This window comes from Coregonus lavaretus, assembly GCF_964263955.1.
Source record: "Coregonus lavaretus genome assembly, chromosome: 14".
Classification (NCBI taxonomy): domain Eukaryota; kingdom Metazoa; phylum Chordata; class Actinopteri; order Salmoniformes; family Salmonidae; genus Coregonus; species Coregonus lavaretus.
Window position 1 is genome coordinate 5,635,594 of NC_140001.1, and position 71,674 is coordinate 5,707,267.

Sequence of the window (71,674 nt, forward strand, 5' to 3'; positions counted from 1 at the left end):
AACGCAGCATTAGACTATTCCGTCAATAACTGGTGATGCAGGTTGATGATGGAGTTCTCTAGTGATGAAGGTGGTTGATGATGATGGCTTACCTGAGCCGTATTTTACATCATGAGAGTGCAGCCGAACGTTGTGTCTCGTGTTCAGCAATTTCACGAGCGAACCGCAAGTGACATAGTTAAACTCGGACTCCCGACCCTCGCAATTGGACCACAAAAGAACGACCAAAAATGATTTGATAAAGCCGCGTAGAGCGTAAATTAATACCATTGTTCTGTCTCTATGGACATGAGTGAGAGGATGTAAAACTCGAGGACAAGGCACTTTCAAACGTTAGTGCTGATGTAAACCAATCAGAGCTTGACAAGTCCCTGATCACGGAAGTAAAATATAACACATGCTGATCTGTGATTGGTTGAAGCATATGCGAGGTCCTGCAAATTTGGTAAATTAATTCGGAAGCGGAAATGAAATTATGTCCAGAAAGTCGTCGTCACTAGTTACCACAGTAACAAAGTCATAAACACCGCCTATTTCTACAATTTATCTTCTTAAAATGTGATTTTAAACCTAACCCTAACCCCACTGCTAACCTTAAACATAACCCTCCCGAGTGGTGCAGCGGTCTAAGGCACTGCAGCTCAGAGCTTGAGGCGTCACTATAGACACCCTGGTTCGATTCCAGGCTGTATCACAACCGGCCATGATTGGGAGTCCCATAGAGCGGCGCACAATTGGCCCAGCGTCTTCCGGGCTTGGCCGGTCTAAGCCGTCATTGTAAATAAGAATTTGTTCCTAACTGACTTGCGTAGTTAAATAAAAAAATTAAGACCAAAAAAGTAAATGTTTCTCTTCATGAATGTTGACTTGTGGCTGTGGAAACAGAAAACTACTGCTGATACAAGATTGATACATTGTTGCAACGCAAGATTCCCTTATATGGTCTTTGAAATGGCTTGTGTTTATCGTAATCGAATTTGAGTGTTATTGTGTGGCCAACCATATCATTCAATGATTTAGGCTATAGAACAATTTAGTAGGCTAGGTTTTCTTCCCTCCTATTTCCACCATCTGCATTATAAAGAGCTGGACATGTCAACAGAGATTAATGAGAGGAGGAGACAAGGAATTGCGACAAGGAGAAGAACCCACTTCAGACCACTGTGATGCACCCTAGTTGATCAAACACATTGGCCTCATATTCCTCATTCTCCCTTCCTATCACTCCTGCTTCACGTCAACAACAGGTTGGACAGGGCCTTCTGGGTGGACAGGGCCTTCTGGGAGAGGTATGTCTCCCTCCTGGTCTCTCTGTTGAGGTTGGACAGGGCTGGATCCTTCTCTGAGATCACGGAAACTGCTGCTCACTGGTGGAAGACAGCCGGTGTACCTGTGATGAGGGGTCTGGCCAAGTTTCTGTGAAAATAGGAGGAGTAATCCAATTCTCTATTTGGAAGCCTAACTATACAGTCTGGTTTAAATCAGGAGTCACCAACCCTCCTACTGGAGAGCTACTGTGTTTGCAGACTTTTTCTCCAGCCCTACATAAACACACCACATATTGCAAAGCATGTTGCATGTAACAAACAGTTACATGACCTACAGCATGGTCAAGCAAGTTAATGTTTACAACATTTCCGGACTACTAAACAACTATAGATTTAGAACACCAGAGAGTTACCGCAAGTTGCAGAGAAAACAGGAGCTGCCTCCACTATTCCAGCACCATTTCAACTTCAACATTTCAACATAATCACCTCTGCTTAGTCTAATACAGTGACAACTAAAAGACCCCAAAAACTATTTAGTCCAATCAACGTAAGATAAATATGATGTGGCTGTCCATGGTACTGATTTCTCTGTGTGTGTGTGTGTGTGTGTGTGTGTGTGTAAGTAGAAAAAACATGTTGACTCACCCTACTTGTAGAGAAACGCCAACGCCATCCTCCTCTTTCATGTTGCCTAAACGGTCTTTCCCTCTGTCATACTGTACAGGCTTTTATTTGTTGTTGTCCTAGGCTACCTGGCTAAAATACTTCCTCGCTAGCCTAACTTTCATGAGCAACAATATGCCAGCCCAGCTAGTTAACATTAGCATACTACATCCAGCTAGCTAGCTACATATTGAACTTCCATCCTCTCAGGCCAGGGGCACAATGTATGAATTTGTGGTTGGATCAGAATCGCCGTTATAATCATTGGCCAGTATGAATAATTAAGTAAAACCACAAGTCCAAATCCCTATCTCCATCCATGGCTAACTTAGGAAAGGGACGATTTTAGCTACAATTCAAGTTTTATTCTGTCAATAATGAAGTTTGGCTTGCGATGTGATTGGTCTGAAGCCAAATCCAAGCCGGCTTCCCTTGGTGCGCCAGGACCAGTCACAGTTGAGCTCAGTCAGTTTACCTCAATGCTGATAGGCTATTTTTTTATACTTTATTTATCAAGGGAGGCCAAATGCTCGCTGGCTTCCCTTGCATTTAATGCTCCGGGCGGGCAACAACGTCATACTCTTTCTGACCAGACAGCATCAGATACACTACACATACTGAGACAGAGGGGTGCTGTTTCATTCGCTTGAATGCTTTAACCGGTGAGATAAATTCAGCCTCTTGCGAATTGAAGAATATTTCTGAAACACTGAGAGACTTATTTTGTATGTTTTTTACAATATTTTTTAATCTTGGTCCATTTTTTGGGGAAGCCTGGCTTCCCTTGGCATCCCTGGCTTCCATTGGCTTCCATGACAACACGCCACCGACACACACACAGACACACATACAGTACCAGTCAACAGTTTGGACACACCTACTCATTCAAGGGTTTTTCTTTATTTTCTACATTGTAGAATAATAGTGAAGACATGAAAACTATGAAATAACACATATGGAATCATGTAGTAAACAAAGAAGTATTAAACAAATCAAAATATATTTTATATTTTATATTCTTCAAAGTAGCCACCCTTTGCCTTGATGACAGCTTTGCACACTCTTGGCATTCTCTCAACCAGCTTCACCTGGAATCCTTTTCCAACAGTCTTGAAAGAGTTCCCACATATGCTGAGCACTTGTTGGCTGCTTATCCTTCACTCTGCCGTCCGACTCATTCCAAACCATCTCAATTGGGTTGAGGTCGGGGGATTGTGGAGGCCAGGTCATCTGATGCAGCACTCCATCACTCTCCTTCTTGGTCAAATAGCCCTTACACAGCCTGGATGTGTGTTGGGTCATTGTCCTGTTGAAAAACAAATGATAGTCCCACTAAGCACAAACCAGATGGGATGGCGTATTGCTGCAGAATGCTGTGGTAGCCATGCTGGTTAAGTGTGCCTTGAATTCTAAATAAATCACAGACAGTGTCACCAGCAAAACACCCCCACACCATCACACCTCCTCCTCCATGCTTCACGGTGGGAACCACACATGCGGAGATCATCCGTTCATCTACTCTGCGTCTCACAAAGACACAGCGATTGGAACCAAAAATCTTAAATATGGACTCATCAGACCAAAGGACAGATTTCCACCTGTCTTAATGTCCATTGCTCGTGTTTCTTGGCCCAAGCAAGTCTCTTCTTATTATTGGTGTCCTTTAGTAGTGGTTTCTTTGCAGCAATTCGACCAAGAAGTCCTGATTCACGCAGTCTCCTCTGAACAGTTGATGTTGATGTCTGTTACTTGAACTCTGGGAAGCATTTATTTGGGCTGCAATTTCTCAGGCTGGTAACTCTAATGAACTTATCCTCTGCAGCAGAGGTAACTCTGGGTCTTCCTTTCCTGTGGCGTTCCTCATGAGAGCCAGTTTCATCATAGTTCTTGATGGTTTTTGCGACTGCACTTGAAGAAACTTTAAAAGTTCTTGAAATGTTCCGTATTGACTGACCTTCATGTCTTAAAGTAATGATGGACTGTCGTTTCTCTTTGCTTATTTGAGCTGTTCTTGCCATAATATGGACTTGGTCTTTTACCAAATAGGGCTATCTTCTGTGTACCACCCCTACAACTGATTGGCCCAAACACATTAAGAAGGAAAGAAATTCCACAAATTAACTTTTAAGAAGGCACACCTGTTAATTGGAATGTATTCCAGGTCACTACCTCATGAAGCTGGTTGAGAGAATGCCAAGAGTGTGCAAAGCTGTCATCAAGGCAAAGGGTGGCTACTTTGAAGAATCTCAAATATAAAATATATTTTCCATAACTGTTATTTCACAGTTTTGATGTCTTCACTATTATTCTACAATGTAGAAAATAGTACAAATAAAGAAAAACCCTTGAATGAGTAGTTGTGTCCAAACTTTTGACTGGTAGTGTACACACACACACATACACACACACACACACACACACACACACACACACACACACACACACACACACACACACACACACACACACACACACACACACACACACACCTTTTTGTTGACAAGCTCAGAGTTAATGTGTTCTGCCTTTGCATCAGCATGGGTACAGAACAACAAGGGTGGTACGGTGGAGTCCGTGGACAGTGTAGAATCAGCATGGGTACAGAACAACAAGGGTGGTACGGTGGAGTCCGTGGACAGTGTAGAATCAGCATGGGTACAGAACAACAAGGGTGGTACGGTGGAGACCGTGGACAGTGTAGAATCAGCATGGGTACAGAACAACAAGGGTGGTACGGTGGAGACCGTGGACAGTGTAGAATCAGCATGGGTACAGAACAACAAGGGTGGTACGGTGGAGTCCGTGGACAGTGTAGGGGCTCAGGTCCAGCCGTCGGCCCTCAAGAGAGAAGCTCAGAAGGACAACACAGAGGCACACCCCCAGGGCCCCAAGAGAACATGTCTGTAACACGTTACACATTTTGTGCTCCTGTCCACGGGGGGCCAGTATGAAAAAAAACAAAAATGAAAAAACAACGTATGCATTCACTTAACTGTAAGTCGCTCTGGATAAGAGCGTCTGCTAAATGACTAAAATGTAATGTAAATGTATCAAAGGCAATCTTATTCGAACACTCATGTTGCTCTATTCTCAGAGTGGATGACGACTGCTTCTCTGGAATCTCCCCCGTGTTTCCTGTGCTCTGATTGGTTGAGGGGTCCAGGTCAAGCCCGTGGACGAGAGCCCGGTGAGGGATTGATTGGCGTCAACTGCCAAAGACCCAGCCGTTACATTCAAACGAGATACATTTGTCTCCTTGTCTGACGTTGTCTTATTTTGACCGGGGAGGGCAGGTTTCGGGATGATAAACAGTGGGCTTTTCTGGCCGGAAGAAGTTTCAGCAGGACTTTTAACATGACCCTCTCTAGCTTGTAGGTCCCTCTTTTCTCAAGGAAAGCTTTGAGCTCCTCTTTTCAGGTACTGCGCCATAGGATCTCAGAGACCAACGATGGATGACTGGGTTTTGGGCAGAGGAGCCTGAAGTTCTGCTCGACAGAACCACGTCTTCGTCCGACTCCATCCATTCCCGGTCCGCGTCCAACAGTTTTAGATTTCTGAAGAGGTCGCGTTCCGATTCGGTCAAGTCAGATATGAGAAAGTTGAGTCCACTGCTTGCATCGGGGTCTGAACTTCCTGCTGCATCAACTCTTTTCAGAATAGATATGCAGAATCCAGACATTATAACGGCCCGTAACAAGCCTACTGTTCTTTCAATGTAGGCTGTGTAGGCCTAGTCATTTTTTTTTTTTGCGAAACGAATACTGCTAGGCCTACTATTGCAAATTCTGAACTCTGTGTTCATTCTGAGTTCATTCTGAACTCACGCCCACTAGCCTACTTGCCCAATCAAATGCCTCAGTGATTACACAAATGCATAATGGAACAATATAATTAAAGAATTAGAACGTTGGCTAATTGTGCATCAATCCATTGGGCTGCTATGTCATTGAGAATAAACGAAGTCGTTGTTTGCCAGAGACGCGACCCAGTCGTTCAGTCTTTTTGCTCTGTATCTATGGACGCGCGACCCAGCTGGCAATGTTCTTATCCCTTGCTTGCTAGCTAGCCAGCAGCTAATGGGGATCCCTAATAAAATACAAAAATACAAAATACAAACTACGGTTAACTTAGTCACGCAAAGTAGCAGCATTTGCATTTGTTTTAGCTGTTTTCTAGTGACATTTATTTGGATACATCCATAACAATGAGCTAACGAGGCGCGATTTTGCCTGGCATAAAAATGTGCTCACACGTCAGGACACTAACACAATCACTTCAAACTGAAGCTGGCTAGACAGCAAACTAGCTGCACTTCGTTTCGTTTGACCTTTTTACAATTTACATTTCTTTGTATATGTCCATAAAAATGATGCCAGCTGATTCATGATTTCGACTGGCTGAGAAACGCTGCCTGCCTGTCTGTCTCATTCCGACTCCCGACACGTTCATTACTATGGGACAGCTGGAGATCAAATTTGAATATTGAAACAACGTTTCAAATCTTGGAGAGACAGACAGCAAGGTTTATACAAATCTCTGCTGTTGAAAATGAAATGTTAGTCGAAAAGAAATGTAAGATAATGTCTGGATGCTTTTTATAGTGGAGATCAAGTTTATAAATTGCCTGGCTGGGCTGATGAGACACTGGATTGCGCAGTCAGATGGAACAGAGTAAATAGACATTTTAACGTCATAGATTTAGCGGGTGGTAACTTGTGGAATAGACACCGGCTGGAATGCAGTTTTAACCAATCAGCATTCAGGATTAGACCCACCCGTTGTATAAAGAACAGAATTTAATAGATGATTATGTCACAGGTTCCTGTGTCAACTTTATAGGGTCATTGCCCAACTGGGGCCACGTGACATGGGAAAGGCAACACTGTGTAGCCAGCGGTATTCATAATAGCAGAAAGGCACACAGGTTCACAAGAGCCTGGCACGGTAAGGGGATAGGTCTTATCACGACTTCTGAATGTTTTATATGATGATCAGTCTGTATTTGATGAGTTTGCCCTTGGCTAGGGATAGGCCAAAAGTCTTGTAGACCACCGAATTGCATGCCTTGATTGAATAGGGCAAATGATTTACACTTAGTTATTTCCTCAAATAGCTATGCAACATACGCAGAATATTTTTATTATTCTCCTCAAACTAAATGAAAACCATATGTAGGCCTAACACAGGAGGCTGCTGAGGGCAGGACGGCTCATAATAATGACTGGAACGGAGCAAATGTAATGGCATCAAACACATGGAAATATTCTATACCATTCCTCTGATTATGCTCCAGCCATTAGCACAAGCCCGTCCTCCCCAATTAAGGCACCACCAACCTCCTGTGAAAGGCTACGAAGAGTAATACACTGAACAAAAATACAGAAAGTATTCAGACCCCCCTTTTTTCCACATTTTGTTTTACGTTACAGCCTTATTCTAAAATTGATTAACTTAATTTTTTTCCTCATCAATCTACACACAGATCCTAAGGCCCATTTAGTGTGCCATTCATGTTTCAGCACGATAATGGACGGCCCCGTGTCGCAAGGATCTGTACACAAATTCCTGGAAGCATGATTTAAAAAATATATATATATTTTAAAAGTAATATAATTTAAAAGTATGCATGAAGGTGTCTGTAATAGAATAAACGTGTCAAAAACGAATGTAGACATTTATAAATGCATTTATATAGCTTCCAAAATGTATTATTTTTTTCACAACGGAGGAGTACCAAGATGGCTGCTTTGGCTTCAAATCCGCGTGCCCTTTAAATCATCCAGGGTTCATACACATCACTCTTTTTAAACACACGTCACATGAAATACCATTTAAATCCACTAGAGGTAGCTTTAATCCATAAAAGTAGGTTACGGATTTCATTGCAGCCTTGAGTCAGTCGGAAGAGCTTGGTATTTGTTCTCGTTTTGCCTCTCTGGCTTCGGACATAAATGGACAAACACGTGTCTTAAAAATGGGTAAGACGCGTCTCTTCACTCTTTAGAGTATATATGACTTACAGGCTATGGATCAATTCGATTTGGTTCCATTATCTATTATTGTGTATTACGTGTATGCTACTGAACGAGAGGCAGATTGCAGTTAACCTCCTCGCATATTCTAAATAGAGGGTGCTTGTTTGCATTAGTCTCTCATTCGTTGAAACAAGTGTAAATTGTAGGCCTATTTCTTAAATGTCCATACATTTCTAGGTATGCTAGGGCCATTGCCTCTATGGGATTAGGCTGTGAAAGTGACCATAGTGACTAATGAGTTGAGTTGCCTTCCTGTGCATTGGGTTGACAACTAGCTGGCTGCTGCCAGCTGGAAACCCAGTTTATAGAGTCAATCGGCTATCATCAGGACAGGCTTTTATGGATCTATAAAAAGATCGATCAAAGAGGGCAAGCAACATATTTTTTTGTCTAATCCGGGCTTGCAAATGATCTGATTCGCCGACTCAAATCATAGAGCAGGAATTTGACAGTTCTATTCGAGATAGAATATAAGCTTTGATTAGGCTTCCACTTCGAACTGGAAAAAGTAGGTTGTGTTCTCGTGGGTGACATCGTCTTGGCTACCACGTTCACGAGATGATCACGTTTGTGTCACCGCAGGGGCCTACAATGTTTCAATAAATATGTAGCGTCCACCGGTGATGTTTCACAAGCTGGTGAATTGAACATCGCTACACTGTTGCATCTCAGTGCTGCGCGCAACTTGGAAACAAAGTCCCACTGGGCACAGACGTCAATTCCACGTATATTCCACGTTGGTTCAACGTAATTTCGTTGAAATGACGTGTAAACAACGTTGATTCAACCTGTGTGTGTCCAGTGGGTAGCCGCCCAGTCTGATTCGCTCTGTCTCTCCTGTGTTGTGTCACTTTTTCCACCAGTGTCCATCGATAATGCCTCAACCCAAAGTCAAGCTGGTGGTGACAGGAGATGATTTTGGGTACTGTCCGAAGAGGAACCAGGGGATAGTGGATTGTTTCCAAGCTGGGGGCATTTCAAATGTGTCCCTTCTGGTTAACGCCTCCTCGGCGAAAGAAGCGACAGAGCTGGCCAAAAGGTAAGTAGGCTTCATGTAGTAAAGTACAAGGTTTACTTCCATAGATAATATGACGTTTAATAGCCTACTGATAACTTACAAGATTCCCTAAAAACACAACACTTCCATACAGCTACGACTTTTTCGTACCAGGTTAGGAACATTTATGCTACAGGTTGGGATAATTCACGTAGCAATTTAGGGAGTCCCGATAAGTTACAGTAAGTCGGTTTAAAAATACATTAACTTCCTGATAGGTGACATTCAGTTCACTTTCACTTGTTGTGTTTTTATTGATTGTGTATTGAATAATTCATGCGATCAGGAAAGGTGTTATACATTTAGAAATCTCATATTCCTTTTTTTTTTTTTGTCTAATCTTATGTGTTCTTCTCTCGGCGAGTGTGTACCTGCTCATATTGTTGTTAGACAATTCCATCTATGATATCAGACACTATAGGGTCTGATTCCACAATATAAAGCCTAGTCCAGGACTAAAGCACTTTCAATGGAAAACCTCTATTGAACATGCTTCCTTAGTCAAATACCAGGCTTACTTTGAGTCTGGAAAACTGACCCCTAATTTCCTGATTTTCCCCATCTCCCCCCACAGACATCGCATTCCCATCGGTCTCCATGCCAACCTCTCAGAGGGTCTACCAGTCAGCCAGGGTCTGAAGCGGGGCTCCACGCTCCTCAACAAAGATGGGTTCTTCCATGGGAAGATGGGCTTCAGAAAGGCTCTACAGAGTGGCCAGGTCAGCATGACAGAGGTAAGCTTCTTTCTTAACAGCTTAGTTGAGGTGGCGCAGGGTTTTTCCTTTTTTCATATTCAGGCATTTCCACGGTAACAGAGTGATGCTGAGACTCAGATTTTTTACAAAGTTCAATAAAACCATACAACTCTATGCACAAGGACTACTTTTAACAATGTTCCCAGAAAATGTTACTAAAAACACATTTACTTGAAGAACAGCGCAGATGCAAAGTTTGGTAACAGAATGACAGTTTACATGACATGTTAGTCATTTAGCAGATGCTCTTATCCAGAGCCACGTACAGTTAGTGCATTCATCTGAAGATAGCTAGGTGGGACAACCACATATCACGGTCATAGTAAGCAAAGATTCTTCTCATTTAAATTGTATTGGTCACCGGTAGAATGTAAATGTGTCTTGTTGAATGGCATCCGTAGCAAATTGAAATACTCTGCAATACTTAGCACTGGGCGGCAGGTAACTTAGTGGTTAAGAGCGTTGTGCCAGTAACCGAAAGGTCGCTGGTTCTAATCCCCGAGCCGACTAGGTGAAAAATCTGTCGATGTGCCCTTGAGCAAGGCACTTAACCCTAATTGCTCCTGTAAGTCGCTCTGGATAAGAGTGTCTGCTAAATGACTAAAATGTAAATGTTAGCAGTCTAAAATCCATGGTCCCTTAACCAACTCAAATTTATAGAGAGAGGAATGAAGAGAAGGAATCAATGGATAAATAGTCTAGAGAGATCAAAAAAAGATGGGGACGGTGGTATACCACCCATATGTAAAAATGTATGCACGCATGACTGTAAGTCGCTTTGGATAAAAGCGTCTGCTAAATGGCATATTATTATATTGAGATGGGAGAGTAACAGAGGTGGTATGTCAGAGAAATTGGTCCTCATCTAGGCTTAACAAGGGAGATGTTCCATGTTAGTTGGTACCACAGGCATTGAGCTTCAGACCAGACTCACAGCACAGCGCTGAGCTTCAGTAATATCACATTCATTATCCCCTTTCACTCTCCAGTCCTGTGTTTCTGTTACCAAACTTTGGATCTGCACTGTTCTTCAAGTAAATGTGTTTTTGTTACATTTTCGGAGGAAATTATTAAAAGTCGTCCTTGTGGATAGAGTTGTTTAACTTTGCAATCATCGGTTTTAGTTTGGCATACATTTTAAAGTGAAAAATCCCATTCTCAGCATCACTCTGTTACCGTGGAATTGCCCATTCTCCACTCCAGTTTTACTTAATGTCAACATTGCTCGATAAGTATAGTATTTTACCAAATTATTGCTTGAATCCCAAAGGCAGATTTAAGTGAGAAGTTATCAGATTAAGACAATATCAGATTAAGATGTTATCAGATTATTTCCATGAATATGTATGGACCTTCATGTCTGTACTGTCTAACACCTGTTTGTTTTAATGGCAGATTAGCTGTCTGAGTGTCATCTGAGCAGTGGTGGAAAAAGTACCCAATTGTCATACTTGAGTAAAAGTAAAGATACCTTAATAGAAAATGACTCAAGGAAAAGTCACCCAGTAAAATATTACTTGAGTAAAAGTATTTGGTTTTAAATATACTTAAGTATCAAAAGTAAAAGTATAAATCAATTAAAATTCCTTATAGTAAGCAAACCAGATGCACCATATTTTTTTTATTTTTCATTTACGGATAGCCAGGGGCACACTCCAACTGTCACGTTCGTTCATTGACGGGTCAGACCAAGGCGCAGCGTGATATACGTACATGTTTATTAAACCAAATAAACACAACGACAAACGAAACGAAACGTGAAGTCCAAGGTAGAACACACAACATACCTACAAGGAACAAGATCCCACAACACACTAGTGCCAATAGGCTGCTTAAGTATGAGCCCCAATCAGAGACAACGAGCTACAGCTGCCTCTGATTGGGAACCACACCGGCCAACATAGATCTACACATACTAGAATAACCCCACATAGAATATACGCAACAAAGAATATACACACCCTGACTCAACATATACGAGTCCCCTGAGTCAGGGCGTGACAGTACCAACCCCCCCCCCCCCCCAAAGGTGCGGACTCCGACCGCACAACCTTCACCTAACAGGGTAGGGGCCGGGTGGGCATTCCGCCTCGGAGGCGTATCCGGCTCCGGGCGTGACGACCACATACTCTCAGTCTGTTTGAGATGTCATTCATGAACCGCACGCTTGTGTGGAGATCATGGTCACGTTGAGGATGTATTGAGACTGTACAGGAGGGTGTATTGAGACTGTACAGGAGGATGTATTGAGACTGTACAGGAGGATGTATTGAGACTGTACAGGAGGGTGTATTGAGACTGTACAGGAGGATGTATTGAGACTGTACAGGAGGGTGTATTGAGACTGTACAGGAGGATGTATTGAGACTGTACAGGAGGGTGTATTGAGACTGTACAGGAGGATGTATTGAGACTGTACAGGAGGATGTATTGAGACTGTACAGGAGGGTGTAAACATGGGCATGTAAATCTGTTTGAAAGAGGCATTGTTGATGGTATGATTAACTGGCCTACACAGCATGACACTGGTAGATGCCATATAAGAGGCTTTCAAAAACTCACCCACTATCTTGACTTATCCAACAATGTGATGATTTATAAATAAATATACTCAGGAGTAACTGGTATTTTCTATGTTTTAATAGCGTGAGGCCTTAGACTCAGTTTACAGTAAACCAAAGCAGGATCAGGCATTCCCTAATAATCTCATTCAACTCCCTTTTGTTCATATGTGGAACATATTCGTTCGTTCCCCCTCTACTGGGAACAGTTTTAGCGTGACACGTGTTTTTTTTTCTTCTGTTGTGTGGAGGATGTGTTTTTGGCCTTGGTGTTTGTTTGTTCCTTATCGTGTGTGTGTGTGTGTGTGTGTGTGTTTTAGCTACACACTGTCCATAGGGTGTGTATTTGTCCCTATGACTGTATCGTGGGTATATGTCCACTCTCCCCGTGGCACATGGTTATCTTTCAGGTGTGTGCTTTCACATTGTGTGTGTCAGGTGGAGCTGGAGCTCAGGGCTCAGGTGAGGCTGTTCGGAGAGCTGATGGGTCATCTACCCTGTCACATGGACGGGCACCAACACATCCATGTGCTGCCAGGTATGACGCCATAAAACTACTAGAAAGGTGTGTGTGTGTGTGTGCTCGCGTGTGTGTTCCTATGATCATTGCGTGAAAATTGTTATTGTGAGAGGTCTTTCCCAACAGAGACAAGTGTTGAGTATGAAAGACTGAACCTCAACCATGTCTTCCCTCTGACTGACATATTCTACTCAGGACGTTCTGATGACACCGCAGAATTCCCCTTTTACAAGGTCACTGTCATGACGCACATGAGCCTGGGGTTTACACCACTGATGATGCACTGAATCATGTGGTTTGTTTATATGGGCTGTTAGGTGATCTAATCTAGATGAAGAAATCTTCAACGTCCACTGTTTACAGGACTAGGAGGGGGGAAAAGGCCTCTCCTTTTAGTTTTAAATGACGTTACCACTGTTGATTTTTATCATTTCATTTATTTAACCAGGATATTCCACTTAGTCATTCCTTTTCATTTGAACATGTAGGGCTTTTTACCACGCCATTGTCTTAAGGGCACTGGTGACGCTTGATACTATAATTAGTTAATAGAGCAGTAGTAAATTGTTATAACTCATGGTAAAAATTGTGATTGTCATTTTAATGCTTGACAAATATCTGAATCGCACGTGGCTGCACATCTGATTGTGTGTGTGTGTGTGTGTGTCAGAGGTGTGTGCGGTGTTTGCACAGGTGCTGTCTGACTGTGGGATCTCCTATACGCGTGTTCCAGTGGAGCGTGGTCTACACTCATGTCCCTGGCTGTCCCCTGTCCTCAGAGACTTCTACGCTCAGGTGGAGAGGGACGCGCTGGAATCTGTTCCCGTGTTCAGACGACATGGCATCAGGTAGGAGACGCACTGAGATCCCCGTAGTAGTAGTGAATGTGATGATCATCTCTTCAGGATCCATACTTTGCTCATCCACAGCTCTGTTTACAGTGTATCCTGGTACAGTATTAGAGAGGTGGCAAGTTCCTTGAAGACTAAAGACTTGAAGATGACCTTAAGGCATATAAAGTGATTATTTTCCTCTCAGTTGTCCTGGGAGATTTAAATCGTGCAATGAGAGAAGATTGTGTTTTTTGTTTCTCTCGGGTTGGGTTAAAAGTAAAAAAGAAATTTAAAAAAAAGAAGTGATGAGCTGAAAATGTCAATTTATTCTACCCCCCCCCTCTCCCAGATGGCCTGACGTCTATCTAGGTTTGACCACCATGGGCCACAACATGTCGGTCCCCAACCTCAGACGAGCCTTCAGCCATGCCCTGGAACTAGACCTGGAGGTCTCACTGTCGCCCCCTGGGGGTGGAAGTAAAAACAGGATGAACACCACGGAGCGTCCTGTGCTGACGGCAGAGCTCATGGTGCACCCTGGGTACCCCAGCCACCCCCAGGAGGGCGGGTGTGGGGAGGGGCCGGACGACTTCTCCCAGTCGGCTGACAGGCAGCAGGAGCTGACCACCCTGAAGGACCCGGCCCTACTGGCTTTCTACACCCAGAAGAGAATCCAACTCTGTGCCTTCAGGGACCTCTGAGGCCCCTACACCCCCACGCTCAGGGGTAGGGTAGTTGAATTCCCTAAACTTTTATCTGGTGTTTCATAAATCTCAGTTGAAGAATTCCAGGTTTGAAGATTCACTCGCTGCTTATTCCCAGCTGATTCCCAGACTCCTCCAACTGGGATATCTGAAAAACCAGGGCATTTTGGGGGTCACGTTCCAATATCCACACTTACTGGCACACTATTTAGAATGCATATCCAATACATGGCTTCCAGAGGCTGGTGGGAGGAGCTATAGGAGGACAGGCTCATTGTAATGGCTGGAATAGAACAGGATCCAAAATGTGGTTTCTATATGTTTGATGTGTTCGATACCATTCCGTTAATTCCATTCCAACCATTACAATGAGCCTGTCCTCCTATAGCTCCTCCCACCAGCCTCCTCTTATGGCTTTGTTCTGAGTATTTAGAACACATTTACATGGCTTCATTCTGAGTGGTAAGCTTGTGTAGATATTGGAATAGAGACATAAAATAGAATTGGAATTGTTTCCAAGTCTATGGATCTCCTCTGCTGCTCTTTCATTGGTGCAACCTTACCTCCAAGCGTAGCAGACGGAGTCACTATTTTCTGTGAAGCACAATCCTGTTTTTGAAGGTGTTGATTACAGACTAGGCAGTTGTTTTCCAGTCATCTCTGGTGAGAGAGACCAGCACAAAAAGCACTTTGCTCTCTCTCATCCCAAAGCTAACCTCCAATCAGCAGATCACAGGTAGGCGTCAACAGAAGAGTAACTGCCAAAAGAGCGCGGACCAAAATAGGGTGTGCCTATAGCATATTATATTTTAAACATTTGCATGTAGTCTATCTAGGTCTTGATGTCCTCGTTTTTAAAAGAATAATCCTGTATATTTTTCTTAATTTTGTGTGAAACACTATTTATGTAATAATGTTCTTTTTAGAATATGACAAGGAGCAGAATGTTTAGAAATGCACAACTGAAATAGCTATAATGGCTATATGAATAAATGGAAGGTAATAGAATGCTTAATGCTTGCAGTAAGTATTTTGTTTTGAAATGAGGGTTTACAACGTTTTGAAGCGTTACAGGAAAAGTGGTTACCAAAAGGTGAACCGGGACTCTGTAGTAGCACGTGGTTTATTCCATTTGGATCAACTGACAACGTTTTTTCATTGACTTGGTTGGTCACGAGAAACCCCCAATCGCTTTGAATCACAGTATATGAAAAGTTTTTTTTTCCCAACCAAAAAAGCAATGCAAATCAAGTCAATGCACCCAATATTGATAAACTCAAAGTAACTTCAAACTGAGTCATTGAGCTACACACAAGCCCTGTCCGAGACTTTGGGATTACGCAGAAGCAGCTGAGGGGGAGGCTATCCTACGAAGCTAGCTAGAACTACTCATGTCGCAGACGTCTAGTTGAACACCGAACTCTTCATTGAGACACAATGCTGAAACATCAATCCATGGGCGAGTCGGTGCCACATTTTCATTTGTGTCAAAATCAAAGAAAAGCTATGGTGCAAATTCATCAGGCTATGGTGTGAAGTGCTTTTAGAAGCGCCCTCTTTGTTTATTTTAATGATGTATCGTTAATGCCGTCTTTTGGTGTGCTTATCAATGCACAATCAACTTTTTTTCCAGTCACTATTGTTCAAGTCACAAGCGTCGAGTCTCAAGTGGAGTCCCAAGTACAACCACTGAGGTGTAGTAAGAATTGGAGACTGCGTCCAAGATGTCTGACCGTTGTTTTCAAGGTAAGCTACTCACGTTCGCATATGCCGATTCATGGACATCAATATCCGTGTTGCATCCGGTTTATACTTAGGCAAAAAGGCATGAGGGGGTGTGGTATATGACCAATATACCCCGGCTAAGGGCTATTCTTAAGCATGACGCAACGCGGAGTACCTGGACACAGCCCTTAGCCGTAGTATATTGACCATATACCACAAAACCCCGAGGTACCTTATTGCTATTACAAACTGGTTACCAATGTAAAAATACATGTTTTGTCATACCTGTGGTATACGGTCTGATATACCACGGCTGTCAGCCAATCAGCATTCAGGGCCCGAACCACCCAGTTTATAAAGACCAACATCACTCAGCGTACTGCTTCATGCAAAAACATTGCAGACATTGGATTAATATAACATGTTAATATCTTCAGCTGTGAGTAATGGGGGGGGGGGGGAAATTGGCCTCAGCATCAATTATTTGACTAATTCAATGGATGTTTTGTGCACAAAGGTGATGACTAAAGTGTCTTATTAGGAATTTTCTAATCTGATTTCTCGAGTGATGCAGGAGTTGACTCATAATCCCCAGTCCCTGCAGTTAGATCCGCGGGTTTAGGGTCATTAAATATTATTGTGTGGATGAAGGGCGGGTTGGTGGCGGGTTGAATAAAGAGAAAACAATACCTTAAAAAAAATCAATTATTTTGCCATTTTAAATCTATTGGCTACATTGAGGTTTTTCTTTCATTCTTTTTGGCTATCTAGTATTCATGCGCAAGTCTAACTGTAGGCACGCCAAATAGCCTACAGCCAATCGCCAAATGCTTTAGGGAACGGGCAGAAAAAGTTACTTTTTTATTTATTTTACTAGGCAAGTCAGTTAAGAACAAATTCTTATTTACAATGACGGCCTACACCGGCCAAACCCGGACGACGCTGGGCCAATTGTGCGCCGCCCTATGGGACTCCCAATCACGGCCGGTTGTGATACAGCCTGGAATCGAACCAGGGGGTCTGTAGTGACGCCTCAAGCACTGAGATGCAGTGGCTTAGACCACTGCGCCACTCGGGAGCCCTTAATGTTGATCCACAGAGGCAAAAAGGACAATGTCGGAGTTTAATTAAATAAGAGAAAAGCTGTGAAATGGAGAGTTGAAGATAACGAGAAGGGAGGGCCAGAAAGTCATGTTTGGAAAAGATTTGGTGAAGTGGTAAAAGAGGATGATAGCAGCTCTGTTATGTGTGATGATTGTGAGGCGCTATACAAATTCGACAGTCACAAGACGGGGACTTCAAACAGGCCTATGGCACATCAAGGGAACTGTAGCCTTCTGTTCAGATGGGTTAAATGGAAACATAAATCTGCACACTTGACTGTAGGTCTATAACCTCTCACATTAAGCATTTCTTGCAGTAAAATTATACACCAAATGTAGGCAAAATGTTGACTTGGAAACAGTAGTGGAGAAATATGATTTATTTATTTCAGCATCTTGAAAGAATGTGAATGTGCAGTTAGATACCGTCCGTAGAGGTGCTATCTTTAATCAGCTTCATAAAAACTGATAGTATTTCAACCACATAAAATATGCATCCAAGCTGAACTGAAATCTTATCAGAAACATGTTGGGTCGTTCTAACAGATGTCTATTTCCTTACAACCGGTGAAACTAATGTCATTTGGAAATTTCACAGAAAATCTTTCCGTATTTTTTGTTTTGTTATTGCATTTTCTCCCCGGTCCCTAAACATCTTTGCTTCGCAAAAGAGTCAGAGATTTTTAACATTTAAGTCATTTAGCAGACACTCTTATCCAGAGCGACTTTCAAATTGGTGCATTCAACTTAGGATAGCCAGTGGGACAACCACATCTTGATCACAGTAAGTACACTTCTTCAAACAAGCAGCTGTGAGCGAAGTCGGTGCAATCAGGGACAACTACATCTCGATCACAATAAGTACATTTCTTTAAACAAGTCAGTGCTAGCAGGTGAAATAAGTCAGGTGTTAGTTTAGACAAAAGACAGTGGTAGTAAAGGGGGGTAGAAGGATTACTATTATACTATTCCAGGTATTCCTTAAATAGGTGGGGTTTCAAGTGTCTCCGGAAGGTGGTCAGTGACTCCGCTGTCCTGGCGTCGTGGGGGAGCTTGTTCCACCATTGGGGTGCCAGAGCAGCGAATAGCTTTGACTGGGCTGAGCGGGAACTGTGCTTCCGTAGAGGTAGGGGGGCTAGCAGGCCAGAAGTGGATGAACGTAGTGCCCTCGTTTGGGTGTAGGGTCTGATCAGAGCCTGAAGGTAAGGAGGTGCCGTTCCCCTCACAGCTCCGTAGGCAAGCACCATGGTCTTGTAGTAGATGCGAGCCTCAACTGGAAGCCAGTTGAGTGTGCCGAGGAGCGGGGTGACGTGAGAGAACTTGGGAAGGTTGAACACCAGACGGGCTGCAGCGTTCTGGATAAGTTGTAGGGGTTTAATGGCACAGGCAGGGAGCCCAGCCAACAGCGAGTTGCAGTAATCCAGACAGGAGATGACAAGTGCCTGGATTAGGACCTGTGCCGCTTTCTGTGTAAGGTAGGGTCGTACTCTGCAAATGTTGTAGAGCATGAACCTGCAGGATCGGGTCACCGCTTTGATGTTAGCAGAGAACGACAGGGTGTTGTCCAGGGTCACGCCAAGGTTCTTTGCACTCTGGGAGGAGGTCACAATGGAGTTGTCAACCATGATGGCGAGATCATGGAGCGGGCAGTCCTTCCCCGGGAGGAAGAGCAGCTCCGTCTTGCCGAGGTTCAGCTTGAGGTGGTGATCCGACATCCACACTGATATGTCTGCCAGACATGCAGAGATGACATAGAACCTTACCAAAGTCAACTACACTGAACAAAAATATAAACGCAACATGTAAAATGTTGGTCCCATGTTCCATGTGCTAAAATAAAAGATTCCAGAAATGTTCCATATTCACAAAAAGCTTATTTCTCTCAAATGTTGTGCACAAATGTGTTAGTGAGCATTTCTCCTTTGCCAAGATAATCCATCCACCTGACAGGTGTGGCATATCAAGAAGCTGATTGAACAGCATGATCATTACACAGGTGCAACTTGTGCTGGGGACAATAAAAGGCTACTCTAAAATGTTTTGTCAAACAACACAATGCCGCAGGTGTCTCAAGTTTTTTTAGGTAGTGTGCAATTGGCACGCTGACTGCAGGAATGTCCACCAGAGCTGTTGCCAGATAATTTAATATTAATTTCTCTATCAACGTCGTTTTAGAGAATTTGGCAGTACGTCCAACCCGCCTCACAACCGCAGACCACATGTAACCACGCCAGCCCAGGACCTCCACATCCGGCTTCTTCACCTGCGGGATCATCTGAGACCAGCCAGCCAGACAGCTGATGAAACTGGGTTTGCACAACCGATAGAATTTCCGAACAAACTGTCAGAAACCATCTCAGGGAAGCTCATCTGCGTGCTCGTCGTCAGCTTATGAAACATGGGACCAACCCTTTTTATATGTAGCGTTTTATATTTTTGTTCAGTGTAGATTGGCAGACCAAATAAAAAAGCATCACAGCAGTTGTCCTGAGGCAGATGAACACTTTGCCCTAAACACTGACCACTAACCTTTTGGCGATGTGGGAGCACAAACTTCCCGAAAGACGCACAGTCGACACTGGTGTTGTCTCCAGACCATGGGCGGTGTGTTCAATAGGGCGATATGGGCGACGCACTGCCAAACGGGAAAAGGAAGGGATTTTTTTTCTAATCAATTATATCATGGCAACAGTAGTTCAGTGTTCACGTCTGATCTGCCAGCCACTAAATGTCCAATCAGGCTAAAGTCGTGCTTCAAATGTCCCCGCCCGTTTTGGGGCGATTTCAGTCAGGTTGAAAATCGCCCAGAAGTCTCTCATAGCCTCTAATGTAAAATATTTTTTTTTCAAATTTCTGAGCTTTCAATACATTCTCTATGGGTGTCTGAGGGCTTGCACTTACGCGCTTTCGTCATACGTAACGTAACGTAACCATGAACGGCAGACAGCAACGCTTGGACAGCGACTGGTGTAACCGACATGCACCATCTTTCAGAAAAGATTAAGAAAAATGAGCTGTCAAAGACCCACATTGATAGCTGTTTGAGATTGTCTGCTTTGGTGAGAGTGAATATTGCCACTCAACTGGATGAGGGATACAGGCTAGCTGTCCGCCGCCACAACGATGAGGTTAGCAACAGCAGAGTCGTGAACACTGTCTACGAGAATCGAGACGACCTCATAGAATGTTTTGAAGCCATCCGGACGGGTTCATTGGGTTCATTTGACCAGCCCACCGTACCAGAAGCTACAGAATAAGGACATCGATGCTGTCTTTATCAAACGTGCCCTCGACAGCTTCGCAAGCAGTGTGCAGGCCATAAGGTAAGATAAAGATTAAACAATATCATTCGATCTTTCTCAAAGCAGAGCTTTATTTGAAAATGTATGCATGAAAGGAGACTGCATTTGTGTTTGAAATTACATTATTGTCATTATATATGGCCAGTGGTGTAATCTATCTTATTTTATATACTATGTGTACTGTACAGTGGTGCTCATAAGTGTATGAACACATTCTAAAGCTGACTAAAAAGAGGAATAAAAAAATAAAAAAATCATCTTTTGGAAATTGATCTTAATGACTTAATTAAAAAAGTTGGAAAATCCAACCTTTAAGGACACCAATTTTCTTTTCTTTTTTATTCCTCTTTTTAGTCAACTTTAGCATGGGATCATAAGCTTATGAGCACCACTGTATACTGTGCTGAACATCCAGGCTATGTGAGACACAAAGGCTAACTTAAACACTAAAGACTTTATGCATCCCTGCCCATTTTAAGTGGAACTGAAGTATTTGTACTATACATGGATACATTGCATATACCTGTGCATCACATAGACAACAATACTGTACAAAGCCAACAAACACATTGGTCTGTTTGCCTTCAGGGACTCCTCTCAACAGCAGCTGCAAGAAGCAACAGGAGCCAAAAGACCCAGAACAGCTTTGAGAGAAGAGGAGAAGCAGAGGCTGTCTGAAGAGGTCTGCAACACCATCCTGGATCACACCAAAGAAAGGTTCTCTTTCTCTGGCCACCTTGTGAGTGCTACCTTACTGCAAGCAGACATGTTTGAAAGGTACTGCCATTCAAAAAAATAAAAAATCTGTTCATTTTTACAAATCTATACAATTGGCCAGAATATGGTTGTTCATATTTACAAATCTATACAATTGGCCAGAATATGGTTGTTCATTTTTACAAAGCCATACATATTGTTTATGCAGTGTTGAGGAATGTGAAAGAACACCCTTGATTATTTTTACTGTGATAACTTATTTTGCTTTTGTAAGCCAACACTTTTGAGATCAGTCAATAAATGCTTCTGGTATTGACTTATATGCTGCCCCTGTCTTCATGTTGTTGCTGGACATATCTTTTTAAAAATGTGTGTAGGTCACCTAAATCATCAGAAAAATTGCCCCTCCTGAGAATTTTTTCAGGAGCCGCCACTGCTCCAGACCCCCCCCCCCCCCCCCAGCAGTGACACAACTTCCGTGACACACCCAGGAACATTTTGCGGCGCAGTCATTTTCTCTCCAAACACGGGAAAGGGTCAGAGCACACCCTCTCCTCTCCAGGCTCCAAAGAGAGCTGTCATCATCAATTCAGTGTCAGTCGGAGTGAAAAAACCTCCTCCACCCCATCATAGGGCAGACACCATAGGAACAGCAGAGGAGCAGGAAGGAGACAGTTCGGCCTCCAACACTGCGTCATCACCAGGGCCTGACTGGTAGGCTAAACTTGACCCCGCCCTTATAAATCAAATATTACTTATCACGTTATTCACTTAGCCTAACACAGAGATGAGAAGTGTTTTATGTAAACCAAAAGGAGCCATACCTAACCGCCCTAGTGCCATAGCCTACACACACTGCAACAAGCTCTGTCCGTTGTGCTGACAGCGCAGCGGAGATAGATTTTTTTTATTTTTTTTTACGCCAATGTAATGATGTCATGTCATAGTGTTGTGAGGACAGAGGAAGAGTTAAGAGATGAGTGGTTTGGGGCCATGAAGTCTACATTCCATTATGTCAAGGTAGATTAGTGATGTTTAGGATAGCATGAGTGATGTTTAGGATACTGACTTGGGGTAAAGGGTGATGAACATCAAAGACAGGGAGTGCCCATGGAGACTTACCAGATGTATGCCAGGAAGAGGGTAATAGAAGGTATATAAGGTAGAGTGTTTCCTTTGTTCAAGAGTTCAACTGACGAAGGGCAAAGCCATGTCCGTTGGTTAGATGAACCCACGAGCTCGTGATTCAATAAATACTATGAAATCTCCACAGAATGTCTAAGTATATCCTTGCATCCTTGATTCTTTGATACCTGAGAAACTCATCATAATAGGGGGGTTGCAGGATAGGGTGGTCTGTCTGCGCCGCGCGCTATCACTTTGGAGTGCCGCCTGCCAGTAGAACGCTCGTTGCGTCTTCATCTCATAATAATGAAAGTAGTGCGACGTTACAGCTAGCTATCTTTAGACAAATAGCCAGCAGCCACTAAAACTAAGCCTAAGTGAAATATGAAAAGAATCAATGTAAGGTAGCCTATTGTTGTTCTGGGAAAGATGCCTCCGTAGTTGATTTCTAAACTGTATTTTATATAATATAAACTCTATACTATACTCTGTTTTTGTCAGGGCAGGCAAGCAGCATATTTTTTTTCTAATCCGGGTTTGCAAATGATCTGAACTCACTAACTGTAAGTCGCTCTGGATAAGAGCGTCTGCTAAATGACTAAAATGTAAAATGTAAGTGCTTTCTGGTTCTGAAGCACAGATTAGATGTTTTTGAGACAATCATTTAGTGCAATACCGTAGACCGATTTTTTTTAAAATTAGAAACCAGATCAAATAGGCAAAGTTCTATACACTCAGTGGCCAGTTTATTATGTACACCCATATTGTACTGTAGTGGGGTAATATTTTTGACTTGTATATTATGATATTATAAATACCTCACATGTGACTAGTAATGATACTAAGCAATTAGCCTATTAAAATGTTTATCTGACTCCGTAAAGATAATTTAGCAATATGCAAGAACACTATGGTTGAGTTACAGTAATAGGCAATGGAGAAATGTCTGAGAATGGAATTGTAAATACAAGTGTATTTAATTACTTTGTAAAATGAATGGATTCACATACAAGGCATAAAGCTTAAGTTACAAAGCATTAACAAGCATTAGAAGGCATTGTTCCAAGCATATACACTACCGGTCAAAAGTTTGGACACGCCTACTCATTCAAGGGTTTTTCTTTATTTTGACAATTTTTTACATTGTAGAATAATAGTGAAGACATCACAACTATGAAATAACACATATGGAATCATGTAGTAACCAAAAAAGTGTTAAACAAATCAAAATATATTTTATATTTGAGATTCTTCAAATACCAACCCTTTACCTTGACAGCTTTGCACACTCTTGGAATTCTCTCAACCAGCTTCACCTGGAATGCTTTTCCAACAGTCTTGAAGGAGTTCCCATATATGCTGAGCACTATTTGGCTGCATTTCCTTCACTCTGCGGTCCGATTCTTCCCAAACCATCTCAATTTGGTTGAGGTTGTGGAGGCCAGGTCATATGATGCAGCACTCCATCACTCTCCATCTTGGTAAAATAACCCTTACACAGCCTGGAGGTGTGTTGGGTCATTGTCCTGTTGAAAAATAAATGATAGTCCCACTAAGCCCAAACCAGATGGGATGGTGTATCGCTGCAGAATGCTGTGGTAGCCATGCTGGTTAAGTGTGCCTTGAATTCTAAATAAATCACCAGCAAAGCACCCCCAGACCATAACACCTCCTCCTCCATGCTTTACGGTGGGAAATACACATGCAGAGATCATCCGTTCACCCACACCGCATCTCACTAAGATACATTTGGACTCCAGACCAATGGACAAATTCCAACTGGTCTAATGTCCATTGCTTGTGTTTCTTGGCCCAAGCAAGTCTTTGGTTTCTTTGCAGCAATACGACCATGAAGGCCTGATTCACACAGTCTCCTCTGAACAGTTGATGTTGAGATGTGTCTGTTACTTGAACTCTGTGAAGCATTTATTTGGGCTGCAATTTCTGTGGCTGGCAACTCTAATGAACTTATCCTCTGCAGCAGAGGTAACTCTGTGTATTCCATTCCTGTGGCGGTCCTCATGAGAGCCAGTTTCATTATAGTGCTTGATGGTTTTTGCGACTGCACTTGAAGAAACTTTCAAAGTTCTTGAAATGTTACGTATTGACTGACCTTCATGTCTTAAAGTAATGTCGTTTCTCTTTGCTTATTTGAGCTGTTCTTGCCATAATATGGACTTTGAATATGGTCTTTTACCAAATAGGGCTATTTTCTGTATACCACCCCTACCTTGTCACAACACAACTGATTGGTTCAAACGCATTAAGAAGGAAAGAAATTCCACAAATTAACTTTTAAGAAGGCACACCTGTTAATTAAAATGCATTCCAGGTGACTACCTCATGAAGCTGGTTGAGAGAATGCCAAGAGTGTGCAAATCTGTCAACAAGGCAAAGGGTGGCTATTTGAAGAATCTCAAATATAAAATATATTTTGATTTGTTTAACACTTTTTATAGTTTTGATGTCTTCACTATTATTCTACAATGTAGAAAATAGTAAAAATAAAGAAAAACCGTTGAATGAGTAGGTGTTCTAAAACTTTTGACCGGTAGTGTAAATCCTAAGGTTAACTTAAAAGACAAAGCATGAAGAAAGGGATGCGTACTATGCCAGAGTCCTACAAGCCTAGGAAATTACAATTGATCATACATCTTCCTCCATGGACTGGATACAGGATAAGAGAGAGAGAGCAAAGGCATTTCATTCAATTTATAACATATGAAGGTGTAACCTTTCAACCCAAAACCAACCAACAATTGACCAATCAAATGAGACCAATCAAATGAGACCAAGTCTACGGTAACCTAAACACTCCCAGGCCCAGTCTCCACAGGTGTCACGGCATCTAAAGGCTTTTGTGTGGGATGAGACCAATGTAAATAAGACAGAGTTCCTGAGAAGACAATAAAAACCCTTCGCATAATAGAGTAATTCAGAGTTCACCCTGTACAGACACAAGTTACCACAGAAATCATACATCCATATAGATAGTATCTGAGTTATTGTCACGCCCTGACTCTGGGGACTCTTATTTGTTGAGTCAGGGTGTGCATTTTCTATGTGGTGTAGGTCTATGTTGTAAGTCTAGTATGTCTAGATCTATGTTGGCCGGTGTGGTTCCCAATCAGAGGCAGCTGTCGCTCGTTGTCTCTGATTGGGGACCATACTTAGGCAGCCTATTGGCACTAGTGGGTTGTGGGATCTTGTTCTGTATAAGGTTTGTTTGTGTGTTACCTTAGGACTTCACGTGTCGTTAGTTTATTGTTTTGTCGTGTGTTTATTCGTGTTAATAAACATGTGCATATCACGCTGCGCCTTGGTCTGACCCGTTCATCAGCGAGCGTGACAGTTATCCTCAGTGAACAAGTTTCAGATACCAAACATGGATACTATAGCATTATTCTGTCACTATACTCAATCCTCTGTAGCTCAGCTGGTAGAGCACGGCGCTTGTAACGCCAGGGTAGTGGGTTCGATCCCCGGGACCACCCATACGTAAAAAAAAAATTTATGGATAAAAGCGTCTGCTAAATGGCATATTATTATTATTATAACAGAGAGCTACATTTTGGCCCCTCAGAGGGGGAAAGGCTGACTAGTCCTTGGGTATTGTCCTTTGTGCATTCCTTGTGTTCCTGGACCATTTGCCATGCAACTCCAGGTAACAGAGAGCACATAAATTAGGGCCGAGCCTACAATACCAGGTCAGACCCCCTTTTGCCTCCAAAACAGCCTGAATTCTTTGGGGCATGGAAACATTGCGCAATTGGTATCAAGGGACCTAACGTGTGCCAGGAAAACATTCACCACACCACAACCACCAGCCTGTACCGTTGACACCAGGCAGGATGGGGCCATGGATTTTGCTTACGCCAAATCCTGACTCTGACATCATCATGACGCAACAGGAACCAGGATTTGTTGGACCAGGCAATGTTTTTCCACTCCTCAATTGTCCAGTGTTGGTGATCGAGTGCCCACTGGAGCCGTTTTTAGGTGATAGGAGTGGAACCCGGTGTGGTCGTCTGCTGCAATAGCCCATCCGTGCGTTCCGATCAGTGGAGGCTGGTGGGAGGAGCTATAGGAGGACAGGCTCATTGTAATGGCTGGAATGGAATCAATGAAACATTCAAACGTGGTTTCCTAATGTTTGATGTGTTTGATACTGTTCCAATGATTCCATTCCAGAAATTACAATGAGCCCGTCCTCCTATAGCTCCTCCCACCAGCCTCCTCTGATTCTGAGATGCCGTTCTGCACACCACTGTTGTACTGCGCCATTATTCGAGAGTGCTCTTCTCGGCCATTGATGGCCTGATAAATCCATCTAATTGTGTTGAGTTTGCGGCATATTTCAGAGATAAGATAACTAACATTAGGCTGGGTATAAGTCAAGCAAGACCTGATGAGAAGTTTGATGAAATGGTCCCTAGCCTACCACGCAAAAACACTATGGATTTATTTTCCCTGGTTGACACAGACATGCTAAGGAAAGTGATTTCACAACTTAACCCTTCTACCTGCCTTCTCAATCTTATCCCCCACCAACTTCTTCAAAACAGTTTTTAATTGCATATCTGAAGAAGTGCAAGCTATTGTTAATCACTCCCTGTTTACAGGCACTTTCCCCACTGCACTAAACACTGCTATGGTGAAACCCCTTCTGAAGAAAAGGAATCTAGATTCTTCAGCTTTTAGCAATTTTCGGCCAATCTCCAACCTTCCATTCTTAAGCAATTGGTTTTCAAACAGCTCAATTATTTTTTAAGTGGCAACTGTATTGTTTGAAAAATTCCAATCTGGTTTTCGTGCCCACCACAGCACACAGACAGCCTTAGTTCAAGTGGTCAATTATCTTAGCGCCAACACAGATCCCAAACAGCTCTCTGTCCTTGTACTCTTGGATTTAAGTGCTGCATTCGACACTGTTGACCATGATGTCCTTCTGGACAGACTGGAGAGGCGGGTTGGCCTCTGTTGACCATGATGTCCTTCTGGACAGACTGGAGAGGTGGGTTGGCCTCTGTTGACCATGATGTCCTTCTGGACAGACTGGAGAGGTGGGTTGGCCTCTGTTGACCATGATGTCCTTCTGGACAGACAGGAGAGGTGGGTTGGCCTCTGTTGACCATGATGTCCTTCTGGACAGACTGGAGAGGTGGGTTGGCCTCTGTTGACCATGATGTCCTTCTGGACAGACTGGAGAGGTGGGTTGGCCTCTCCGGTCAAGTTCTAAATTGGGTTAGGACCTATTTAAAATTGGGTTAGGACCTATTTAACCAGTCAAGAGTGTTTTGTCACCCTTGGTGATCATAATTCAGAGAAAATATATTTCACGTGGCGTTCCACAAGGTTCAATTTTGGCTCCGGTACTTTTCAGTTTATATATGTTACCCCTTGGCAGCATTATCAAAAAGAACAGCATTCATTTCCCCTGCTACGCAGACGATACACAACTTTACATTTCTGTGTCACCAGAGGATTTTAGCTCCACAGATAAATTATTATTTATTTTTAGTCATTTAGCAGACGCTCTTATCCAGAGCGACTTACAGTTAGTGAGTGCATACATTTTCATACTGGCCCCCCGTGGGAAACGAACCCACAACCCTGGTGTTGCAAACGCCATGCTCTACCAACTGAGCTACAGGGGACTATTATTATTAGAGTGTATTAGTGATTGAAATACTTGGATGGCTCACAACTTCCTCCAGCTAAATCAAGACAAGACTGAGGTACTTATTGTTGGAGCCAAAGCACAGAGAGAGAATCTGGCCGCACATTTTAATTCACAGGCAATAAAGGTAAAACACCAGGTAAAAAAACCTAGGTGTTATTTTAGATTCTGAACTCAATTTCGAATCACACATCAGGAATGTGACCAAAATAGCTTTTTACCACCTGAGGAACATTGCCAAAGTGCGGCCGTTTCTCTCTCAGGCTGATACAGAGAGACTCATCCATGCTTTTATTTCAAGCAGGCTTGACTACTGTAATGCTCTCCTGTCTGGTCTACCCAAGAAAGCCGTTGGTCAACTGCAAAACATACAGAATGCTGCAGCACGGGTACTGACCAAGACCAGATGGAGAGCACACATTACATCGGTTTTAAGGTCTCTGCACTGGCTGCCTGTGAGTTTTAGAATTCATTTTAAGATTCTTCTATTGGTTTTTAAATCAATCCACAATTGTGCAGCCCAATACATGTCAGACATGCTTTTAAGTTATGTACCCAGTAGGTCCCTCAGGGCCTCTGGCACTGGCCTTTTAACTATCCCAAAGCCTTGGACCAAGAGGCATGGAGAGGCAGTCTTTAGTTATTACTATGCCCCCAGCCTCTGGAATAGCCTGCCAGAGAACCTGAGAGGGGCTGGAACTGTGGCCATTTTTAAAAGAGATCTTAAAACACAGATGTTTAGCGTTGCTTTTCCTCAGGGAGCTTTTTAGTCATCCAGTTTTATTGTTATTCTTTTGTTTTTTATCCACTGAGATGCTGGAACCGGCGCGCCTGGCACCGACGATCATACCACGCTCAAAGTCGCTCAGGTCACTCGTTTTGCCCATTCTAATGTTCAATCGAACAGTAACTGAAAGCCTCGATGCCTGTCTGCCTGCTTTATATAGCAAGCCACGGCCACGTGACTCACTGTCTGTAGGAGCGAACCATTTCCGTGAACGGGGTTGTGTACCTAAAACTGCCCACTGAATGTATATACAATTCAAATGGTAGGCTAAATGGTAAGCTATATTATTAAAATACATATGAAACATATGTATTTGTCCCATTCAGTTTCACACTTGTGACCCCCCCCAAAAAATCTTCTCACATTTTTTAAACCACTGCGCTAGCTCACCTGACCTGTTGATGGACAGTTTGCTGGTCCAATCAGAGGGCAGAGTGTGCATTTTGCTAGCCAATCTGTTGCAAGTCGATGCTGCGGCTCTGGTCTGGCTGCTGTCTCTGGCTACTGTATCTGGCTACTGTCTCTGGCTACTGTCTCTGGCTACTGTCTCTGGCTGCGTGGAGAGTAATCCATGGAAACTCTGCCACAAAATGAGACAAAACCTGGCCAGGTAATTTCAAGTCATCAGTCTCAAATCAAAGTTGAGTCCTGAGTCTTGAGGGTCTAAGTCTCAAGGGTGGATGGGTGGGCGTATAAAGCTTGAATGTTTGAATCTCATCACGGACAACTTTAGCATTTTAGCAACTTTGCAACTACTTTTTAGCTACTTTGCATGTTAGCTTACCCTTCTTGTAAACCTTTAACCTATCTCCTAACCCTAACCTTAACACCTAGCCTAGCTAACGTTAGCCACCTAGCTAACGTTAGCTTTAGCCACCAAGTTAACATTAGCCACAACAAATTGGAATTTGTAACATATCATACGTTTAGCAAATTTGTAATAAATTAGTGGATTAGGCTATTTCAGCCACACCCATTGCTGACAGGTGTATAAAATCGAGCACACAACCGTGCAATCTCCATAGACAAACATTGGCAGTAGAATGGCCTTACTGAAGAGCTCAGTGACTTTCAACGTGGCACCGTCATCGGATGCCACCTTTCCAACAAGTCAGTTTGTGAACTTTTTGCCCTGCTAGAGCTGCCCTGGTCAACTGTAAGTGCTGTTATTCTGAAGTGGAAACGTCTAGGAGCAACAACGGCTCAGCCGCAAAGTGGTAGGCCACACAAGCTCACAGAACGGGATCACCGAGTGCTGAAGCGCGTAGGGCGTAAAAATCGTCTGTCCTCGGTTGCAACACTCACTACGGAGTTCCAAACTGCCTCTGGAAGCAACGTCAGCACAATAACTGTTCGTCGGGAGCTTCATGGAATGGTGTTCCATGGCCGAGCAGCCGCACACAAGCCTAAGATCACCACGCGCAATGCCAAGCGTCGGCTGGAGTGGTGTAAAGTTCGCCGCCATTGGACTCTGGAGCAGTGGAAACGCGTTCTCTGGAGTGATGAATCACGTTTCACCATCTGGGAGTCCGACGGACGAATCTGGGTTTGGCGGATGCCAGGAGAACGCTACCTGCCCAAATACATAGTGCCAACTGTAAAGTTTGGTGGAGGAGGAATAATGGTCTGGGGCTGTTTTTCATGGTTCGGGCTAGGCCCCTTAGTTCCAGTGAAGGGAAATCTTAACGCTACAGCATACAATGATGTTCTAGACGATTCTGTGGTTCCAACTTTGTGGCAACAGTTTGGGGGAAGGCCCTTTCCTGTTTCAGCATGACAATGCCCCCATGCACAAAGCGAGGTCCATACAGAAATGGTTTGTCGAGATCGGTGTGGAAGAACTTGGCTGGCCTACACAGAGCCCCGACCTCAACTCTATCGAACACCTTTGGGATTAATTGGAACGCCGACAGTGAGCCAGGCCTAATCGCCCAACATCAGTACCCGACCTCACTAATGGCCTCCTGTAGCTCAGTTGGTAGAGCATGGCGCTTGCAACACCAGGGTTGTGGGTTCGTTTCCCACGGGGGGCCAGTATGGAAAACGTATGCACTCACTAACTGTAAATGCTCTTGTGGCTGAATGGAAGCAAGTTCCTGCAGCAATGTTCCAACATCTAGTGGAAAGCCTTTCCCAGAAGAGTGGAGGCTGTTATAGCAGCAAAGGGGGGACCAACTCCATATTAATGCCCATGATTTTGGAATGAGATGTTTGATGAGCAGGTGTCCACATATTTTTGGCCATGTAGAGTATCATACACATTTGTATTCGTAACATATCATACGAAATGGATGGACATCCACAAATTAATACATACCATGTGAAACGTAACAGATCATACTAACTGGAGTGTCCTGGATTTACATTTGCTCTGTTACATCTAGTCCAGGTTTCTACTTAAACCTGCTTTGTAGGATACCACTCGGAGAGAGGTAAGCCCCTGCTTTTCAAATGGCACTATGGACAACTACTATTCCCTAGTTAGAGCCCATTGGTCTCTGGTCAAAAGTAGTTAACTTCATACGGAATTCATTTGGGATGCTAACTTTTTTATGTGGGTGGGAAAGTAGGCCACAGTGAGAAGCAGGCAGGGCTATAGTCCAGCTGTATTCTCCTAGGTTACGCAGTTGTGGCCAATCACCCTGCAGGTGTTTCAGGAAGTCATCTACCATAAACATTAGGGGTGTAACGATTCGTTTTAACAACGATTCGATTTGTATCACGATTCGTGGTTGTCGATACGATTCAAGGACGATATTGGTTCATTTAGAACGATACGATCCGAAACGATTCAGTGACTTGAAATCGATTCAGTAACCTTTTAGCCAAAAATTCAACCAGTGTGACTGAAATAAATACCTGGATACTGGACAGTGCAGGTGAAGTTTCCTAGATTCCTGTTTCTTGTAAGGACCGCAATGGTGGCTTGATAATTTCTCGCTCGTCGGCTTCTCCTCTGTCGTCCGCCATGCTATGTTTTGTTGTCTTTGCGCCGCTGCTGGCGCGGGGCGATGACGTCACGGATAGGCAGACTGAATCGAGTAATGTTTAAAGCCTTTATCATTAAAAGTGCTAAGAAAAAACATCCATATAAAGTCTGACGTGCTTAAATCCAATGGGTTATTTCCTAGTATCGATACAATCGATTTATTACATTTTAAAACGATGTTAGATTGATATATGTTGTCCAAAAGGCCAACTCGCCGAGCACAGATCGATGTAGTTGGATCATAGGAATATAAATCGATACATCGATGTAGTAGATGGATCATTACACCCCTAATAAACATTCTTCTTCCCCTAATCAAGGGACAATCGATAGACATCGGATCATTGCTGAAAAGTTTCACCTAGTATTTTATGGAGGACTAAAAGTGCCACAATTAAATAAATAAATACACCATTAAATAATTACTTAAATGTGTCATTAATTAATTAAAATTAGAATTAAATACATAAATGTGTTATTAAATGTGTCATTAATTAATTCAAATACCGATTCATTTTATGTAAAATACATATATAATAATTTCACTATTTACATTTACATTTCATGGTCCTGCGTTGGAGTGCTTCCTGAATTACTTAAAACTGTCAAACTGACCCATCAAAAGTTGGTAGGCGGAACCTAACGCCTGATTGGTTACCCTCTGCATCAAGCCAAGACAAATCAATTCCGGATAATGTCAGCAGGTCCTGCTTCTACATCCTCTGCTAAGTTTAAAATGTCTCTAACCAACTCCCTGGAAAGTTCACGGAGATCCTCCATTGTCTCTATCCAGGTTGGCCTACTCTACTTCAGACCAAAGCAATGGATCAGACTAGATTCGCGTTAGCCCCGCCCACTGACTTTGATGGGTCAGTTTGACAGTTTGAAGTAATTCATGAATCACTGCAATGCAGGATCATGAAATGTAAATGTAAATAGTGAAATAATTATATATGTATTTTACATAAAATGAATCGGTATTTGAATTAATTAATGATACATTTAATTACACATTTATGTATTTAATTCTAATTTTAATTAATTAATGACACATTTAAGTAATTATTTAATGGTGTATTTATTTATTTAATTGTGGCACTTTTAGTCCTCCATAGTATTTGGCTCAGGTTTGTGTTTGTTTAAAATGTTAAATGTGGAAGCTGAGCTGGGTGGTGTCATATGGAGTTGCGAGTATGGCGCTCTCTAATGGAAGGTTGTTGCTACACACCAAATAACATATGAACAACACCACACTTCTTAACGTTTGCCTCTTTAGGCCACCGATGTTAATGTAAGCTTCAACTTTGTGCTATGTCCATTGTTTCCGGATTTGAAATAGACAGACCGTACTATTATGGAGATTTCACTTGTAATCTATAGCAGAATACCTTTGCGCGGTGTCATTCTTACCTCAAACTTTCTGCTTCACGTCTATAAATATAAATAAATTGGTAATTTAGCAGACGCTCTTATCCAGAGCGACTTACAGGAGCAATTAGGGTTAAGTGCCTTGCTCAAGGGCACATCGACAGATTTTTCACCTAGTCGGCTCGGGGATTAGAACCAGCGACCTTTCGGTTACTGGTACAACGCTCTTAACCACTAAGCTACCTGAATACCAACATATTCACTCAGACTGGAGACTCGTTATCTGTTGCGGAATCCCTTTGAAATGGAGTCACTCTTACCTTTCCCTACAGTATATCCTGGCAGGGACTGCAGTTGAAAATTAGCCGGCTGGCTAAAACTGGCACTTTTACAGTAATGTTGATCATGTGCACTGTCCCTGTAAAACTACATTTAATAAAGTAATCCCACTCCCAAAGCATTAATTCACCCAGACACAGGAACAAGCTCACAGCACCCAGACAATGAGACCAAATGGTTAGCCATCTTTATTATGAAACGTTGGACCGAGTCACACGGCTCCAGTCCCTGTCCTGTTTACACCCTACTGGCAGACAGTTAGCCCTCTCACAGCTCGATATAAGGTGCCTGTTTATATAGGATCACCGTCTCTGTGCGTTAACCCAGTCTGTGTTCCAAATGGCACCTTATTCCATACATAGTGCACTACTTATGACCAGGGCACATAGGGTTCTGTATAGCACTATGTAGGGAATAGGGTGCCATTTTAGATTCCCCCTCAGTCTTTAGACTCCCCTGGCGTTGCCCCCCCGACCAGGCCTGACAGTTCACTAAGTCCCTTTGGGGGGGGGGGGGGGGGCTGTTCTGTTCCAGTGGATATATCGGCCACTGATTTGTATATATTTACGTTAGTCTCTCGTGATATGAGATTTGGTTTGCAGTGCTAAGATTATTTTCTATGTAGAGAGAGAAAGGCAGCGGGGTTCTAATGTGTGTGGCTGGAGAGTAAACCTAAAGCCAATTTAAGCTTGATCTGAAAATGTGGTCGGAGGCGTCGTACGGACGGTGTGACGTAAATTAGCGGAGCCTCCGGAGGCACGCAGAGGCCAAATTGAGCTCCATACCCCATCACCGTGCGCCGCCCAAATGTTGTAAGAGTGCGGAGGGCTCCGTATAGCTCCGCATTGACATGATTGGTTGATAGAAGGTGGGGGTTGGATGGTCCTGTATAAACACAAATTCACTTCATGGACAACTTTCTTTACAACAGCTCTGCGCTGCTCCGCGGACCGCAAGAAGTATACGTACCCTGACTTCAGAGGCCGTATCGCAGTAAATGCTGTGCGGCCACTGCAGACTTCGGACTGACCGCGCAGAGCGTTTCAGTAAACAGAATGTACGGCGTCTGTACTATTCTTACCTCCCACTGTCTTGAGACGACAACTGCTATCTAATGTGTCTAGGGGAGGAGTTAGAACTCAGGACATGCAGAATGGTAGGAACTGTAGAACCAGTGGGTGGGGTATACAACCGCGCTATAACACAGAGGCAGATTTGACAATGGCACTTATGCCTATAACGCAAAAAAAAACTAAAATCAGAAGGAAGTCTCAGAACGTCTAATGCAAAGAGGGGCATCCTCAAACATTTTGGACCGGCGAAGGGGAGTGTGAAAGATTAATTATCTCCCAGTCAATTACACTTGTAATTCATGACAATACTGGCGTATTATCAGTGGCCATTTTCTGTCTGTCTGCTCAGTGGGCTGGCTCCAAGCTGAGGGGAAGGACAACTGGGAGAGGGCTTGTTCCACAGAATACAGTGCAACTCCAGAAGCAGAGAAGTCAAAGGGAAAATAGTTAAGGACACACTTCCAGGGCCTAGCTAGCTGTGAGAGAAAGGGTTGTCTTATTTTTTTCTTTGTTTTTAGTAAGACATTTCATTTAGGGCTGCGACAGAACAAGATGAGACTAGAGAACAGAACAAAGAAAATAAAGGATAACCACAACTTTTCCTTGTCAGAAAAACCTTCCAGAAGTTAGGAGAAAGATCTATGATACTCGAGCAGTGATTTGTAGTTCTCTCTTTTTTTTCTTTTCTTTTTTTTTACAAACAGCAAAACATCTGATTTTTTTCATTTCACATTTCCTTCTACTTTTTCCCCCTCCGTAGTTCTCCATATTTAACATGGATGTTCTAACCATTTATTTTTTCCTGTCTTTTTCATTTTTCATATTTTAATTTAAGAAAATAGTAGAAAGTTAGTAACGACCTCGAGCTATAGCCAGGAGGAGGAGACAACCAGTCTGATCCAAAGTCCTGCGTAGAGGGGAGGCTGCAGCCACACTGAGGAGCTCTTGGGCTGCTAGGATGACGTGTGTGAGGGAAGAATGGAGGAGAGGGTGTGTGGTGAGATGGGGAGGAGAGAGAGAGAGGGGGAAGGTACAGAGAGAAGCGAGGAGGAGGAGACGTTCGGTTGGGGAGAGGAGAGGAGAGGGCTACACACTGGTCAGGTGATCAGTCCATTGGTCTCTTTTCTCCGTGTTTCTTTGTAAACTCCTCTGCGTTCTTAAAGAATTTTTTCCGGTCCTTTGAGTATTCTTCTGCTAGGTCCGCCCTCAGGGGGTGCTCTGGCTGGGGGTCGTTCACCAACGCAATCAGGGACTGAATTACTGCAGAATAGACAAACAGCCAGTCATGACATTGCAGAAACTGAATCAGTGCAGAATGAACAGATTTTATTTTTGACCACAGAAGCAATTACTACATCTTCAACACAAAGTTAGCACACAATTAACTGATACACAAACGAAAGTCAGTCATGACATTGAACTAGAATACTTGACTGATTGTGTTCTCTTGTGCAAAGTTGCTTTTTTCTTTTCACTTCAGTCATCTGCTCATGTTCTACTGTCCAGTGTCTGGGTATCATGCCAGTGTGAGGGTATCATGCCAGGCTATCATGCCAGTGTGAGGGTATCATGCCAGGCTATCATACCAGTGTGAGGGTATCATGCCAGGCTATCATGCCATTGTATCATACCAGTGTGAGGGTATCATGCCAGTGTATCGTGTCAGGGTATCATGTCAGTATTGCAGAATAATTTACATTCTATGTAAATTATAGAGATTTCAGTCTGACTAGACATGTATGATCAACTCAACTTTCAGGAAAATCCAGCACTATTAGATTTGTGTAAAAGTTCAAGCTAATGTTTCAGTGCTCCAACCAGAGAGTGCCTATGGGGAAGCCGAGGCTCATCCACTGTGGTCAGTTTTAGTGGCTTGCTCCCAGGAGTGCTATAGAACTGCTGTGTGTGTGTGTGTTTGAGACCCACCTTGGTCAGTTTTGGTGGCTGGTTTCCAGTTCTCTGCGCTGATGACGGGCAGACACACCTGTCCCTTCTCGTCGATGTTGGGGTGATAGATCTTCGTCTTAAACGTGATCTTGGGGGGCTTGAAGGGGTACTCGGCGGGGAAGATTAATTCGATCCTGAAAGCTCCCTTGTCATAGGGAGCGTTGTCCTATAGAGGAATAATGTGTAGACAATCAACCGTGGTTAGTTAGTGCAACAATGACCATATCCAAGGAGCAACCCGTATGTTAGGACATTTAATTCATGTAATAGTCCTTCTAGAACCAGAACAGAGACTTATGTGAATGTAATCGCCTTCATGAGAGAATTGTGAAGCCATGAATCAAATGATGATGGGAATAAAACCACTTACAGGGACAATAAGACCTTGCCAGGTCAGTATGTTGGATTCATCCACTTGAATGTTTCGGAAGTTTTTCATTCCAGACTTACGAATCTCTTCAAGTTCCTGAAAGAGAGGAGAGAGAGAAACATCATGACATGTTAAGACAGACGATTGTGTGCTTCTCATGTTACTGTCTGGACAGACAACATATTAATAATGAATGTTTTGTTTGGTCCACAGAATTCAGTTAGCTAGCTAGCAGCTGCGTCTGTATTAGATATAGACAATTAAAAAAACGTTTCAGTTTAGGTTTTGTTTACTGCTGCAAACCGAGATGACCTCATGAAATAATTGACTCATGTCATGGTGCAGTTTTACATTTACATTTTAGTCATTTAGCAGACGCTCTTATCCAGGGCGACTTACAGTTAGTGAGTGCATACATATATATTTTTAAAGTACTGGTCCCCCGTGGGAATCGAACCCACAACCCTGGCGTTGCAAGCGCCATGCTCTACCAACTGAGCTACACTGACGTCTTCTATCTTGATAGCACCATAGCTGGCTATCTAGCTAGATATCCAACTGGAGTGGTACCCAGACGGTGACAAAACCAAGATTATTGCATTTCCTTGGCAATTTATTTTATGCTTACTGTTTGCTAGTTAGCCAATTAGCTAGCTACCGAAGCTCTGGCTAAATCGCGTGGATGAACAGGGTAACTTGAATAAATTGACTCATGTCATGGTGCAGTTTAGGACGATAATAAGATAGTGACTGAGTTGTACTAAATAATGACCAAGCTCTTGATAGCCCATTCTAGCAAACCCTTTAAACATTGGGACAGTGAGGTTGTGTTTCGTGTGAGTCACAAAATAAGCGAAACATCCTTTCCAATGTAGCTGGGCAATTTTGGTAGCTACTAGCTAGCTAACCTAAAGTAGGAAACAGCAAAGACAGCTCTGTAACGGAAATAGCTAACTTAACTACACTACTAGCCATCGCAAGGTTGTGATAAACATACATTGATCGGTGTCAATGTAGTTTTTAACCTTTTAAACATTGGGACAATGAGGTTGTGCATCGTGTGAGTCACACAGTAAGCGAAACATACTTTCCCCATTTAGTTAGTTGGGCTATTTGGGTAACTCCTAGCTAACCTAAAGTAGCCATACAAAAACAGCGAAGACAGCTCTGTAACGGAAATAGCTAACTAGCGAGCTACGCTACTAGCCATCTCAAGGTTGTGATACACAGAAATTGATCGGTGTCAATGTTGTTTGTACAGTTTCGGAGACTGATGTCATTACTAAGTATGAGCAAGCAACGTCGCAGACTAGCTTCCCTGCTGATCCCCAGAACCCGGTCTCTCAATCTTATCTCTGGCCCTGCCGGTGCTTCCCCTGCTGATCCCCAGAACCCGGTCTCTCAATCTTATCTCTGGCCCTGCCGGTGCTTCCCCTGCTGATCCCCAGAACCCGGTCTCTCAATCTTATCTCTGGCCCTGCCGGTGCTTCCCTGCTGATCCCCAGAACCCGGTCTCTCAATCTTATCTCTGGCCCTGCCGGTGCTTCCCCTGCTGATCCCCAGAACCCGGTCTCTCAATCTTATCTCTGGCCCTGCCGGTGCTTCCCCTGCTGATCCCCAGAACCCGGTCTCTCAATCTTATCTCTGGCCCTGCTGGTGCTTCCCTAACCTGTTTTAAGCTTGCTGGCCTAGCTAGCGAGAGTGCCTTCTCGCTTTTAGCGGAACCTTACTTCAACACTTCTGGGCCAAATACGCATTAGGACAACAATACGATATCGTGACTGAGTCGTACTGAATAATGACCAAGCCCTTTGATAGCCCATTCTGACTTCAATATTGATAGAGATATGAAAATAGAGTTATCAGGATATTTACCTTGTGCAGTCTCCTGCTCGCCGCCATCTTGAATCTACCGTGTGTTCCCAGAATACACCGCGGTGGCTTGTCTTGCGGTCGCAGTTCCAAAAAGGCATTAGAAAAACATGAGCCAAAAAATATTTATTCTCTGTATCATGTGTTATATGACTCATTTTAGCACACTAAAGAGGCCACTTTTTTTCTGTTTTTGATGGCAGATTTGTAAACATTCAAACCAGCAAAGATTTTAGAAGCTACCAGAAATGCTTCATTTATTGTCTGGCTGATGCAGTGATTACTCAAAAGCCTTGACTCTGGAAATACCCTTATTGTACACTGCAGTGTAGCCTATATCATGCCTACCCGGACTATTTGCACTGCCCCCCCACCCCATCTTTTTACGCTGCTGCTACTCTGTTAATTATTTATGCATAGTCACTTTAACTCTACCCACATGTACATATTACCTCAACTTGCGGGGGTACTCCCTACTGTTATTTTTTATTTTACTTCTGCTCTTTTTTTCTCAACACTTTTTTGTTGTTTTATTTTACTTTTTTATTAAAAATAAATGCACTGTTGGTTAAGGGCTTGTAAGTAAGCATTTCACTGTAATGTCTACACCTGTTGTATTCGGCGCATGTGGCCAATACAATTTGATTTGATTTGATTTGATTTATAAACAGCTCAAAACTCTCCAGTTGGCTACTACACCAATTAAGCAAATTCATTCACTGCACTTGGATTTATAATATCAAGTGAAAAAGGTGTGTCATGTTCAGGGATCGGATCAGATCAGAAATAATTCAGTGTGTGTGCGTGTGTGACATTTGAAATTACGTTTCTGGAAATAGGATATATTCAAAGTAATAATTTTGAGATGGCTGTAGTTGTACGACTGTTCAGCCCGTAGTGGAGCCTATGGACCGACCATTGTAAACTAGTCACTTGCGAGTGTTTTGTAAATGAATGAAATATTCCCTCTCTACCCCTCTGTATAGAATAGAATATAATAGAACAAGTCAAGTTCTCTTGTAAACAATAACTGTGATGTGCTATCACAACCACCTGATGGTGCTATTATGCCTAGTTTAAAATCAAACCACTCAACAGACACCTCCATCCACTGTCTGTGTATGTAGTAGAATACAACGAATGACCACTAGATATTGCTGTAGTGTTTAAATAACAAGTGATAACTTCCTAAAATACTGTAAATAGGAACTCCTTTTCCAAGCTTGATATTATTAACCACTAGATGGCAGCAGTGGTCCTATAGTACTGCAATAATGATTTTATTAGGGTCGTAGGCTAAATTCAGATTCTACACTTCTCTCCCACTCCCTGTCATGGATTTCAAGCATTTTGCTGTTGTAAGCAGTGTCTGAGAGAATGCGCCAGTGCATACTTTGGGAGAAGGGTTGCGAATTAAGATGCGGCCAGTGTGTGAAGCATGGACTTTTTTTTTGCCCCCTTTGCAAGCCACAGTGTTGGTGCATGGGCGGTGCTAGCACTTGTATGAACACAGGTGAAACAGTCCTTTTCTCCTTTGCCCTGCAGCGATATCATAAACGTGTCATCACTCATCAGATTCATCATGCATAGCCTTACGCATGTTGAATGAAAAAGCTTTCTGTTGTGTATAATATAATAATAATAAACATTTAGATAGTGTAGCGCCAGCTAACTTTTTTTTTTATGAAGCTGACATGGGCTAATTGAGTGACTGCTGATGCACAACCACATTTAGAAACTGCACCTCGTGTATTCTATTATTCTAACTCTCAACAGTAAATTGAGACCCCGACTGAGTTCCTAAAAAAATAAAAAATATCAGTTCTTATTTGAATGTGGCCAACAAAAGGTGGGCCGTGGGCCGCCAGTTGTCCATCTCTGTCCTAGATGAATGATTTAATCATTGTCACGGATCCCCCCAGTACTGCTGCTCATTCCGTTCACCAGCTCCGGAGGTCACCGGCCTTCTAGGCGTCACTGATCTGGTTCATTACCACCAACCCCCGGACTGTCTTGTCTCATTACGCACACCTGGTTCCCATACCCCCTGATTAGTTTGTGTATATATGAGCCCTCTGTTCCCCATTGTCCTTGTCGATTATTGTACCATGTCTGCTGGTCTCGTGATCACAATGAATTACAGTTTACATGCCGAGTAATTGTGCACTCGTTATTATGGGTCTCATCCCGTGTATTATTTAGAGGTTTACACCTCGCTCTTCTGTTTGGGTTACAGGTGTGTGTGTGTGTGTGTGTGTGTGTGTGTTGGGCTTCGTCCACGTCGTTTTCCATGACGTACCTTATGTTGGGTTGAGCAATAAAAAAAACTATTACTTTTCCTGCGCCTGTCTTCTATCAGTATACAATCTGACAATCATCAAGCCAGTCTCAGAATTCCATAGAGAGAGAGACAGAGTAAACGTTCTAGGCCAAAGAGGCTGTAGTGAGAGTCATAGAATTAGAATGATTCTATTTCTAAATTTCACATAATGTATTTGACCCATGTCTGGTGTCTGTTGATGGTAAAGGGTGATAGATAACAGATGCTCTACTTCCATGAACAGTGGGCATGTCTGGCATACCAACAAGACACAAGATCAATCTGATGCCCTCATTGCCACCGGAGGGGATTTCTGCACGGAGACTGGCTGTGTGTTTGTGACCATGCATGCGTGTGATTGTTTGTTTCTTTGGCTGTTTATGGTTGTCCTTTCCCGTAAAAGAGGATAGTGAGAATTTCCCTTGGCCTTGTTTAGAGAGTCATTTCAGACTGAGGTAGTTGTAAACAATCAGAGGGGAGTTTGAAATGGCTTGGCTCAGAGTTATGAGCTATTAAAGTGGGATATGGTGAATGTGCTGTCAATACAGGGGGTAGAAACATTGGCTGGTAGGCAGACAGGCAGGCATACAAGATGGGTGGGCAGACATACACTATCAATGAAAATCTTTATCAAGGATATGCTTGGTTAATTTCTATTGAAAGGTTTGTTTGCACTGATAGGTTACAGATGAAACTGTCTGTCGTACCAAGCATTAAATCTTTAACTCTTTGGTAGACTAGAATAATAATGAAATATTTCCTGTAAATCAGGGGTTTCTACGTCTCCATGCTGGCGTGACCAGACCCGTTGGCACCCTCAGTCTATTCCTTATATAGTGCCCTTTGGGCCCTGGTCAAAATGAATGCACTATATAGGGAAAAGAGTGCCTTTTGGGACGTAGCCACTGTCTACGACCCTCAATCACCTGAAGAGGGGTATTCTGGGACAGGGGGAAAGCACAGATGGCAGATTGAGAGTGGCTGTCCATAAGAGAGGCTATAGACGTGCATTCGGAAAGATTTCAGACCCCTCGACTTTTTCCACATTTTGTTACGTTACAGCCTTATTCTGAACTGGATTAAATTGTTTTTTTTCCCCCTCATCAATCTACACACAATACCCCATAATCATAAAGCAAAAACAGAGTTTTTTTTTACATTTCTAAAAATATCAAGTATTCAGACCCTTTACTCAGTACTTTGTTGAAGCACCTTTGGCAGCGACTACAGCCTCAAGTCTTGGGTATGACGCTACAAGCTTGGCACACCTGTATTTGGGGAGTTTCTCCCATTCTTCTCTGCAGATCCTCTCAAGCACAGCTATTTTCAGGTCTCTCCAGAGATGTTAAATCGGGTTCAAGTCCGGGCTCTGGCTGGGCCACTCAAGAATATTCAGAGACTTGTCCCGAAGCCACTCCTGCATTGTCTTGGCTGTGTGCTTAGGGTCGTTGTCTTGTTGGAAGGTGAACCTTCGCCCCAGTCTGAGGTCCTGAGCGCTCTGGAGCAGGTTTTCATCAAGGATCTCTCTGTACTTTGCTCCGTTCATCTTTCTCTCGATCCTGACTAAATTTACAAATATTTCTAAAAACCTGTTTTCGCTTTGTCATTATGGGGTGTTGTGTGTAGATTGAGGCTGTTACATAACAAAATGTGGAAAAAGTCAAGGGGTCTGAATACTTTCCGAATGCACTGTAAATGAGAGCGTGGAAATTCTGCCCAGAGTGGGGCACCCCAACAAGAAATACCGTCAATACCACTGACCTAGAAAAGCCCAGGCTGGAGAGCAACAGTACTTATAGGTCTCAGGAAGGCAGAATCCGCTACACGGCTATACTCAGCCATGTCTCAGGGTAGTAGGTTGGTGTTCTGTTGATGTGTGGGGGCTGTGCTTTGGCAAAGTGGGTGGGGTTATATCTTGCCTGTTTGGCCCTGTCCGTGTCGTTGTCGCCCCCCCCCCCCCGTGCTACCTTGTCCCAGACATGCTGTTTTCAACTCTCTCTCTCTCTACCGCACCTGCTATTTCAATGCCCGGCTATCAAAAGCCAAGTGACATTTACTCCTGATGCACTGACCTGTTGCAACCTTTACAACCAATGTGATTATTATTTGACCCTGTTGGTCATTTATGAACGTTTGAACATCTTGGAGAAAAATCTGGACTTAATGGCCATGTACTGTTATAATCTCCACCCGGCACAGCCAGAAGGAGACTGGCCACCCTTCAGAGCCTAGGTTTCTGTCTTTCTAGGGAGTCTTTCCTTGCACTGTGCTTCTACATCTACATTGCTTGCTGTTTGGGGTTTTAGGCTGAGTTTCTGTATACATCTGCTGATGTAAAAAGGGCTTTATAAATACATTTGATTGATTGATATACATCCCCCCTGAAGCTAGGACAGCAGAGTCCCTGCCCATCTTCTGAAAGCAGCTGAAACCCTACCTCTTCAAAGAGTATCTTAAATAATCCCCCTCCTCACCTCGACCCCCCCCCCAGAACCTGTAATGAAGAACCATGTGAAAGCACTGACCCATTCTGCTGTGTGTGTGTGTGTGCATACAGTAATTCACTCTCACCATCTTCACCACCACACGCAACTGTTTACTTAACACAATCTGACTTTGTGTCTAAAGCTATGTTACAATGGGTTCATTACCAGCAGACCATTCAGCAACATCACTGTCAGTGTTGGACCGTCTCACCTCAAAGCTGTTACAACCTGTCTATAATTTAGGTCAGACGTCACTGTATTCATTTCTCATTCTCACGTGAAACTTCAATAAGCTTGATGGCTATGACAGGGCCAGGCATTATTTTGTCCTTTTAATTTAGTCTCTTCCTGTTTGAAGACAACAGTTTAATAGCTCAAAATTCCTTAGTTGGGCGGCACTAATATGATGGAGCATTTTTGGGCCATTCTGTGGCACGGGAACATGAATGGTCTTATGAAAACTGTCATTAAGGTGTGTGTGTGTCATCAGCCCATGGGAGAATGTCTTGGAGATTAAGTAGTTTGTCCTGGGCTCTGTGACCCAGTTAATGGAAAACCATTACAGATTGTGGCTGTGCATTTTCGTGCGACCACCAACTGTCATTTTAGTGTCAGTTCACTTTAGTGTCCCCCAAAATGACATGTTAAGAGTCTTCAGACGAATAAGGAAGTGAAAAAAAGAAAAAAAGAATAAAAAAAAAAAAAAGAATATAAACAAAATAATAACAAGTTCTTGGTACATTTCTTCATCTTTGGCTGACTATTCCTGGGGACTGCAAGGCCTCCCAGCCAATCACATCTGTGCACTTGGCCCTGGGACGAACAGCTGCTGTGTTGTAACTTCCTGATACTATGGAGGGGTTTTCCAGTTGGTTCACGCTATTACTGTGAAGTCCCTCATAGCTTTCATACGAGCCATTCCACAGTAACGGAATTACGCTGAGACTTAAAATGTATGCCAAACAAACCTACTGACCGGAAGACCTAGTGGCAGGAAGACCATGAGAGTATATACAGTATACAGTATGTGTGTTTGTGCATGCATACGTGTATACAGTATTTGCGAATGAATAGACATCTTCCCATACTCTTCCTTGGAATGTTGCATTACTTGCATGCCCCCCCCCCCCCTCCCCCAATCTCTCCCTGTTCCTCTGTAGTCAACCAACCAGGGAGTGTCAGCAGTAGAAAAACAGATCTGTCTTCAATGAGTGGTATATGTAGATAGACAGCCTGAGGGCATTCTCCCACACGCACGCACGCTTGCACACACACACACACACAACCTTGCATGGATGATTGAACATCTCATTTGATAAGAAATACCAAAAAACAGATACCGTAAGCTGCAAATGATCTGCCAGCGTTACAGAGGCGGGTGAGACAGATTGACAGACAAGGATATGGAGAGAAAGACAGAAGGAAGAATGGAGGGAGGGAGAGAGATGGAGGGAGAGGGAGAGAAGGAGGGAGGGAGAGAGAGGAGGAGGGAGGAATAAAAGATAAAGGCTGAGGTTAAGGTGAATTTATGGGACGAAGGCGGAGACTTTCACTTTGTTCCAAGTCATAGTGAAAGAGAAAGAGCCAGTCAGGTGTATAAATACACCTGTACCACTCCCTCATCCTCAGACTCTCTCATCCTCTCACTCTCTCACACTCTCACTCTCTCACTCTCTCATCCTCAGACTCTCTCATCCTCTCACTCTCTCATCCTCAGACTCTCTCACACTCTCACTCTCTCATCCTCAGACTCTCTCATCCTCTCACTCTCTCATCCTCTCACTCTCTCATCCTCTCACTCTCTCATCCTCTCACTCTCTCACACTCTCACTCTCTCATCCTCTCACTCTCTCACACTCTCACTCTCTCATCCTCTCACTGAACGACCTGCCTGAAGCACAGCACTCTGAGCAGCAACATGGCATCTCGAGTTACAGCTCTTCTCTTCATCGCAACAGTCTGCTTGGCTATGCAGCAGGTAAGAGACACACACACGTGCAGAGACAGAAGAGTCCTCACGAAATACTCCTCTGCAGTGATTGACTTAGAAAGTTGCACCAGCCTGGGGTAGTTACATAAGTAGAGCCTGGGTTACTCATATTGGTCTGCCTCTCTCTCTCTCTCTCTCTCTCTCTCTCTCTCTCTCTCTCTCTCTCTCTCTCTCTCTCTCTCTCTCTCTCTCTCTCTCTCTCTCTCTCTCTCTCTCTCTCTCTCTCTCTCTCTCTCTCTCTCTCTCTCTCTCGCTCGCTCTCTCCTCTCACTCCCTTTCTCTCTCTCTCTCTCTCTCTCTTTCTCTCTCTCTTTCTCTCTCTCTCGCTCTCTCCTCTCACTCCCTTCTCTCTCTCTCTCTCTCTCTCTCGCTCTCTCCTCTCACTCCCTTTCTCTCTCTCTCTCTCTCTCTCTCTCTCTCTCGCTCTCTCCTCTCACTCCCTTTCTCTCTCTCTCTCTCTCTCTCTCTCTCTCGCTCTCTCCTCTCACTCCCTTTCTCTCTCTCTCTCTCTCTCTCTCTCTCTCTCTCTCTCTCTCTCTCTCTCTCTCTCTCTCTGGCCATGTTTCTCTTCATCGTCTATCTCTTCTTTGACCATTCTCACCCCCTTTTCTCTCTCTATTTCTCTTCCTGTCTTTCCCATCTCTTTCTCTGTCTCTCCCTCCTACAGCATTCTCAGAGGTACCCGTGGACTGCTGCCTGGCGACCACTAAGACCCGTTTCCCTCGCCACTTCAAGATGTTCTCCTACCTTCTGCAGACCACAGACAAAGGCTGTGACATCGATGCCACTGTGTAAGTCTTCCTCTCTAAAACAAATGACATCACTCCCGCTATATGTAGGCTACTTAACATCTCTCCCGCTATATGTAGGCTACTTAGCATCTGTCCCGCTATATGTAGGCTACTTAGCATCTCATTGCATTTTCAGGCTGAATACAACTGTTATAAACATGATATGACACATTTTATAACCATACAAGAAACCACATTACTTAAAGGCTAGTTTCAGGTCTTGTCTTACACTCCTAGGCAGTTTGGAGGCCTGCCAGATTCTGTTCCCCATCAGCGGCTCACTGATCTCACTAGGTGGTGCCTGGAGCACTTTTTGGCAACCACTGTGATATAGTTGTGGATCTTGATGATTCACTTTGATACTGATCTATTTGTAATCGTATCCCTCCAGGTTTATCACTAAGACAAGAGCGAGACTGTGCACGCCCCATCCCACAGAGAGCAAGTGGGTGGCAGACTACATCAAACGTCTGGAGCGAACCATCTCCCTACGGAGAGCTGACACACCTCAGGAGTAAATGAGGTAGGTTTTTACTATATGTTCACACACGTAACAAATGAAAGAATATCCTACTTTCCTGTACTTGTGGTCCTCTGTAGCTCAGCTGATAGAGCACGGCGCTTGTAACGCCAAGGTAGTGGGTTCGATCCCCGGGACCACCCATACACAAAAAAAAATGTATGCACACATGACTGTAAGTCGCTTTGGATAAAAGGCATATTATTATTATAAATAATAATAATAATAATATGCCAATTATTATTATACTTGTCTCTCTTCATTTAGTCTCATAGTCTCATAGTTTGGCTAAACTGCATATATATTGAATTTGTTATTTTTTAAATTAAATTAATCTGCTGCAGTATTTTCACTCACTACTCAACATTTCAAGATTGTCTATTTTAATATCTGTCCTATCTGGTGCCTGTCTCCCTTACATGATGACCACAGCAGAGTAAGACCAGGAGAGGAGTGGAGGAGAACAGGAGTGGAGGAGAACAGGAGTGGAGGAGAACAGGAGTGGAGGAGAACAGGAGTGGAGGAGAACAGGAGTGGAGGAGAACAGGAGTGGAGGAGAACAGGAGTGGAGGAGTGGAGGAGAACAAGAGTTATGATACACAACCAAAGATGATACACAACCGTCCTGTCTTTGGACACATTCAGTTCAACCTTTTTTAGCATAAGAGTTTTACTAGATACTGTAGTAGAAATCCTTGGGAACAGTGCATACTGTAAATGCATATCATAGCAAAAACAATTCCCATCAGTATATTGAGAGCTGTGTTAGATTGGCTTGTGAAATGTTACATATATGTTGTACAATTTGTTAATATGGTTTGGTGGGTGGGTGAGATAAAATGTTTATGTGAATGCTAGCTGTAATGAAAATGTATATTTCAAATTAATATTTCCAATAAAATATTGAGATTTTGGAAAACTTTTGCTTATCTGAAACATGATTCTACCCTAAATGTTTGAGTTGTCCCACTTTATTGGGACAATAATAATCTATTTGAGTAATTTATCACAGTCTTTTCTAACATGCTGTCCAATAAGACCAACAAACTATTTTTAACACCTCGTTTGATGTGGTACTTGACTCTTCATATGGTTTACTTGAAACCTAGCCCAGTGTGAGCCAGCACACTCCCTTATAAACATTATAAAAGAGACAAACATGAAAAATGTACTTGTGGGACAGTTTATTCCTCTGTGTTCCACACCTATAAGGTGTGAAATGCAGGTTTTACATATTACAGGTGTGAAAACACTTGGATTACATGACGCTGCTATAGTACTATCTGTCCTTCAATAGTAACTACCTCAGGGGCAGCAGAATCAGTAGTATTTGCTATAGTAACTACCCCAGGGGCAGCAGAATCAGTAGTATCTGTCCTTCTATAGTAACTACCCCAGGGGCAGCAGAATCAGTAGTATTTGTTATTCTATAGTAACTACCCCAGGGGCAGCAGAATCAGTACTATCTGCTATAGTAACTACCCCATGGGCAGCAGAATCAGTAGTATCTGTCCTTCTATAGTAACTACCCCAGGGGCAGCAGAATCAGTAGTATCTGTCCTTCTATAGTAACTACCCCAGGGGCAGCAGAATCAGTAGTATCTGTCCTTCTATAGTAACTACCCCAGGGGCAGCAGAATCAGTACTATCTGCTATAGTAACTACCCCAGGGGCAGCAGAATCAGTAGTATCTGTCCTTCTATAGTAACTACCCCAGGGGCAGCAGAATCAGTAGTATCTGTCCTTCTATAGTAACTACCCCAGGGGCAGCAGAATCAGTACTATCTGCTATAGTAACTACCCCAGGGGCAGCAGAATCAGTAGTATCTGTCCTTCTATAGTAACTACCCCAGGGGCAGCAGAATCAGTACTATCTGCTATAGTAACTACCCCAGGGGCAGCAGAATCAGTAGTATCTGTCCTTCTATAGTAACTACCCCAGGGGCAGCAGAATCAGTAGTATCTGTCCTTCTATAGTAACTACCCCAGGGGCAGCAGAATCAGTACTATCTGCTATAGTAACTACCCCAGGGGCAGCAGAATCAGTAGTATCTGTCCTTCTATAGTAACTACCCCAGGGGCAGCAGAATCAGTAGTATCTGTCCTTCTATAGTAACTACCCCAGGGGCAGCAGAATCAGTACTATCTGCTATAGTAACTACCCCAGGGGCAGCAGAATCAGTAGTATCTGTCCTTCTATAGTAACTACCCCAGGGGCAGCAGAATCAGTAGTATCTGTCCTTCTATAGTAACTACCCCAGGGGCAGCAGAATCAGTACTATCTGCTATAGTAACTACCCCAGGGGCAGCAGAATCAGTAGTATCTGTCCTTCTATAGTAACTACCCCAGGGGCAGCAGAATCAGTACTATCTGCTATAGTAACTACCCCAGGGGCAGCAGAATCAGTAGTATCTGTCCTTCTATAGTAACTACCCCAGGGGCAGCAGAATCAGTACTATCTGCTATAGTAACTACCCCAGGGGCAGCAGAATCAGTAGTATCTGTCCTTCTATAGTAACTACCCCAGGGGCAGCAGAATCAGTAGTATCTGTCCTTCTATAGTAACTACCCCAGGGGCAGCAGAATCAGTAGTATCTGCTATAGTAACTACCCCAGGGGCAGCAGAATCAGTACTATCTGCTATAGTAACTACCCCAGGGGCAGCAGAATCAGTACTATCTGCTATAGTAACTACCCCAGGGGCAGCAGAATCAGTAGTATTTGTTATTCTATAGTAACTACCCCAGGGGCAGCAGAATCAGTAGTATCTGTCCTTCTATAGTAACTACCCCAGGGGCAGCAGAATCAGTAGTATTTGTTATTCTATAGTAACTACCCCAGAAGCAGCAGAATCAGTAGTATCTGTCCTTCTATAGTAACTACCCCAGGGGCAGCAGAATCAGTAGTATCTGCTATAGTAACTACCCCAGGGGCAGCAGAATCAGTACTATCTGCTATAGTAACTACCCCAGGGGCAGCTACAAGAGGCAGGAGCATGTTGCTGCCCCTAGAATGAACACACGCGCACACTTGCTTTCAAATGCATCTAGGGGAATTACCCAAAAAGGCCTAGGTCAAAGGTCCTCCATCCTGTCGAGTTTCCCAGGGTGCACTATGGTGCTGCTGGGAGGCAATGAGAGAGATGCTGTGACCCCGACACCATGACTCTTTCTCAATTCATTTTCCTGTGATTACTCACATCCTATCTCCTTACCTCCTTCTCAACCGTATTGGAAGAGAAGGTCCAAGTCCCTCCCCCTCTGTGTTTAGAGAAACCACGAGGAGAGAGGATGCAGAAAGATGAATTGATAAAGAGCCAATGACCTAGACACTGTGAAGTTTCCTTATGTTCAATCCCTCCCCATATGACATTCCACCTAGACATACAGTACCGACATTCATTTCCCGACACTGTCTGGGAATGTGCCAAACTCTGCTGTAAAAAGTGTGAGAACAAAAAAGTCCTGGAGTCTGGGAATTACCCAAATCATTACAGTACTAGAGAAACCACTTCCACTTCCAAGAAACACTTAGGAGAAAATGAAACCCAACTCTGTTTGAGAGGTTTTATCACCGCTCACAACACATAAAGGGAGAATTTGCAATCCAAAAGATCAACAAAGCTGGCACCCTGCCTCTTAACTTGGCAAACAGCTGAGGGATGGGGCCACTCTCATATTTCTATACAGAGCTGACCATCCATGAGATCAAATGATAGTTTTAACCATGTTTTAAAGCTATAAAGGGTTTGTTTATAATTAAAATAAGTTTAAATGTTGGGTTCTGATGGGGTACGACAGTTGAACTAAGCTCATGTGGCATATATAAGTTATATATTCTTCAAGATTCAATGGGTATACACTATATCATTCATTTAAAAGTCCAAAAATGGATGACAGAATTGCAGATTGCCCCTTTAAATCCTGCAATACCCTGCTAATGAGCAAATATTTGTAGATATTTCATGCGATAAGGTAGTAACCAAAAAATAGTTATTTTATATTTAATATTTGAGATTCTTCAAATAGCCACCCTTTGCCTTGATGACAGCTTTTCACACTCTTGGCATTCTCTCAACCAGCTTCATGAGGTAGTCACCTGGAATGCATTTCAATTAACAGGTGTGCCTTCTTAAAAGTGAATTTCTGGAATTTCTTACCTTCTTAATGCGTTTGAACCAATCAGTTGTGTTGTGACAAGGTAGGGGGGTATACAGAAGATAGCCCTATTTGGTAAAAGACGAAGTCCATATTATGACAAGAACTGCTCAAATAAGCAAAGAGAAACGACAGTCCATCATTACTTTAAGACATGAAGGTCAGTCAATACGGAAAATGTCAAGAACTTTGAAAGTTTCTTCAAGCGCAGTCGCAAAAACCATCAAGCGCTATGATGAAACTGGCTCTCATGAGGACCGCCACAGGAATGGAAGACCCAGAGTTACCTCGGCTGCAGAGGATAAGTTAATTAGAGTTACCAGCCTCAGAAACTGCAGCCCAAATAAATGCTTCACAGAGTTCAAGTAACAGACACATCTCAACATCAACTGTTCAGAGGAGACTGTGTGAATCAGGCCTTCATGGTCGAATTGCTGCAAAGAAACCACTACTAAAGGACACCAATAATAAGAAGAGACTTCCTTGGGCCAAGAAACACGAGCAATGGACATTAGACCATTTGAAATTTGTCCTTTGGTCTGGAGTCCAAATTGGAGATTTTTGGTTCCAACCGCCGTGTCTTTGTGAGACGATGTGTGGGTGAACGGATGATCTCCGCATGTGTATTTCCCACCGTAAAGCATGGAGGAGGAGGTGTTATGGTGTGGGGGTGCTTTGCTGGTGACACTGTCTGTGATTTATTTAGAATACAAGGCACACTTAACCAGCATGGCTACAACAGCATTCTGCAGCGATACGCCATCCCATCTGGTTTGGGCTTAGTGGGACTATCATTTGTTTTTCAACAGGACAATGACACAACACACCTCCAGGCTGTGTAAGGGCTATTTTACCAAGAAGGAGAGTAATGGAGCGTTGCATCAGATGAACTGGCCTCCACAATCCCCCGACCTCAACCCAATTGAGATGGTTTGAGATGAGTCGGACCGCAGCGTGAAGGAAAAACAGCCAGCAAGTGCTCAGCATATGTGGGAACTCCTTCAAGACTGTTGGGAAAGCATTCCATGTGAAGCTGGTTTAGAGAATGCCAAGAGTGTGCAAATATGTCATCAAGGCAAAGGGGTGGCAATTTGAAGAATCTCAAATATAAAATATATTTTTGTTTAACACTTTTTTGGTTACTACCTGATTCCATATGTGTTATTTCATAGTTTGATGTCTTCACTATTATTCTACAATGTAAAAAAGAGTAAAAATAAAGAAAAACCCTTGAATGAGTTGGTGTGTCCAAACTTTTGACTGGTAGTGTATATGATGGGATGTATGGACAGTTTGTGGATAGAATATATAGTGTATCTGAGGAATACGTGGGACAGAATAGTATATAGTGACTTTTTCCACATTTTGGTAAGTTACAGCCTTATTCTAAAATGGATGAAATAAAAAAAATTCCTCATCAATCTACACATAATACCCCATAATGACAAAGCTAAAACAGGTTTTATTAAAAAATAAAAAAAACAGAAATACCTTGTTTACATAAGTATTCAGACCCTTTGCTATGAGACCCGAAATTGAGCTCAGGTGCATCCTGTTTCCATTGATCATCCTTGAGATGTTTCTACAACTTGATTGGAGTCCACCTGTGGTAAATTCAATTGATTGGACATGATTTGGAAAGGCACAAACCTGTCTATGCAAGGTCCCACAGTTGACAGTGCATGTCAGAGCAAAAACTAAGCCATGAGTTTGAAGGAATTGTCCGTAGAGCTCCAAGACAGGATTGTGTTGATGTACAGATCTGGGGAAGGGTACCAAAAACATTTCTGCAGCATTGAAGGTCCCCAAGAACACAGTGGCCTCAATCATTCTTAAATGGAAGAAGTTTGGAAGCACCAAGACTCTTCCTAGAGCTGGCCGCCCGGCCAAACTGTGCAATCGGGGTAGAAGGGCCTTAGTCAGGGAGGTGACAGAGGTCCAGAGTTCCTCTGTGGGGATGGGAGAACCTTCCAGACCGACAACCATCTCTGCAGCACTCCACCAATCAGGCCTTTATGGTAGAGTGGCCAGACGGAAGCCTTTCCTCAGTAAAAGGCACATGACAGCCCGATTGGAGTTTGCCAAAAGGCACCTAAAGGACTCTCAGACCATGAGATCAAGATTCTCTAGTCTGATGAAACCAAGATTGAACTCTTTGGCCTGAATGCCAAGCGCCATGTCTGGAGGAAACCTGGCACCATCCCCACGGTGAAGCATGGTGGTGGGGATGTTTTTCAGCAGCAGGGACTGGGAGACTAGTCAGGATCAAGGGACAGATGAACGGAGCAAATTACAGAGAGATCCTTGATGAAAACCTGCTCCAGAGTGCTCAGGACCTCAGACTGGGGCGAAGGTTCACCTTCCAACATGACAACGACCCTAAGCACACATCAAGACAACGCAGGAGTGGCTTCGGGACAAGTCTCTGAATGTCTTTGAGTGGCCCATCCAGAGCCCGGACTTGAACCCGATTTAACATCTCTGGAGAGACCAGAAAATGGCTGTGCAGCGACGCTCCCCATCCAACCTGACAGAGCTTCAGAGGATCTTGGGTACAGGAACAATGGTGGACTGGATATTTTGAAGCAAGTGGGGACAGCAGACTGGGATAGGGAGAGATATAATGAATCCGTAAACACTCCAGCCAGCTGGTCTGCGCATACTCTGAGAACGCGGCTAGATATGCCATCTGGGCAGGCAGCCTTGCGAGGGTTAACATGCTTAAACGTCTTACTCACGTTGGCCACGGAGAACAACAGCTCACAGTCCTCGGGAGCGGCCCACATCGGCGGCACTGTGTTATCCTCAAAGTGGCCGAAAAAGGTGTTTAGCTTGTCCGGGAGCAAGACGTTGGTGCAAGACATGGCTGGTTTTCCCTTTGTGATCCGTGATTGTCTGGAGTCCTTGCCACATATGTCTCATGTCTGAGCCATTGAATTGAGACTTCACTTTGTCTCTGTACTGATGTTTTGCCTGTTTGATTGCCATACAGAGGGCATAACTGGAATGTTTGTATTCTACCATATTCCCAGTCACCTTGCTGTGGTTAAATGCGGTGGTTGCGCAAATTTAATTTTGCGCGAATGCTGCCATCTACCTTCATTTTAAACATTTGGATAGGTTTTAATTAACAGAGTGGGAACAACATCTCCTATACACTTCCTGATGAACTCAGTCACCGTGTCAGTGTATACGTCAATGTTATTCTCAGAGGCAACCCGGAACATATCCCTGTCCGCGTGATCAAAACAATCTTGACGCATGGATTCTGATTGGTCAGACCAGCATTGGATAGACCTTAGCATGGGTACTTCCTGTTTGTGTTTCTGCCTATAGGAAGGGAGGAGCAGAATGGAGTCGTGATCTGATTTGCCAAAGGGAGGGCTGGGGAGGGCCTTGTAACCATTCTGGAAGGGAGAGTAACAATGGTTGAGAGTTTTTGAAGCACGAGAACTGCAGGCAATGTGTTGATTAAACTTCGGTAGCATTTTCCTCAGATTTGCTTTATTAAAGTCCCCAGCTACAATAAATGAGGCCTCAGGATATGTGGTTTCCAGTCGGCACAAAGTCCAGTGTAGCTTGTTTTTGGACACAGGTCCAGGAATGGCTAAAGGATTGCAATATTTACATGGAGCTAACCCTGCAGATAGCACTACTGGGTGATCTGAAAAGTCATAGTCAATCGATCAATAATATAGTAATACTTTTAGCAAAAATGTTTATTCTCAATTTATGATCTGTAGAAACAATGAGAATAGAAAGGTTCAGAACTTTTGTAAAACATCACAGTACAGTTGAAAAATATATGGCAAATAGAAATCCAATATGGATGGTGTTAAGAGGTAGATTTACATTTTACATTTTAGTAATTTAGCAGACGCTCTTATCCAGAGCGACTTACAGTTAGTGAGTGCATACATTTTTCATACTGATGGGAGGTGGGAGGTGTTGAATGGAGCTGAAGGATGGGACTAATAACAACAACTAATGACAACAAGATAACTAATGTAAAGCGTACTGTGTCCATAATAAGTATATAGGTTATAGGTTGAGAGCTGTTGTGAAAGAGCACAGTTAGAAAAACTATGGCATATAGAAGCAAACCAGATGGACATCATGAAAATGATCGGAGGAAGTTCAGGAGTAAAAACAAACAAAATATAATTATTGTAGAATTTGACTGTATCCATAAAATGTATATAATATGTATGGGCTGGAAGTAGAGGCCTAAGCGTTGTTGTTCACTAGTTTACTCCAATTGGGGAAGGGGTGGTGGGGTTGGAAAGTAATGAAGGGAAATATAATTTAAAAAAGGATATGTGTGTGTGTATGGATGTATGTATATATGTATGTATGTATGTATATGTGTGTGTATGTGTGTGTATGTATGTGTATGTGTGTAAGTGTATGTGTGTATGTGTATATATATGTATGTATATGTATATATGTATGTATATATATAAAAATATATATATATATATAGTGGGGGGAAAAGTATTTAGTCAGCCACCAATTGTGCAAGTTCTCCCACTTAAAAAGATGAGAGAGGCCTGTAATTTTCATCATAGGTACACATCAACTATGACAGACAAAATGAGAAAAAATAATCCAGAAAATCACATTGTAGGATTTTTAATGAATTTATTTGCAAATTATGGTGGAAAATAAGTATTTGGTCAATAACAAAAGTTTCTCAATACTTTGTTATATACCCTTTGTTGGCAATGACACAGGTCAAACATTTTCTGTAAGTCTTCACAAGGTTTTCACACACTGTTGCTTGTATTTTGGCCCATTCCTCCATGCAGATCTCCTCTAGAGCAGTGATGTTTTGGGGCTGTCGCTGGGCAACACAGACTTTCAACTCCCTCCAAAGATGTTCTATGGGGTTGAGATCTGGAGACTGGCTAGGCCACTCCAGGACCTTGAAATGCTTCTTACGAAGCCACTCCTTCGTTGCCCGGGCGGTGTGTTTGGAATCATTGTCATGCTGAAAGACCCAGCCACGTTTCATCTTCAATGCCCTTGCTGATGGAAGGAGGTTTTCACTCAAAATCTCACGATACATGGCCCCATTCATTCTTTCCTTTACACGGATCAGTCGTCCTGGTCCCTTTGCAGAAAAACAGCCCCAAAGCATGATGTTTCCACCCCCATGCTTCACAGTAGGTATGGTGTTCTTTGGATGCAACTCAGCATTCTTTGTCCTCCAAACACGACGAGTTGAGTTTTTACCAAAAAGTTATATTTTGGTTTCATCTGACCATATGACATTCTCCCAATCCTCTTCTGGATCATCCAAATGCACTCTAGCAAACTTCAGACGGGCCTGGACATGTACTGGCTTAAGCAGGGGGACACGTCTGGCACTGCAGGATTTGAGTCCCTGGCGGCGTAGTGTGTTACTGATGGTAGGCTTTGTTACTTTGGTCCCAGCTCTCTGCAGGTCATTCACTAGGTCCCCCCGTGTGGTTCTGGGATTTTTGCACACCGTTCTTGTGATCATTTTGACCCCACGGGGTGAGATCTTGCGTGGAGCCCCAGATCGAGGGAGATTATCAGTGGTCTTGTATGTCTTCCATTTCCTAATAATTGCTCCCACAGTTGATTTCTTCAAACCAAGCTGCTTACCTATTGCAGATTCAGTCTTCCCAGCCTGGTGCAGGTCTACAATTTTGTTTCCGGTGTCCTTTGACAGCTCTTTGGTCTTGGCCATAGTGGAGTTTGGAGTGTGACTGTTTGAGGTTGTGGACAGGTGTCTTTTATACTGATAACACGTTCAAACAGGTGCCATTAATACAGGTAATGAGTGGAGGACAGAGGAGTCTCTTAAAGAAGAAGTTACAGGTCTGTGAGAGCCAGAAATCTTGCTTGTTTGTAGGTGACCAAATACTTATTTTCCACCATAATTTGCAAATAAATTCATAAAAAATCCTACAATGTGATTTTCTTGATTTTTTCCCCTCAATTTGTCTGTCATAGTTGACGTGTACCTATGATGAAAATTACAGGCCTCTCTCATCTTTTTAAGTGGGAGAATTTGCACAATTGGTGGCTGACTAAATAATTTTTTTCCCCACTGTATATTTGCGAGAGAAAAAGCATATGGGAGATTGGAAGTGATGCAGATAATTACATTGATGGAAGTTACAATCTATCTGAAAAACTAAAGCTGATCTACCCCCCCAAAAAATAATAAAAATAAAAATAAAAAATAAAATAAAATAAAAGTCTAGTGTAGTTCTTTGAGAGCCGTCATGGTATCGGCTTGAGGGGGATATACACGGCTGTGATGATCAAAGTGAATTATCTCGGGACGTACTCTGGTCGGCATTTGATTGTGAGGGTATTCTAGGTCGGGTGAATAAAAGGACTTAAGTTCCTGCACGTTACCACAATGGAGTCGTGATCTGATTTGCCGAAGGCAGGGCGGGGGAGGGCCTTGTAGCCATCCCAGAAGGGTTAATAACAATGGTTGAGAGTTTTTGATGTGTGAGTACTATGTTATCACAATCATACCATGAGTAGTTAATCATGAAACAAGCTCCTCTGGCTTTTTTCTTCCCGGAGAGTTCTTTATTCATATCTGTGCGATGTACTGTGAACCCAGCTGGCTGTATGGACGGGGACAATATATCCGGAGAGAGCAATGATTCCGTGAAACAGAGTATGTTACAGTCCCTGATGTCTCTCTGGAAGGAGATCCTCGCCCTGAGCTCGTCTATTTTATTGTCCAGGGACTGAACGTTAGCGAGTAATATACTCAGAAGCGGTGTATGGTGTGCACGCCTCCTGAGCCAGACTAAAAGTCCACTCCGAATACCTCTTCTCTGCCGGCGGCGTCTTGGAGCAGCCTCTGGGATAAGTTCAATTGCCTTGGGGGGTATGAACAAAGGATCCAATTTAGGAAAGTTGTATTTCTGGTCGAAATGCTGGTGAGTTACCGCCGCTCTGACATCCAAAAGTTATTTCTGGCTGTATGTAATAATGCAAAAACCATTCTGGGTTAATAATGTGAGAAATAACACACAAAAAAACAAAATACTGCAAAGTTGCTTAGGTGCTAGAAACAGAGCGGCCATGTCTGCTCAGTTAGTTGACTGACAGTTTGAGCATCTACAGATCCTCTTTAGGACACAAGCAAAAAAAAAGTGGTATTCAGTCTGGAAGAGACAATATTAAGGAAGGTCTCAAACCCACGCACGCACACACGCGCACACACACACACACACACACACACACACACACACACACACACACACATACACACACACACACACACACACACACACACACGATATATGGGTTGATGAATGTCCAGTAGGAGGGGCAGTGTGAGGTTTACCAAAACACCAATTGGAGTATGTGTGACTAAAAGTGAAACTGGATAGAGCCTATAAAGACAGGGAGGTCTTATCACAAAGCAGAGCTAAAAGCAGGCTAAGAACCATCACACACCAGGGGAAGACAGACGGAGGAAATCCTTACATAACAGACAGACAAAAACATCAAAAACAGACAAAGTCTACACTTCTCTTCTCTAGAAGCCATCCTCACTCACGCACACGTATCTTCAGACTCACAGCGTTAGTCCAGTCCAGACCCCTCAGTACAGCTCAGGTTATCAGTGACCAGTCATGATGTTTACCTTGGCCATGGCCAAGATCCTCTTCTGTGTACTGTTCCTCTACAGCTGCTGCCAAGGTAAGTCCTCTCAGTTACTGGACGGCTTGGTTACTTAATCATCATGATGGGATGTAGATATGTCTTTATTAGGGGGTTTATTACTGTACAACAAGATACACAGATACACACGAGGCATGCACTCACATAGGCAGACAGACAGACAGACAGACAGACATACAGACATACAGACACACACACACACATATTGTAAAAAAAATAATCTAGTAGATTCAATTAATTATTATTTAGTAACTGGTTCCAGCCTTATTTAGTTTACTCAACGTTTCGGTCAAAGTGTTACCTGAACTTAACATTTTTAGTTGGCCCAAACTTAGCTTCTATTTGGTCAACTTAGCCAAAAAGTAGGTTAGGGACATTCAAATAGTGCTTTTAACATACAACGTTTTCAGATTACATATTCGACACACGTTGACTTTGTGCATGTTCATTTATAGTAGTGGTCACCAACCTTTTCTGAGTCAAGATTACTTTCGCAGTCAAAAAGCAAGCCGAGCTCTACCGCTTTTTTACATTGACCTAATAAAAACAGTTCTGTAAGAATGAGGTTTGTACATTATGCCTAACACATTACTACAGCATATTGACCATATGCCTGTCCTGCCAATATTGTTCTTCTCAGACCATATTATATTTCAATACTCAAGCTTTGACAACAAAATAGATCTGTTGGTGTAGCACTTGCGAGGCGCAGCTGACATCACATAAGCAGTCCATACATTGGACTGATGGTACCTGCTTCTGATGGTCATGGTGCTTTCAATGCCGCATTCAAAACAACTGGGAACTTGGAAATCTCCAACTTATGACTTCAGTGCGTTCAAGACAACTGAGAACTCTGAAAAAAACGAATTCCTACTGGGAAAAATGTTTTGAATGGTCATCCAACTCGGAATTCCAAGTCGGGAACGCGGATAAGTCTGAGATTTCCGAGTTCCCAGTTATTTTGAACACCGCATTAGTGGCAGCGGAGGGAAGGAGAGAGCAGCAGAGGGTCCATGTCCGCCTCTCACGGCCCCTGCTCTCTCCTTCCTTTCCTCTGGTGAGACTGACCAGAGAGAGGGGACACAATCTTCCACCTGGTGGCGAAACTCGAATCGCACTGCATCTGCCTCATGCACAAATTCATGTTGTTCCTCTGACCAGAGAAAGTGAAATATTCCTTGATATTAAAATAGACACGACGAGCTGCTAATAATAATAAAAACGCAGGGTATCGATACACTACTCATTCATTGCTGCTGCAGCGCAACGGGAAGTAGAGAGAAGCACGTTTTATGTTTTGTAATAGTGTTGAATAAAAACAGTGACAGAACTGAATAAACACTTAGACATGAACTCACTCATAAAAACAGCAGCTCTTTGCTGTATTATTTGACAGTCTCTCTCTGGTCATGGTTTAAAAAGTTATGAAATCTCACGTAGGCTAGTATCAAACTTTGCTATGGCCGGGGTCGTGGAAGCAGTATGCACGGTTATATGAGCTATCTGATTGGCCAGCGCAGTAGATATCCCGGTCCTCTAGGTAGGCGGAGTTTGTCTTTTCAGACAAATGAAATGGTTTAAAATGGGAACAGTTTGCCTACCTGCGCTGGGCTTCTGAATCAAGTACACCTACAGCCAAAAGTACAACACAAATATTTTAAAAAAGGAGCACAAGTCTTTATTGTTGGATTTCTACAGAAATGTTTGGTGATCGACTAGGAATGCCTTGTCAATGATCACTGATTTATACAGTAATTATTATTCAACATGTTCTGAGATTTGAATTCACAACCTCCTGGTTCACAGCAGTCCTATATTCCTGCTACGCCACCATGCCTGTCTCGATGACTGACTTCACCTGTATTCCTAAAGTTTGCCCTTCAAAGCAAATCTAAGCTTAAAATAAATACTGTAAATAAATTATTATTATTATTTTATTCATCATAGTGATTAAGGAGTAACATTAAAACAGAAAACCCCTAAAATAAGTAAATCAGTAAATGAAATCCATTGTCAGTTTATTTTATAACTGGCACAGACATGGTGGTGTAGCAGGACGATTGGAATGCTGCAAACCAAGAGGTTGTGAGTTCAAATCCCAGGAAACTACATGTTGAATAGTAATTTCTGTATAAACGAAAGTTTCAGTAGACTAGAAAAGGCTGTGGTTCCAGTTACTAAATAATTAATTGAATCAACTAGATGTTTTTTTTTACAGTGCAGGCACACACACACACACACACACACACACACACACACACACACACACACACACACACACACACACATACACACAGAGACACACACACACATACACAAACACACTAGAATATACTTTGTCATCAGGTGAGCTCCCGGAATAGTCAACTCATGTTATCACCTCTCCCACCAGGAAACTAAATGTTGGCACTCAGTGAATAGAATTCTGTTAACAGAGAAGGAGTGTTTGTGTGTGTGTGCGTGCAAACATGCGTGTGTGTGTGCGCGTGTGATCAAACTATTACCTAACAGTGCACAGTGCCATAGAGTTTGACCCTCTATTGTCTGCAGTGTAGTAAAGTTACAGGGGAATCCCCAGCCAGATAAAAGAGACAGCATGCATCATTAACTATAGTGTCAAATCAACATTTCTCTCTCCCCCTCTCTTTAGCTCGCTCTCTCTCTTAATCTCTCTCTCTCCCCCTCCACTTTCTGTCTTTGTCCACATCTTTCTCATCTCTCTCTCCCTCTCTTTCTCTCTCCCTCTCTTTCTCTCTCCCTCTCTTTCTCTCTCCCTCTCTTTCTCTCTCCCTCTCTTTCTCTCTCCCTCTCTTTCTCTCTCCCTCTCTTTCTCTCTCCCTCTCTTTCTCTCTCTCTCTCTCTCTCTCTCTCTCTCTCTCTCTCTCTCTCTCCCTCTCTTTCTCTCTCCCTCTCTCTCCCTCTCTCTCCCTCTCTTTCTCTCTCCCTCTCTTTGTTCATGTGTGCTCTGCTACAGCTGCAATAGTGGTAATGATAATTGGACGTGGTCCATGACCCTGCTTCCCACAACTAAAACTACATAAATCCTGAGAAACTCTAAGCCATGCCTAAACAGAGACTCACGGTGAAGGGAGTATTACATTTCAGATCTTACACAACTTAAAACCGTTATACCATATTTCCATTTTGAGAAAAAAGGGGACACTCAATCAATCCCACAAAGACAAAACATTGGCAAATCTCTGTAATATGTGATATGATGTAATATGGCCTGTTCCCCTCAGGTTCTCTCCTTCCTTTCCCCGTTTCCTGTTTCTTTCTCTTTTTCACACATCGTTATTTTCCTCCCCTCTCTTTCTGTCGCTCTCTCGTCTCATTTTCAACGGTCGCACAAAGTTAAACAATAGTTATTTTCTCACTTTTGGGTGAGAAAAGTGTTAAGTGAAGCCAGTTTGGATTTGGCTTCACACCAATCACAGCCAAAAGTCATGTACACAAACAAACAAAAATTTGAATTGTTGCATCTCGTTGTGTCATTGACCTCTGGTGGTTAGCTAGCTAGCTAAAACCGTCCCTTTCCTAAATTAGCCATTGATGGCGATAGGGGTTTGGCTGTGGTTTTACTTAATTCTCCATACTGGCCAATGATTATAACGGCGATTCTGATCCAAACATAAATGTATACATTGTGCCCCTGGTCTAAGTTCAATATTTAGCTAGATGTAGTAGGCTATATGTTTTTTTTGGTTATTGCCATGCTGGAATACCCATCCACGACCCATTTTCAATGCCCTGGCTGAGGGAAGGAGGTTCTCACACAAGATTTGACGGTACATGGCCCCGTCCATCGTCCCTTTGATGCGGTGAAGTTGTCCTGTCCCCTTAGCATAAAAACAAACCCAAAGCATAATGTTTCCACCACCATGTTTGATGGTGGGGATGGTGTTCTTGGGGTCATAGGCAGCATTCCTCCTCCTCCAAACACGGCGAGTTGAGTTGATGCCAAAGAGCTCAATTTTGGTCTCATCTGACCACAACACTTTCACCCAGTTCTGCTCTGAATCATTCAGATGTTCATTGGCAAACTTCAGACGGGCCTGTATATGTGCTTTCTTGAGCAGGGGGATCTTGCGGGCGCTGCAGGATTTCAGTCCTTCACGGCGGAGTGTGTTACCAATTGTTTTCTTGGTGACTATGGTCCCAGCTGCCTTGAGATCATTGACAAGATCCTCCCGTGTAGTTCTGGGCTGATTCCTCACCGTTCTCATGATCATTGCACCTCCACGAGGTGAGATCTTGCATGGAGCCCCAGGCCGAGGGAGATTGACAGTTCTTTTGTGTTTCTTCCATTTGCGAATAATCGCACCAACTGTTGTCACCTTCTCACCAAGCTGCTTGGCGATGGACTTGTAGGCCATTCCAGCCTTGTGTAGGTCTACAATCTTGTCCCTGACATCCTTGGAGAGCTCTTTGGTCTTAGCCATGGTAGAGAGTTTGGAATCTGATTGACTGATTGCTTCTGTGGACAGGTGTCTTTTATACAGGTAACAAGTTGAGATTAGGAGCACTCCCTTTAAGAGTGTGCTCCTAATCTCAGCTCGTTACCTGTATAAAAGACACCTGGGAGCCAGAAATCTTTCTGATTGAGAGGGGTCAAATACTTATTTCCCTAATTAAAATGCAAATCAATTTATAACATTTTTGACATGCGTTTTTCTGGATTTTTGTTGTTGTTATTCTGTCTCTCACTGTTCAAATAAACCTACCATTAAAATTAATGACTGATCATTTCTTTGTCAGTGGGCAAACGTACAAAATCAGCAGGGGATCAAATACTTTTTTCCCTCACTGTATATGTAATATGGTTTTTTCCCCCGGCGTCCTTAATGATTTTACACCACTACTCAGTTTCTTTGTTAACCGCCCAACACAGAATAGCCGCATGTGTGCACTCCCTTGGAAATCGTTTGGGGAAAATATCCTTTCTATTTTATTCAGCTATGTTCAATTGTATTCTTCTTACTATAAAATCATATAAAATAATGCCACAGAATTTTAAGCAAATTTCGTCTGCTAAATGAACTAGTGTAGCCCACAGCCATATGGCATAGCCAGATCAGGGCCTAACTGTCACACCCTGGCTCTGGGACTCATTATGTTGAGCCAGGGTGTGTTCATTTCTATGTGTGTATTTCTATGTTGGTGTTCATTCTAGTTTGTTGTATTCTATGTTTGCCTGAGTGACTCCCAATCAGAGGCAACAAGTGTCAGCTGTTGGCTGGTTGTCTCTGATTGGGAGCCATATTTAAACTGTATGTTTTCCCTTTGTGGTTGTGGGTTTTTGTTCCGTGTTCGGTCATTGACACCGTGGACGTCACGAGTCGTTTCTTGTTTTGTTTCGTGCTTTAACTAATTAAAGTCATGTTTGTTCATCACGCTGCGCCTTGGTCTACTCCTTACCTCGATCGTGACACTAACATAAGGACAACTCAGAGTATGCTATTCTGTTCTTCTGAAATAGACTACATTTTCTTCATATCGTGTTTCTTTAGTCCTGTCTAAAATAAATAATGGATGTATTGTGAATGTGTAGGCTATATTACATTGATTTACTAGACTTTGTCATCTCCTGTCTGGATTACTGCAACTCGCTGTTGGCTGGGCTCCCTGCCTGTGCCATTAAACCCCTACAACTTATCCAGAACGCTGCAGCCCGTCTGGTGTTCAACCTTCCGAAGTTCTCTCACGTCACCCCGCTCCTCCGCACACTCCACTGGCTTCCAGTTGAAGCTCGCATCTGCTACAAGACCATGGTGCTTGCCTACGGAGCTGTGAGGGGAACGGCACCTCCGTAACCTTCAGGCTCTGATCAGTCCCTACACCCAAACGAGGGCATTGCGTTCATCCACATCTGGCCTGCTGGCCCCCCTACCTTTGCGGAAGCACAGTTCCCGCTCAGCCCAGTCAAAACTGTTCGCTGCTCTGGCACCCCAATGGTGGAACAAGCTCCCTCACGACGCTAGGACAGCGGAGTCACTCACCACCTTCCGGAGACACTTGAAACCCCACCTCTTTAAGGAATACCTGGGATAGGATAAAGTAATCCTTCTACCAGCCCCTTAACCCACCCCCCCCCCCCACCCAAAAAAAAAAAGACCCACTGGCTATAAGGTGAATGGACCAATTTGTAAGTCGCTCTGGATAAGACCGTCTGCTAAATGACGTAAATGTAATATGTAGACGTTCCAAAGGTCCGCATAAGTGGCAGGAGATGCTAAACATGTTTATGTTAACTAACGGTCAATTACCGTGAGACCGGCAGTTATTTGCACGACAATCACAGGCTGATAAAATGTCGTGACCGCCACAGCCCTAGGTATGAACACCAAAACATTCAATGTTGTGAGAGGATACCTCCTTCACTGTTTCACCAACCAAAAGGTATTACGGTTACCATTTCTCACCAGAGCGTTCACCATACTTGGACCATCACAGAGAAGTGGTAGATGTGTGTTGATATAATCTGGTAAGGGGTCATATGTTAGGAATGATGATTGAATAATGTCCTGGATGTACATTTGGCCAGGGCATCAGGGTTTCAAAGGTGGGTCAAGACACATCATGAAAACCTAATTATGTTCCTTGGACAGAGCACCAATGCATCACACCCAAAAGTGAGAAAATAACTATTGTTCAACTGTGCAACTATTGAAAATATGGTTGCATGATGATACATAATGGTTCAATATTATCATTTATAAATGGTTAATAACCAGAGGTAAATATTGGCTCACTAATTGGAAAACACTGACCAGTTATAATTTTTTTACATTTACATTTAAGTCATTTTAGCAGACGCTCTTATCCAGAGCGACTTACAGTTAGTGAGTGCATACATTATTTTTTCATACTGGCCCCCCCGTGGGAATCGAACCCACAACCCTGGCGTTGCAAACGCCATGCTCTACCAACTGAGCTACATCCCTGCCGGCCATTCCCTCCCCTACCCTGGACAACGCTGGGCAAATTGTGCGCCGCCCCATTGGTCTCCCGGTCGCGGCCGGCTACGACAGAGCCTGGATTCGAACCAGGATCTCTAGTGGCACAACTAGCGCTGCGATGCAGTGCCTTAGACCACTGCGCCACTCGGGAGGATATTGCACCAATTTTACCAATACGATATATAACCATTTATTAATGGTTGATAATACATTTACAAATGATTAAATAATAGTTAATAACGCAATTATAACCCCTTCATAAACCTTTTACAAATGAAACCTTATTGTAAAGTGTTGCCCATTATTTGTTGTTGAGGCAATTATCTGCTGACTGTTTAATTGTTTTAAACTTTTATTTTGACAGTTCAATGTTTTTAAATTCTCTTTCTCTCCTCTCTCAGTGACTCAGGGCCAGATGGTGATGGACTGCTGTCTGGTTGTCAGTCAAAAAGAGATCCCTAGACGCATTGTCATGGGTTACCAGTCTCAGGTCAGAGGTCAAGGCTGCTCCATCAACGCTGTGGTGTAAGTGAACAACTTGTTTTCATTGGTTTGTATTTACAAGGACCACCCCCTGTAGAGTTGAGAGGATTGTATAGGTTATAAGAAATATGGTGAACTCTCCACATGCCTTTATAAGAAAGCAAGGCTGTTATTATACTGAACTAAAACATAAACACAACATGCAACAATTTCAAAAGATTTTACTGAGTTACAGTTCATAGAAGGAAATCAGTCAATTGAAATAAATTCATTAGGCCCTAATCTATGCATTTCACATGACTGGGGACTGGCAGAAGACGTCAGTCCGCTAATATAGGACTAGTAAAGGCCCAGTGAACTACTTTTGGGAAAACATTTAAAACTTGAGTCTGAAAATTATCTGTACAAAACAGTTAATCTGATAATACTTATGGAATAAAAAAATACTTGCTTTCTAGGTTCTTGAAATACTTTGCAAATGGAAATTATTTTTGTGTGAAAACTGAAATGGTCTATTCATTCCATTTTAGTAGACACTCTTATCCAGATCAACGTACAGTAGTGAGTGGATACATTTTCATACTGGTCCCCCGTAGGAACCGAACCCACAACCGTAGCGTTGCAAGCGCCACGCTCACTCTACCAACTGAGCTACATCGTCACAAACCACCTGATGTCTCGATGTACTCAATTACTGTATTGTGCATTGTTTTTCTTCATGGTGATGGAAAGTCTACAGGTACAAACCTAGATGACTAGCCTATGTACAATACAGTAATGTAGATTTACATTAAGTGGTTTGTAAGCAGTGGCGGTCGTTGCCGTTTAAGATGAGGGAGGACCATTTTTTTCATGAGCATGGCCTTATTTCTATTACAGCATATTGGATGACTCTCCTTCATTTTCCATTCACCCAGTTCAATGTAACAGTGATAGGTTTAGGCTACTACATGATACTCAAATTTTCCCTATACCCATCATGAGGTTGCTACAACCTAGCCTACGAATGAAAGTTGCACACAGGTCGGGAGAAAAATTTGAGGTGACAGACAGTGACACATGGACTGACGGTGACATTCAATACCGCCTTGCACACTCTTGCCTGCATCTAGCTGATATAGGGTGTAATCATTAGTCCAACAGTTGCAAACGGAAGTTTCTATTGGACAAATTCAGGTATGTTTAAACACAGTTCACTTTCATAGCAGCCACGTTGTATTCCTTCTCGCATCTACACGCTCTTCTCCTCTCACCTTTTCCCTTCGCTTGTGGACTTCAATGCACAACACATCAGCTGTGTGTGACCAAGAGAAAAAACCTTTCCAAGCCAAACCATATTATAACCGCTGCACACAGCCTACATCGTTGTCACCATATTAGCTAAAGTAACGTCATAGTCAGCATAGCTAATAGAACAAATTCATTAGTAAACACGCTACAATCATGCAGTAACGTTACAGTGTGCAGTCAGTAAGCAATTTGGCACTTACACCGACCGGCTGCGGTGGCAATAAATTAGTAAAACCAAAAGTTTCCCTTGACTTGGAAGAGTTCCATTGTTGTGTTGTATAGGCATAGCCAGCTAGCTAACATAGCATCCCTCTGTTTGAGCCAGGTGTTTCAGTAGTCTAAACTAGCTAGCTGCATTTGCTAGCTAAGTAAGTGAAACTGAAAGTTTAATTTAAAAAAAAGATAATCTCTCTCTCTCTCTCTCTCTCTCTCTCTCTCTCTCTCTCTTGCTTCTCCTTCATTTTGGAAGAAATTAATTTGTTCAAAACTGTTAAACTATTGTCTTTCTCTCTGTTCGTGTCAACTACTCACCACATTTTATGCAGTACAGTGCTAGCTAGCTGTAGCTTATGATTTCAGTACTAGATTAATTCTTTGTTCCTTTGATTGGGTGGACAACATGTCAGTTCATGCTGCAAGAGCTTTGATAGGTTGGAAGACATTCTCCAGAAGTTGCCATAATTACTGTGTAAGTCTATGGAAGGGGGTGAGAACCATGAGCCTCCCAGGTTTTGTATTGAAGTCAATGTACCCAGAGGAGGACGGAAGCTAGGTGTCCTCCGGCTACACCATGGGGCTACCCTACAGAGTGCTCCTGAGGCTACTGTAGACTTTAATTGCAAAATAGTGTGTTTTAATCAATTATTTGGTCAAATGTGATTATATTTAGTATAGTTTTATCTAAAAAGGATAACGTTTTTAATGTTTTACAATTTTTATTTTTATGAAATTCACGGAGGAGGAGCTCAAATGCATTAAGAAGAAAGAAATTCCACAAATTAACTTTTAACAAGGCACACCTGTTAATTGAAATGCATTCCAGGTGACTACCTTATGAAGCTGGTTGAGAGAATGCCAAGAGTATGCAAAGCTGTCATCAAGGCAAAGGGTGGCTACTTTGAAGAATATAAAATATAAAATATATATTGATTTGTTTAAACCTTTTTTGGTTACTACATGATTCCATATGTGTTATTTCATTGTTTTGATGTCTTCACTATTATTATACAATATAGAAAATAGTAAAAATAAAGAACAACCCTTGAATGAGTAGGCGTGTCCAAACCTTTGACTGGTACTGTACATTTTTCTAAAAATGACATACGTTTTAAATTCTGATTTTTCAGGGGGTGCTGCAGCACTTTCAGCACCCCTACTTCCCACGGCTATGCCAGTAGCAGGAGTTTGATCACAGCATATGCCTTACTCTCTGTCCCTCCCTGTAACCTCTCTCCCCAATCTCATTCCTTACTCTCTGTCCCTCCCTGTAACCTCTCTCCCCATCTCATTCCTTACTCTCTGTCCCTCCCTGTAACCTGTCTCCCTTCTCATTCCTTACTCTCTGTCCCTCCCTGTAACCTCTCTCCCCATCTCATTCCTTACTCTCTGTCCCTCCCTGTAACCTCTCTCCCCAATCTCATTCCTTACTCTCTGTCCCTCCCTGTAACCTCTCTCCCCAATCTCATTCCTTACTCTCTGTCCCTCCCTGTAACCGCTCTCCCCAATCTCATTCCTTACTCTCTGTCCCTCCCTGTAACCTCTCTCCCCATCTCATTCTTTACTGCAGCTTCACTACCAAGAGGGGACTCAAGCTGTGTGCTCCCACTGATCCCACCTGGGTTACAGACCTGATGAAACACATGGACCGCCTCATCAATAAGTGCCAAGAAACGAACTTCAAGGTACCATCCTTAATGTACAAGCAATGTGCATGTAGATGACATAGATTACAGTATATAGTAGATATAGTACTGTGTAGATTACATGCTGAGTTAGTCCCGAGTTATGATTTGGTGGTTAAGCAGGTGGCTTAGTGGTTAAGAGCGTTGTGCCAGTAACCGAAAGGTCGCTGGTTCTAATCCCCGAGCCAACTAGGTGAAAAATCTGTGCCCTTGAGCAAGGCACTTAACCCTAATCGCTCTGGATAAGAGTGTCTACGTAAATGTGGTTGGCTTAATCTGTAGTAGATATAGTACTGTGTAGGTTAGTCTGAGTTATGATTTGGTGGTTAAGAGCATTGTGCCATGTAAATGTGGTTGGCTTTAATCTTTCACAAATCTTTCACATGTTTTTAGCTGCAACCATTGAACCATTGAACCAATGATGTTGAGTGTTGAGTCCCAGAAAAAAAAAACGTAAAAAAAAAAAAAACCTATGTGATTCAGCTGTTACTAAACCACTAAAGTCTGGAATTCAAGAGAAGTTCAGTTCAGTTTCCCTAAACTTACTTTAGCTGCTGACCTGACTCTGTGTGTGTCTGTGTGGTTGCAGGCTATACACTGTAAGAAGCTGAAGCCTAAGAGTTCCTAAGGTCCCCTGCTGGAACCCCTCACCACCATCCCCACCCGCCTCTCCCGGTCCAAAGAACAGTGACAGAGCCTGAGAAGAACCTTCCAAGTGGGTGAAGAACAGGGTGGGAGAAGTAAAAAAAAAAAAAAAATGTCTAAAGTGATTCCTCCTACCACTAATGCACTTTTTCAGTTTCCTTCCGTCTTGAGTCTTTAGTTAATCCAATAGACCGCCTTGCTTAAGCTACCATGTTGTTTCTCAGTGGCACTTTCATGTAGCAGACATTTCTTTTTTTATATGTGACAAAATATTGAATGATAATATTCCAAAAAGAGTAGACTAGCTTTGACCTCACATCTGGACTGACCCTTAAATAGATTGGAAGAGAAACAAAATGGCAGAAGTTAAAATGACTTTAAGGTCATCAAATATAATTTTATTTGTCACATGCTTCGTGAACAACAGGTGTAGACTAACAGTGAAATGCTTACTTACACAACCTGTTCCAACAATGCAGGGTCAAAGATAAAAAATATATAAAATCAGAATCAGAAATGAGAAAGAATCAGGGATTAGAGGTCAGGGGTCAAGGTGCTGGCAGATGGTTAGAACACCCATCTCCCTAAAGTGAATCTGTACGTCAATCTCAGATAATTAAAATGTTCTTATCATTTGTGAACCTACAATGTGAACCTACTTTGATGAATTTATATATTTTCATGGACCTTTTGTTTTTTCAATAAAGACTTTGTCAAATCAATATTCTGAGTGAACACATTGCTGTATTTCAAACAGAATGAGACACAGACTTTTGAGGACCGTAGTGCATGGGCCGGATTCCCGGACACAGATTAAGCTCATGGGCCCAAATCGCTAAACAACAAGAAGTATAACTATTCGCCAATAGAGGGCACTAAACACCCAAACTTGTGGCTGTTTAAATACCGCAGTAGATGGGTGTGTGTGATCAGAAGGAAACACAATGAAAAATCTTCAAATGTAGTGTCGTGGAAATTCACCACTAAGGACTCAAATTCAAAGTAAATTAAGCAATCTTTATTATCACTGCCGTAGAGGTTCACAAACTCAATGAAACTCTGAAAAGGGGCATTCCCTTTTCAGTCCCTTTAAACTGCTACACAAACAGGTCATATAAGCATGGTTGGTTCCTGCATGAGACTGACTGATACCACACCAGGCTTCTTACCTTGAAACTGAGATACTCCTTTTGGTTCCCAGAACACGTTTTGGGCGTACAGCCAAATTGCTTATCAGTGATAGTGTGGATTCCGCCCATGTACAATCAATCAGCCACTCGCATGAACCCAACCAAGACAGGTTATTAGAAAAACAGCATTATGCTAAACATGCGATCTGATACACACAGAGAACATTTCCAACACAGTAGTTTTTGTCTTTAATTACCATGGTTTTTACACAGGAAGGTGATTTTCTGTTAAAGGCGCATTATACAACATCTCCACATGCAAAGTCTAAATTCTTTAAGCAACTAAAAGCCTGTCATTAACAGTGCTATTGTAACCTGTAATGCAGCCTCTGCCAAAAGATCTGGACCTTAGAGGGCCAATCCACAGTTAAAACAATAAACAAGGCAACAGTAAACATGTCTTCCCAACGAATGACGCAGTGCCCCCCCCAATTGAGATATTGTGTGTGACTTACA

The 71,674-nt window shown here is 42.9% G+C and overlaps 4 protein-coding genes and 1 long non-coding RNA gene across 7 annotated transcripts in view; 3 read left to right on the forward strand and 2 right to left on the reverse strand.

Moving 5' to 3' along the window:
* Nucleotides 1-693, reverse strand: part of LOC311141680 (stromal cell-derived factor 2-like) — a 4,298-nt gene extending 3,605 nt beyond the window's left edge. Inside the window, exon 1 of the mRNA XM_084177086.1 lies at nt 93-693. Coding sequence (XP_084033212.1) covers nt 93-270 — 178 coding nt within the window. The 5' untranslated portion in view covers nt 271-693. The remainder of the gene's footprint in view (nt 1-92) is intronic.
* Nucleotides 694-7,802: 7,109 nt separating this feature from the next.
* On the forward strand, nt 7,803-19,840 carry ydjc (YdjC chitooligosaccharide deacetylase homolog). Of its 3 annotated transcripts, XR_014614194.1 has the most exons (8): nt 7,803-7,912; nt 8,833-9,008; nt 9,601-9,760; nt 12,781-12,880; nt 13,533-13,710; nt 14,045-14,421; nt 16,033-16,145; nt 19,403-19,840. XR_014614194.1 is itself a non-coding variant. In XM_084176254.1 (7 exons), exons 2-6 carry the CDS (start codon nt 8,845-8,847, stop codon nt 14,394-14,396), a joined length of 954 nt encoding a protein of 317 aa, XP_084032380.1. In that variant the 5' UTR covers nt 7,803-7,912; nt 8,833-8,844; the 3' UTR covers nt 14,397-14,421; nt 16,033-16,784. The 3 variants fall into 3 exon arrangements, 2 of the variants coding, with proteins under 2 accessions (XP_084032380.1, XP_084032379.1); XM_084176254.1 differs by lacking the exon at nt 19,403-19,840 and having other exon boundaries at nt 16,033-16,784; XM_084176253.1 differs by lacking the exons at nt 16,033-16,145; nt 19,403-19,840 and having other exon boundaries at nt 14,045-15,414.
* Nucleotides 19,841-33,704: 13,864 nt separating this feature from the next.
* LOC311140986 (ubiquitin-conjugating enzyme E2 L3-like) lies at nt 33,705-44,715 on the reverse strand. The gene is made up of 4 exons (XM_084176255.1): nt 38,800-44,715; nt 36,925-37,020; nt 36,534-36,720; nt 33,705-35,867 (listed from the first exon to the last, which is right to left on the reverse strand). Exons 1-4 carry the CDS (start codon nt 38,824-38,826, stop codon nt 35,713-35,715), a joined length of 465 nt encoding a protein of 154 aa, XP_084032381.1. The 5' UTR covers nt 38,827-44,715; the 3' UTR covers nt 33,705-35,712.
* Nucleotides 44,716-46,064: 1,349 nt separating this feature from the next.
* LOC311140988 lies at nt 46,065-47,816 on the forward strand. The gene is made up of 3 exons (XR_014614195.1): nt 46,065-46,383; nt 46,775-46,906; nt 47,336-47,816. It is a non-coding gene; the product is annotated as an uncharacterized lncRNA (long non-coding RNA).
* A 10,643-nt stretch (nt 47,817-58,459) lies between these two features.
* ccl19a.1 (chemokine (C-C motif) ligand 19a, tandem duplicate 1) lies at nt 58,460-70,750 on the forward strand. The gene is made up of 4 exons (XM_084176225.1): nt 58,460-58,765; nt 66,111-66,234; nt 69,269-69,383; nt 69,973-70,750. Exons 1-4 carry the CDS (start codon nt 58,699-58,701, stop codon nt 70,009-70,011), a joined length of 345 nt encoding a protein of 114 aa, XP_084032351.1. The 5' UTR covers nt 58,460-58,698; the 3' UTR covers nt 70,012-70,750.
* Nucleotides 70,751-71,674: the final 924 nt, after the last annotated feature.

Coding starts and splice junctions, on each gene's coding strand:
- ydjc (XM_084176254.1), top strand. CDS start 8,845: ATGCCTCAACCCAAAGTCAAGCTGGTGGTGACAGGAGATGATTTTGGG. Junction 12,881..13,532: donor ACACATCCATGTGCTGCCAG/GTATGACGCCAT, acceptor TGTGTGTGTCAG/AGGTGTGTGCGGTGTTTGCA. Junction 13,711..14,044: donor TTCAGACGACATGGCATCAG/GTAGGAGACGCA, acceptor CCCCTCTCCCAG/ATGGCCTGACGTCTATCTAG.
- LOC311140986 (XM_084176255.1), bottom strand. CDS start 38,826: ATGGCGGCGAGCAGGAGACTGCACAAG. Junction 36,721..36,924: donor GGCAAGGTCTTATTGTCCCT/GTAAGTGGTTTT, acceptor ATTCCTCTATAG/GACAACGCTCCCTATGACAA. Junction 35,868..36,533: donor AGCCACCAAAACTGACCAAG/GTGGGTCTCAAA, acceptor TCTATTCTGCAG/TAATTCAGTCCCTGATTGCG.
- ccl19a.1 (XM_084176225.1), top strand. CDS start 58,699: ATGATGTTTACCTTGGCCATGGCCAAGATCCTCTTCTGTGTACTGTTC. Junction 58,766..66,110: donor CCTCTACAGCTGCTGCCAAG/GTAAGTCCTCTC, acceptor CTCCTCTCTCAG/TGACTCAGGGCCAGATGGTG. Junction 66,235..69,268: donor TGCTCCATCAACGCTGTGGT/GTAAGTGAACAA, acceptor TCTTTACTGCAG/CTTCACTACCAAGAGGGGAC.